General features: G+C 44.3%; 5 protein-coding genes across 9 annotated transcripts in view; 2 read left to right on the forward strand and 3 right to left on the reverse strand.

The window, feature by feature from the left end:
* The window catches only part of esyt1b (extended synaptotagmin-like protein 1b), a 59,674-nt gene extending 51,513 nt beyond the window's left edge, over positions 1-8,161 (reverse strand). The window contains exons 1-2 of the mRNA XM_066665113.1: positions 7,726-8,161; positions 2,630-2,671 (exon numbers count right to left, since the gene is read on the reverse strand). Of these exons, the coding sequence (XP_066521210.1) occupies positions 2,630-2,671; positions 7,726-8,064 (381 nt within the window). The 5' untranslated portion in view covers positions 8,065-8,161. The remainder of the gene's footprint in view (positions 1-2,629; positions 2,672-7,725) is intronic.
* An 8,561-nt stretch (positions 8,162-16,722) lies between these two features.
* Positions 16,723-22,268, reverse strand: zc3h10 (zinc finger CCCH-type containing 10). The gene is made up of 4 exons (XM_066665114.1): positions 22,128-22,268; positions 20,730-20,875; positions 19,220-20,487; positions 16,723-17,986 (listed from the first exon to the last, which is right to left on the reverse strand). Exons 3-4 carry the CDS (start codon positions 20,357-20,359, stop codon positions 17,495-17,497), a joined length of 1,632 nt encoding a protein of 543 aa, XP_066521211.1. The 5' UTR covers positions 20,360-20,487; positions 20,730-20,875; positions 22,128-22,268; the 3' UTR covers positions 16,723-17,494.
* A 1,880-nt stretch (positions 22,269-24,148) lies between these two features.
* On the forward strand, positions 24,149-26,938 carry cox6c (cytochrome c oxidase subunit 6C). 2 transcript variants are annotated; one of them, XM_066665126.1, is made up of 4 exons: positions 24,149-24,283; positions 25,666-25,780; positions 26,372-26,498; positions 26,777-26,938. In XM_066665126.1, exons 2-3 carry the CDS (start codon positions 25,676-25,678, stop codon positions 26,495-26,497), a joined length of 231 nt encoding a protein of 76 aa, XP_066521223.1. In that variant the 5' UTR covers positions 24,149-24,283; positions 25,666-25,675; the 3' UTR covers position 26,498; positions 26,777-26,938. The 2 variants fall into 2 exon arrangements, with proteins under 2 accessions (XP_066521223.1, XP_066521222.1); XM_066665125.1 differs by lacking the exon at positions 24,149-24,283 and adding an exon at positions 24,354-24,480.
* A 3,241-nt stretch (positions 26,939-30,179) lies between these two features.
* tomm34 (translocase of outer mitochondrial membrane 34) lies at positions 30,180-42,498 on the forward strand. Of its 3 annotated transcripts, none has more exons than XM_066665121.1 (8): positions 30,180-30,232; positions 31,061-31,200; positions 32,998-33,097; positions 35,157-35,309; positions 36,140-36,297; positions 38,320-38,461; positions 39,969-40,095; positions 41,935-42,498. In XM_066665121.1, the coding sequence occupies exons 2-8, from the start codon at positions 31,071-31,073 to the stop codon at positions 42,034-42,036; spliced, it is 912 nt and encodes a 303-aa protein (XP_066521218.1). In that variant the 5' UTR covers positions 30,180-30,232; positions 31,061-31,070; the 3' UTR covers positions 42,037-42,498. The 3 variants fall into 3 exon arrangements, with proteins under 3 accessions (XP_066521218.1, XP_066521217.1, XP_066521216.1); XM_066665120.1 differs by having other exon boundaries at positions 30,226-30,353; XM_066665119.1 differs by lacking the exon at positions 30,180-30,232 and adding an exon at positions 30,239-30,585.
* A 1,729-nt stretch (positions 42,499-44,227) lies between these two features.
* On the reverse strand, positions 44,228-60,720 carry ywhaba (tyrosine 3-monooxygenase/tryptophan 5-monooxygenase activation protein, beta polypeptide a). Of its 2 annotated transcripts, none has more exons than XM_066665122.1 (6): positions 60,542-60,720; positions 52,779-53,079; positions 51,743-51,866; positions 50,460-50,623; positions 48,864-48,959; positions 44,228-46,484 (listed from the first exon to the last, which is right to left on the reverse strand). In XM_066665122.1, exons 2-6 carry the CDS (start codon positions 53,070-53,072, stop codon positions 46,428-46,430), a joined length of 735 nt encoding a protein of 244 aa, XP_066521219.1. In that variant the 5' UTR covers positions 53,073-53,079; positions 60,542-60,720; the 3' UTR covers positions 44,228-46,427. The 2 variants fall into 2 exon arrangements, with proteins under 2 accessions (XP_066521219.1, XP_066521220.1); XM_066665123.1 differs by lacking the exon at positions 60,542-60,720 and adding an exon at positions 59,711-59,778.
* Positions 60,721-60,948: the final 228 nt, after the last annotated feature.

Raw genomic sequence — 60,948 nt, forward strand, 5'->3', positions numbered from 1 at the left:
GCTCCTGTTTGTTCAGTTACTACAGCAACAGGTTGTTGTTTGTAGTATTCGCGGATATGGCATGACCACAAAAACAAGTTCCTGCCTGGGGACTTTTCTCTTCTCTTTCGCATGACACTGAGACACAGCGCCACGCTTCTGAAAACAGGGTTTTGACTCAGTTTCTGATCTTGTGACACAGGGCTGAAGATAATCGGTGCGGCAGGAGGAGGGTGGGACTCACTCAGAGAACAGTCACTTTGTGAGAGAAAGAACTTGGCCAAACTGTCTTTCTGCTTCATCATAATTTCAGCCTTGGCTCCACTCGTCTATTATTAGAGCTCATGCCTCGCTCTGAAGAGTGGAGAGAGATTAGAAGCTGCTGGAGGAGTCTGGATTGTGGGGGTGTGTTCTGTTCGGTGCTGGAAAACCTACTTTTAAAATATGCAGTGATTTACAGTCTATGGCCAAAAGTTTGTGGACTTTCTTGCAAAGTTAAGGGCATAATTAAGATGTGATGGCATTGAGACACCCAAGTGTTCCAAAGGTATTGGATGGACCTCTGTGACTCTGTGACATTTCCACTGCTCCACATAGGAGCCTGGAGGAGTTATACGTCTCTCTGCTTCACATTTTCATTGAACATGGTGAACACATGTGAAGCTGCCCCAGAGCATGGAGATACAGAGCGTGCTCACATGGTCTGGGGAACTGAAACGGTGCAGCATTCAGCTCCTGAACTGTGCTGGTAAAACAGCTTTCACAATAACAATGTTTCCACGGCTCTATTGGGAAACTCATTTAAAATAAGAGCTTCCCTCTGTGTGTGTGTGTGTGTGTGTGTGTGTGTGTGTGTGTTGAGGGGTTGGGCTCCTGCTGCACACCCCCTTCTTTTCCTCTGAAGTTAATATGGAAAAGTTGACAGGGCTTTGAGTTTCTCTCGATCAGAGCGAGGTATTCACTCACTGAGGCTGGAGCTCGAGGGGTTAACCACACGGACAAAACAAATGCTATGAAGAACAGCACGCAGAGTGTGTGTGTGTGTGTGTGTCTCAAAGTCAATGGCAGTACAGAACTATGAACCTCTCTCTCTCTCTCTCTCTCTCTCACTCTGTCCCTGTTTCTCTCTCTCTCTCACTCTCTCCCTGTTTCTCTCTCTCTCTCTCTCTCTCTCTCTCTCTCTCTCTCTCTCTCTCTCTCTCAGTGCAGACACGGTTGAGGTTTAGGGTGTGGCGGCTGAATGCTGTACTCTTCGTTCCTCCTGGAACCAAACTTCTCAGGAAACACAGTTTCACAGGAGAGAAGTCCTCCCCCACCCCATAGTAAGGTGTTCGGTGGTAAATAAAGATTCATGCCATGATGAAGAGTCACTGAAGAAGACAAATGGTGGCTCTTTGTACACTCAGTGACGCCATATAATATATACATTACTATGGCCTTTTTACCGAGCCTGGTCCCTACGCCACTCTACTCCTCTCTTCCACTCCACCAGGTGAATCAGGTCCTGGTTCTGGAAGCGGGTTCTTGTTTAGTGGCTGTTCTCTCGTGGTTCAGAGCGAGCCGAGTAGGGACTAAACCGTGGCGTGTAAACCTTGCAGAGCGCTGATTGTCCAGAGAGAGTCGTCACTCTACGCCACGCAACGCAGACGACCAGCACCAACTCTCCATCTGTAAAATCTCCAGCTGCAGCAGAGATCACGTTTGTTTTTATCCGACTCACGACGGCAGCTCGTAAAATTACACCGTGGTCTTTTGAAGAGGTTCAAACGCTCCTTGGATCGGTGGCCGACGAAAGAATCCAGCGAGAGCTGGACGCTGCAACAAGGAAGGAACAAACTCTACTGATCTGTCTGAACTGATGATGGAGCTGTGTTCAGTCCCAAACTACAACCACAACACGCCAATACACCATGAGTAAACACCGCTTAACGTTACCGCCGCCGTTGTTGTGGTTTCCAAACACCATTGTTCCCCTTAGAGACAGGGTTAGAGACGACACCCGATACATTTCAAGGGGGAGCTGTTACCATGGAAAACCAACCTGATCCTAAAAAGCAAGTAGAGCTGAGTATAACTGAGTAGAGTATGTATCATGCAGTGGAAAAGTGCCAAAACAGAAGTGGCATAATACCATCTTTCCTTCACAATGTGGGAGATCCAGTGCATTCAGGGGTTAAAAAGGAGGTTGATTCGTTGTGGGTGCTGTGCATAATTTATATGTTATAAATGGTTATGTTCATATACATCGTTTGCTGATATTTAACGATAAAAATAACTGATCGCTACTTTAAGGGTGGGGTTTTGCAAAGCACCTGGCGTCTTACTGATAGATAACTGCAGTAAACCAGAGGAAAAGCTTCAGGCACTGAGAGAAATAACTGATTTAATCATCAGGTGCTCTTGGGTCTGGTCTGAGCATGCATACAGCACTGTGTGTGTGTGTGTGTGTGTGTGTGTGTGTGTGTGTGTGTGTGTGTGTGTGTGTGTTTGTGTGTGTGTGTGTGTGTTCAGCAGCTGCGGGGGTTGTTTTAGAGGCATGTGCTGGGTTCTCTCTCTTCTGCCATTGTGAGAGGAGGAGCATAAAGTATGTTCTGGAAACTGAAAAAAGCCCCTCCTGCTACATAAAAGAGCACAGAACAACAAAGCCTACCTTATTCAGCCACTCCACCTTCTCCACATTCGGGAAATTGACCTGAGACAAAGAAACCACAGTAAATCAACAGTTTCATCAATAAAATAAGAGCAGCTCCTTTCAAAACACACTTTAATGTCTCTGAGAGAGAGAGAGAGAGAGAGAGAGAGAGAGAGAGAGAGAGAGATTGATTTGTTCAAGGGTAAGTGTGGGTACTTCACAGAAAACTTTCCTAACGATCTCAAAATATGAGCATGGAATGTAAACATCTGTGACTGTAAACAAAATACACACACACATACACTAGTGCAGTAGAGGTGGTTAGCTCACATACTCACACACACTTAAGGCAGTTGGGGTTAGATGAATTGATTGAGCTGTGGATGTTGAAGGAGAAGATAGTGCTGTTTCTTCACACACACAGACACACACACACACCCTGATTTTTCTACCAGTGGAAGGCATCAAACCAGAGACGTCCCAGTCCAAGACCCACTTTCCTTTAGGCCAATAAACCCCCCATGAGCTCGTACCATTCACTCTACCATCCAGATAAAGAAGAGAAACTGAAACACCAGCTCATTTTGAACCCAAAGCTTTTGTGATGTCACAAAACATTAAAGATTTGCATAGATCTACCAGTCTGTCCCCGCACATTAACACAGAGCCCAAACTGTTTATTCACACAGTAAAGAAGCCAGGACCAGGGTCCTTCTGGTGGGCTTTATATCTCAGAATCCCTGAGACCATCTGGGGGCCCCTGAGGAGGAGCTGGAGAAGGCAGCGAGGGATAGGAACGTTGGTCTTTTCTAAGTTGGTCATGTGCCACCGGGACTCTGGATCTGGACTAAGCTGATAGGACAATGACTAAAATACAGGGCCAATCAGAAGTGAAATGTTCAGTTATTCACAGATTGAAACATACAAATGACCTCCTAGTTGTTGCACTGACTGTTCAATCTCTCAGCTCCACTCAGCACAGGAGCACTTTATAGTTCTTCAATTACAGTCTGTAGTCCATCGGTTGTTCTGCATACTTTGTTACCCCCCCTTCAGCGCTCAGGGTCTCTGACTTTACATCTACAAGGCAGACCAATGAGGGAGGCGTTGAAATATTGCTGTAAGGAGCTGATTGCATTCAACCACAACAACAGTAATGAGGTCTGGTACAGATTATTAGAGTCTGACAACACAGTTCCATTGTCCCCAAACCCATGTGGGTAACTGGATTACACACTCACAGGTGTGAGTGTGTGAGTGACAGGGTGAGTGTGTGAGTGACTGGGTGAGTATGTGAGTGACTGGGCAAATGACTGGGTGAGTGTGTGAAACTGCCCACAGGTGTGAGTGTGTGAGTGACAGGGTGAGTGTGCGAGTGACTGGGTGAGTATGTGAGTGACTGGGTGAGTATGTGAGTGACTGGGCAGGTGACTGGGTGAGTGTGTGAAACTGTCCACAGGTGTGAGTGACAGGGTGAGTGTGTGAGTGACTGGGTGAGTATGTGAGAGACTGGGCAAGTGACTGGATGAGTGTGTAAAACTGTCCACAGGTGTGAGTGTGTGAGTGACAGGGTGAGTGTGTGAAACTGTCCACAGATGTGAGTGTGTGAGTGACAGGGTAAGTGTGTGAGTGACTGGATGGGTGTGTGAAACTGTCCACAGCTGTGAGTGACTGGGTGAGTGTGTGAGGGATTGTATGAGTGACAGGGTGAGTGTGTGAGTGACTGGGTGACTGTGAGTGAATGGATGAGTGTGTGAGGGTCTGGATGAGTGTTTGAGTGACTGTGTTAGTCACCGGGTGAGTGTGTGAGTGATTGTGTGAGTGTGTGAGTGACTGGGCAAGTGACTGGATGAGTGTGTGAAACTGTTCACAGGTGTGAGTGTGTGAGTGACAGGGTAAGTGTGTGAGTGACTGGATGGGTGTGTGAAACTGTTCACATGTGTGAGTGACTGGGTGAGTGTGTGAGTTACTGTGTGAGTGTGTGAGTGACTGTGTGAGTATGTGAGTGACTGGGCAAGTGACTGGATGTGTGTGTGAAACAGTCCACAGGTGTGAGTGTGTGAGTGACAGGGTAAGTGTGTGTGACTGGATGGGTGTGTGGAACTGTCCACAGGTGTGAGTGACTGGGTGAGTGTTTGAGTGACTGGGTGAGTGTGTGAGTGACTGGGTGACTGTGAGAGAATGGATGAGTGTGTGAGTGACTGGATGAGTGTTTGACTGACTGTGTGAGTGACTGTTTTAGTCACTGGGTGAGTGTGTGAGTGATTTTGTGAGTGTGTGAGTGACTGGATGAGTGACTGGGTGAGTGTGTGAAACTGTCCACAGATGTGTGTAAGTGACTAGGTGAGTGTGTGAAACTGTCCATAGGTGTGGGTGTGTGAGTGACTGGGTGAATTTGTGAAACTGTCCACAGGTGTGAGTGACTGGGTGAGTGTGTGAGTGACTGGGTGATTGTGTGAAACTCTCCACAGGTGTGAGTGTATGAGTGACTGGGTGAGTGTGTGAGTGACTGGGTGATTGTGTGAAACTCTCCACAGGTGTGAGTGTGTGAGTGAGTGTGTGAAACTGGCCACAGGTGTGAGTGTGTGAGTGACTGGGTGAGTGTGTGAAACTGTCCACAGCTGTGAGTGACTGGGTGAGTGTATGAAACTGTGCACAGGTGTGAGTGTGAGTGACTGGGTGATTGTGTGAAACTGTCCACAGGTGTGAGTGTGTGAGTGACTGGGTGAGTGTATGAAACTGTCCACAGGTGTGAGTGTGTGAGTGACTGGGTGAGTGTGTGAAACTGTCCACAGATGTGAGTGTGTGAGTGACTGGGTGAGTGTGTGAAACTGTCCACAGGTGTGAGTGACTGGGTGAGTGTGTGAAACTCTCCACAGATGTGAGTGTGTGAGTGACTGGGTGAGTGTGTGAAACTGTCCACAGGTGTGAGTGTGTGAGTGACTGGGTGAGTGTGTGAAACTGTCCACAGATGTGAGTGTGTGAGTGACTGGGTGAGTGTGTGAAACTGTCCACAGATGTGAGTGTGTGAGTGACTGGGTGAGTGTGTGAAACTGTCCACAGATGTGAGTGTGTGAGTGACTGGGTGAGTGTGTAAAACTCTCCACAGGTGTGAGTGTGTGAGTGAACAGACCTCCACAACCCTCCGTAACATGAAAGAATGAATGAAGGACATTCCACTGCTCCACAGCCTAATATGCTCCCTGGAGTGATGAAGGGGTGTCTGGGACCAGAACTAATCATCCGACCTAGCTGATGTTTATTTGGCTGAATGCAATCATATCCTCAATGCAATGTTCCAGTTTCTAACGTAAAGCCTTCCCAGAAGAGCGGAGTGTGTTACTGCAGTGAAGAGCAACACACTCCTGGTTAATCCCCTTCATTATTCTGGATAATAATAACACTGTGGGTGTATCTGGCTGATGCTACAGTGCTGAATGTATCAGTAGCACTCAGCGCTAATGAAACGTCCTCTAAAGCAGCTGGAATTGTGTTTACACTCTGCTGACCTGAGCTTTAAGGCTGTAAACCCATCTCCCCTGATGGGGGATGACAGTGCAGTATGCTGTGGGACAGATGGGCTGGGGGTGGCGCATTAAAGGCTCAATCAGCAACTGCTGAAACAGCGCTGCGTTCACAATGCTTCAGTGCTGTCTCTCAGTGGGCACTTTATGATTGGCTGATTCAATACCACTGCTGATAAATCATGCAATAATATCCTCCTGTTTACTTGGTACTGTCTGGTTGGCCGAGGGGCGGTATCTCCTATGGACATCATCAGAGTTCCCTACAGACAGCTACTTTAACCCGAATTCAGGATGGACAAGTTTATTTACTACTGAACCAGACTGAACACATCACAGGTGTTCTGAAGAAGGAAAAGACAACGCTAGCAATGTTCAGCATGGCGTCTGTTTACATGGAAAGCCCCACCCTTAAAGGACAAGAGCCAATCCGATTGCCGGAAAAGCCACAATCAGGAACAGCCAGCCGTCTGTGTGAAGCATTAAACAAAACCAGCTGGATAGCTTGAGTACAGGGATATATCACGGTGTGGGGACTTGTGTTCTGCGTGTGGACCACCAGCTGGTCCCCGCTGTGTATATCGTTACATTTTAAGGTGGAGACATGTCTTTAGGCTTGAGATTAATGTTAGGGTTAGGGTTAAACTGGTAGTAGTTAAGGAAATGTTAATGGAAAGTCTCCATAAAACAATCTGCTGTCAGTAAAAGACTGGTTTCAGTAAAGGCTTAACTCAAGCTACTGGCATCCCATAACAACATCCTATTCTGACTCGTCGTCATGACGATGTTATAAGTCGTTTTTGAGATCTTAGGTCATAATTATAAGAAACTGTATCATAATTATGGGATGCTTATCAAATTATAAGTAACAATTCCTCAGTTGTAATTTACTTAAGCTGTTTTTCAATGAGCTGCGTTTAACCCATTCACTCACATAGTCACTCACTCATTCACATACTTATTCACGCACCCATATACTCACTTACCCACTCACTCATGTACACACTCGCTCAGTCATTCGCTGCATACTCACTGCAAGAGTACTGCATACTCAAGGGACACTATTCCTAACATATTCATTGATTCACACAGTTACACATTCACATACTCACGTATTGATTAGTGCACACACACACACACACACACACACACTCATATTCACATACTCCCACGCTTACTGTATTCACTCACAAACTCACGTATTACTCATGTTCAAACGGATAGGAATTGCACCACAGGAGGCGCTTTTTCTGATACACATACTCACTCATGTTTACAGACTACACCACAAGAGGGTGCTATTCAAAGCCTCTCATCAAAAGTTATTTGTGCCTGCGTTTATAAAGTGGATTCGGTCACATGAGATTCACTCTATGTGTTCGATGTATAGTTCCAGCTTTTTACGTTTTTCTTAAAATGCTTTTAATCTGAGAAAATAATTATTTAAATTGTGAGTCTGTCTTTTAAACACTAAATAATACTTTCTACCCTGACATCTAAGGGACTTCAGCACATATCGCTAGAAGTGACCCTCTCAGTATCGCGGTATATCAGTGTGGCCGATACATCGTCCGTCCACTCCCCACTTACCCAGGCTGGAAGGTCTCTGTGAACAGTTGCAGAGGTGGTCTCCTCCTCGTCTTCACTCAGGGACCGGATGGCGGCTTTAAGCCGAGCTTCCTTGGCCTCGCGGCTGTGTTTCCATCCCGAGTAGACCATCAGCCCGAACACCACGAGGCTCGTGCTGACCCGGTAAAACCCGGCCAGGTAAACGGGCAACAGCGCCGTCAGACACTTCCCGAAGGTCCAGAGAACTGCCACGGGGTCCAGTCTCCTGCCAGTCGCCACGGTTCCCTCACTCTTCTTGGGCTCTTTCCTCTCCTCCGAGTCGGCCGAGACGCTCCCGGGGTCCGGGTCCTTTTCCGCCATCGCGTTACAGACGAACAAACAAATAAACAAAGAAACAAATAACAAACAAACAAATAGGCGACTGCAGAAAAGTGCGTAAAGTTAACGGTGCAGTCTGCAGCTCTACTGCATGAGAGCGAGAGAGAGAGGTTGCCAGTTGCAGCAAAAATCTCCAAGCCGAATTTGAGCTCAAAACCACGCCCACCAAAAAGCTGAACCAAGCCCACGAGCGCTCTCTCTCTCTCTCTCTCTCTCTCTCTCTCTGTCTCTCTCTCTCTTTCTTTCTCTCTTCCATCTCTCACTCTATCTCTCTGTTTCTTTATCTCTCTCTCTCTCTCTCTCTCTCTCCTATTTCCCTCTATATTTCTTTCTCTTTCTCTCTCCCCTCTCACTCTCCCTCTCTCTTTCTCTCTCTCTCTCTCTCTCTCTCTCTCTCTCTCGCTCTCTTTCTATGTATAATTTGGGAAGAACCCTGTCTCTGACTTTACATCTATAAGTTGTTCCAATGATGTAAGAGTGAACAGTGAGTGGACACAGGGTTTAAAACCTCCAGCAGCACTGCTGTGTCTGATCCACTCTACACCAGCACAACACACACTAACACACCACCACCACGTCAGTGTCACTGCAGCGCTGAGAATGATCCACCACCACATCACACCTGCTCTGTGGGGGTCCTGAGCGCTGAAGAACAGGGGGGAAGGGGGTAACACAGTATGCAGAGCAACAGATGGACTACATTCCGTGATTGTGGAGCTGGTTAAATACAGAATGAGATAATGTAGAGAGTAGAGAGGGAGGTAACGTATATGTTCTGAGTCTGTTCTTCAGAAATGACTCTACAACAACGAGCAGAGAGTTTCACTTCTGATCACCAGTGTGTTTCCAGGAGGAGTGGGCATAGAGGAGGGATCTGGCAACCCAGTGTGTTGTAGGAGTTCCAGAGCGCCGCAGTGCGGATTTACTGAGCTCCATTAAAGCCGTGACTCAGCCCCAAAGAATGAGCTCCTCGAACAGTGGTCAACTCCAGCACATCTCCCTGTAACCCTTCACCTCCCGGAGCTGGACACACACAGGACGGACCGAGCACTGCAGGGTGGTCCACTGCTTCACAGCTGAATATGAACCCCACAGAAAACAACCCGTTTCTTGGAGGACATTTCAGTGGGAGGAATTTGCCTTATGCACAGTTATGAACACCCTAAGCCTGTGAGCACACATCAGCCACAAGATTAAAGCCCCTGACAGGTGTGGAGGGCTACGTCTGGAGCAAGGGGACTGTCAGTTCCTGAGGTTGATGTTGAAAGCAGGAGAAGTGGTCAGCGTTAAAGGTCTGAGGGGCACAATGTGATGGTCATGTGTCGGTCAGAGCCTCTTTGAATCTTTATAATAATGAGATCATCATCATTCATTATTACGAAATTTCTCCCTCAGTTTAACAACATAGTACCACATTATTCTGAGATAATAATGTTTTTATTAAGCCGCATTTATGTCACAGTAAGTCATTAGTAATTATGAGATATTTATTCATTGTCACAGAGTACATTATTATTATTATGAGGCAATAAGTCCTGCTTATGTCACAGTAGGTCGTTATTATGAGATACTAACTCTTATGAGATATTAACAGCACTGTCCAACATGTAAATAACATGCCGGTAAGTGGTTGTTGTGAGATGTGATTTTATTATAATAATGTTGTAGTAACACATCAGACCTTAGAGTCACCAGCTGAAAAGTGAAACCTGGAACCAAGGGTAAGTCAGAGATTTTCTGAAGCAGCAAAGGAACATTCTTTTTACAGCAACTTAATTTAAATAGGAATTAATTAAAATGTGTCTTGGAGGTGCTACATGGTCCTGAGAGTGTGTGAGAGACCGTGTGAGTGTGTGAGAGACCGTGTGTGAGACTGTGAGTGTATGAGGGACCATGTGAGTGTGTGAGAGACTGCGTGTGTGTGAGAGACTGCGTGAGTATGTGAGAGACCGAGAGTGTGTATGAGAGACCGTATGAGTCTGTGAGAGACTGCGTGAGTGTGTGAGAGACCATGTGTGTGAGAGACCGTGTGAGTGTGTGAGAGACCGTGTGTGAGACTGTGTGAGTGTGTGAGAGACTGTATGAGTGTGTGAGAGACCGTGTGTGAGAATGTGTGAATGTGTGAGAGACTGTATGAGTGTGTGAGAGACAGTGTGAGTGTGTGAGAGACTGTGAGTGTGTGAGAAACCGTGTGAGAGACATGTGAGTGTGTATGAGAGACAGTATGAGTGTGAGAGACCATGTGAGTGTGTGAGAGACCGTGTGAGTGTGTCAGAGACCGTGTGAGTTTGTGAGAGATCATGTGAGTGTGTATGAGAAACCGTGTGAGTGTGAGAGACCATGTGAGTGTGAGAGACCATGTGAGTGTGTGAGAGACCATGTGAGTGTGTGAGAGACCGTGTGAGTGTGTGAGAGACAGAGAGTGTGTGTGAGAGACCATATGAGTGTGTGAGAGACAGTATGAGTGTGAGAGACGGTGAATGTGTGAGAGACCGTGTGAGTGTGTGAGAGACCATGTGAGTGTGTGAGAGAGTGTGTGTCTGTGTGAGAGACTGTGTGAGTGTGAGAGAGACCGTGAGTGTGTGAGTGACTGTGAGTGTGTGAGAGACCGTGTGAGTATGTGAGAGACCGTGTGAGTGTGTGAGAGACTGTGAGTGTGTGAGAGAACATATGAATGTGTGAGAGACCGTGTGAGTGTGTGAGTGACTGTGAGTGTGTGAGAGACCGTGTGAGTGTGTGAGAGACTGTGAGTGTGTGAGAGAACATATGAATGTGTGAGAGACTGTGAGTGTGTGAGAGACCGTGTGTGTGTGAGAGACCATGTGAGTGTGTGAGAGACTATGTGTGAGATTGTGTGAGTGTGTGAGAGACTGTATGAGTGTTGGAGACCGTGTGTGAGACTGTGTGAGTGTGTGAGAGACCACGTGAGTGTGTGAGAGACCGAGAGTGTGTGAGACTGCGTGAGTGTGTGAGAGACCATGTGTGAGATTGTGTGATTGTGTGAGAGACTGTATGAGTGTTGGATACCGTGTGAGTGTGTGAGAGACCCGAAGTGTGTGTGAGAGAGACCACGTGAGTGTGTGAGAGACCGTGTGAGTGTGTGAGAGACTGTGTGAGAGACCGTGTGAGTGTGTAAGAGACCATGTGAGTGCGTATGAAAGACCGTATGAGTGTGAAAGACCATGTGAGTGTGTGAGAGACCGTGTGAGTGTATGAGGGACCGTGTGAGTGTGAGAGACCATGTGAGTGTGTGAGAGACCATGTGAGTGTGTGAGAGACCGTGTGAGAGACCGTGTGAGTGTGTGAGAGACAGTATGAGTGTGAGAGACTGGGAATGTGTGAGAGACCGTGTGAGTGTGTGAGAGACTGTGTGACTGTGTGAGAGACCGTGTGAGTGTGTGAGAGACCGGGAGTGTGTGAGAGACCGTGAGTGTGTGAGAGACCGTGTGAGTGTGTGAGAGACCGTGTGAGTGTGTGAGAGACTGTGAGTGTGTGAGAGAACATATGAATGTGTGAGAGACTGTGAGTGTGTGAGAGACTGTGAGTGTGTGAGAGACTGAGTGTGAGAGAGACCGTGAGTGTGAGAGACCGTGTGAGTGTGTGAGAGACTGTGAGTGTGTGAGAGACCTGGAGTGTGAGAGACCGTGAGTGTGTGAGAGACTGTTAGTGTGTGAGAGACCGTGTGAGTGTGTGTGAGAGAACATATGAGTGTGTGAGAGATTGTGTGAGTGTGTGAGAGTCCGGGAATGTGAGAGACCGTGTGAGTGTGTGAGAGACTGTGAGTGTATGAGAGACCATGTGAGTGTGTGAGAGACCGTGTGAGTGTGTGAGTGACTGTGAGTGTCTGAGAGACCGTGTGAGTGTGTGAGAGACTGTGTGAGTGTGTGAGAGACCGTATGAGTGTGTGAGAGGCTGTGAGTGTGTGAGAGACCGCGTGAGTGTGTGAGAGACCGTATGAGTGTGTGAGAGACTGTGAGTGTGTGAGAGTTCAGGAGTGTGTGAGAGACTGAGAGTGTGTGAGAGTCCGGGAGTGTGTGAGAGACCGTGTGAGTGTGTGAGAGACTGAGAGTGTGTGAGAGACCGGGAGTGTGTGAGAGACCGAGAGTGTGTGAGAGTCCAGGAGTATGTGAGAGACTGTGTGAGTGTGTGAGAGTCCGGGAATGTGTGAGAGACTGTGAGTGTGTGAGAGTCCGGGAGTGTGTGAGAGACCGTGTGAGAGACTGTGAGTGTGTGAGAGTCCGGGAGTGTGTGAGAGACTGTGAGTGTGTGAGAGTCCGGGAGTGTGTGAGAGACCGTGTGAGTGTGTGAGAGACTGTGTGAGAGACTGTGTGAGAGACCGTGTGAGTGACCGCGTGAGAGACTGTGTGAGAGACCGCGTGAGAGACTGTGTGAGTGTGTGAGAGACTGTGTGTGTGAGATTGTGTGAGTGTATGAGAGACTGTGTGTGAGAGACTGTGTGTGTGTGAGACTGTCTGAGTGTATGAGAGACTGTGAGTGTGTGAGAGACTGTGTGTGTGTGTGTGTGTGACTGTGTGAGTGACCACGTGAGTGTGTGAGAGACCGAGAGTGTGTGAGACTGTGTGAGTGTGTGAGAGACCGTGAATGTGTGAGAGACCGTGAATGTGTGAGAGACTGTGAGTGTGTCAGAGACCGTGAGTGTGTGAGAGACTGTGAGTGTGTGAGAGACCAGGAGTGTGTGAGAGACCGTGTGAGTGTTGGAGACTGTGTGAGTGTGTGAGAGACCGTGTGAGTGTGTGAGGGAACGTGTGAGTGTGTGAGAGACCATGTGAGTGTGTATGAGAGACCGTGTGAGTGTGAGAGACCATGTGAGTGTGTATGAGAGACCGTGTGAGAGACCATGTGAGTGTGAGAGAACATGTGACTGTGTGAGAGACCTTGTGAGTGTGTGAGAGACCGTGTGAGTGTGTGAGAGACAGAGAGTGTGTGTGAGAGACCATATGAGTGTGTGAGAGACAGTATGAGTGTGTGAGAGACCATGTGAGTGTGTGAGAGAACGTGTGAATGTGTGTGAGCGACCGTGTGAATGTGTGTGAGAGTCCGGGAGTGTGTGAGAGACTGTGTGAGTGTGTGAGACACTGTGTGACTGTGTGAGAGACAGTGTGAGTGTGTGAGAGTCCGGGAGTGTGTGAGAGACTGTGTGAGTGTGTGAGAGACCGCGTGAGTGTGAGAGACCGTATGCGTGTGTGAGAGACTGTGAGTGTGTGAGAGACCGTGTGAGTGTGTGAGAGACCGTATGAGTGTGTGAGAGACTGTGAGTGTGTGAGAGTTCGGGAGTGTGTGAGAGACTGAGAGTGTGTGAGAGAACGTGTGAGTGTGTGAGAGACCGTGTGAGTGTGTGAGAGACTGTGAGTGTGTGAGAGTCCGGGAGTGTGTGAGAGACTGTGAGTGTGTGAGAGTCCGGGAGTGTGTGAGAGACCGTGTGAGTGTGTGAGAGACTGTGAGTGTGTGAGAGTCCGGGAGTGTGTGAGAGACCGTGTGAGTGTGTGAGAGACTGTGTGAGAGACCGTGTGAGTGACCGCGTGAGAGACTGTGAGTGTGTGAGAGACTGTGTGAGAGTCCGGGAGTGTGTGAGAGTCCGGGAGTGTGTGAGAGACCGTGTGAGTGTGTGAGAGACTGTGAGTGTGTGAGAGTCCGGGAGTGTGTGAGAGACTGTGAGTGTGTGAGAGTCCGGGAGTGTGTGAGAGACCGTGTGATTGTGTGAGAGACTGTGAGTGTGTGAGAGTCCGGGAGTGTGTGAGAGACCGTGTGAGTGTGTGAGAGACTGTGTGAGAGACCGTGTGAGTGACCGCGTGAGAGACTGTGAGTGTGTGAGAGACTGCGTGAGTGTGTCAGAGACTGTGTGTGTGAGAGACCATTTGAGTGTGTGAGAGACTGTGTGTGTTTGTGTGTGAGAGAGAGAAAGAGAGAGACTGTGTGACATTGTGTGAGTGTCTGAAACTGTCCAAGGGTGTGTGAGAGAGACTAGGTGTGTGTGAATCTGTCCAGAGGTGTGTATATGTGTGTGAGAGAGACTGTGCGACTATGCGAGAGAGAGACTCTATGTGTGTGTGTGTGTGAGAGAGAGAGAGACTGTGAGACACTGTGTGAGTGTCTGAAACTGTCCAGGGGTGTGTGAGAGTGATTAGGTGTGTGTGAAACTGTCCAGAGGGGTGTGTGTGTGTGTGAGAGAACGTGTGAATGTGTGTGAGCGACCGTGTGAATGTGTGTGAGAGTCCGGGAGTGTGTGAGAGACTGTGTGAGTGTGTGAGACACTGTGTGACTGTGTGAGAGACAGTGTGAGTGTGTGAGAGTCCGGGAGTGTGTGAGAGACTGTGTGAGTGTGTGAGAGACCGCGTGAGTGTGAGAGACTGTGAGTGTGTGAGAGACCGTGTGAGTGTGTGAGAGACCGTATGAGTGTGTGAGAGACTGTGAGTGTGTGAGAGTTCGGGAGTGTGTGAGAGACTGAGAGTGTGTGAGAGACCGTGTGAGTGTGTGAGAGACTGTGAGTGTGTGAGAGTCCGGGAGTGTGTGAGAGACCGTGTGAGTGTGTGAGAGACTGTGTGAGAGACCGTGTGAGTGACCGCGTGAGAGACTGTGAGTGTGTGAGAGACTGCGTGAGTGTGTCAGAGACTGTGTGTGTGAGAGACCATTTGAGTGTGTGAGAGACTGTGTGTGTGTGTGTGTGTGTGTGTGTGTGTGAGAGAGAGAGACTGTGTGACACTGTGTGAGTGTCTGAAACTGTCCAAGGGTGTGTGAGAGAGACTAGGTGTGTGTGAATCTGTCCAGAGGTGTGTATATGTGTGTGAGAGAGACTGCGACTATGCGAGAGAGAGACTCTATGTGTGTGTGTGTGTGAGAGAGAGAGAGACTGTGAGACACTGTGTGAGTGTCTGAAACTGTCCAGGGGTGTGTGAGAGTGATTAGGTGTGTGTGAAACTGTCCAGAGGGGTGTGTGTGTGTGTGAGAGAGATGTCCTGTCCTGTGTTCCCATCTTGCACACAGTGATTCCAGGTGGTCCCACAGTGAACCTGAACTGCATGAAGTGCTGAGGAAAATAAATGAATGAATGAAATCCCATTTTATGTGAAATAAACCAATTTAGGGCGGCACGGTGGCGCAGCAGGTAGTGTCGCAGTCACACAGCTCCAGGGACCTGGAGGTTGTGGGTTCGATTCCCGCTCCGGGTGACTGTCTGTGAGGAGTGTGGTGTGTTCTCCCTGTGTCCGCGTGGGTTTCCTCCGGGTGCTACCGGTTTCTTCCCACAGTCCAAAAACACACGTTGGTAGGTGAATTGGTGACTCAAAAGTGTCCATAGGTGTGTGTGTGTGTGTGTGTGTTGCCCTGTGAAGGACTGGCGCCCCCTCCAGGGTGTATTCCTGAGCCCAATGATTCTAGGTAGGATCTGGACCCACCGCGACCCTGAACTGGATAAGCGCTTACAGATAATGAATGAATAAACCAATTTAAATGTTCTACTGAGGCTTAGAATACACTTCGTTTACAGTAAAAAAATTAGAGCTGTTTCCTCCTGTAAGTTACGAGATCAGACCTAATGTCGTTTTGTATTTCAATGTCTAACGTCAGGGACAATGTGGTGTTGTATTTGATTGACGCTTGTACTAGAGGAAAAGTGAATCCTTTCATCATCTACTTTCTTCAGTGGGAGGAGCTAATACAGTGGGGTGGGGCTAAGAGGCCTGGTGGGAGGGGTAAAGATGCTCACTGCAGGACTTAAAGAGAATGTCTACCATTGTGGGGTAACATTTTACATTCAGACACGTCTTTTAAGGTGGAATGGTGTATTTGAGGAAAAATTCACCTTCAGAACAGCTCCTTATACAGCTTTAGATCCTGAAGGAGGGGATGTTCTGTAGAACAGGGTGAGCCCACTTTAGGTGTCAGTGCTTATAATAAAATGATAATTTCATCATCACGCTTGCTCAGGGAATACATTTCTTCTTCTTCCAACGTCTTCCCATGATTTCAGAGTGTTGAGATAAAATGTGACTCGGTGTAAAGGTTCCACTACGTTAAAAATCACATCTGATTTCTTCGTATGAAATAATTGTGCTGTGCAAATAGACCTTAAGAGATGGTTGTGGGATGGGCGCCTACACAGCGAATCAGAAACGCATTCCCCAAATGTATAGCAGTGAGGACGCCGCGTGAGCTCTGAGAACTACAAACGCGCCTGAATGCAGTTAACGACACTCGGTCAAAGAAGTTCAAACCATTTCAACTTTTGCTGCAGCGGACTCTGACGTGGAGGCAGATCGGGGCAGGGCCATCACTCCCAGTTCTGTATGACACCAGACTGGCAGAATGTAAAGATTCATGTCGTCATGCGACTGGCTGAGGCAGTGTGTGTGTGTGTGTGTGTGTGTGTGTGTGTGTTCTGGTTTGTCTGATTTTCGACGTTCATATTTCCTTTCAATTGTAAAATGTCTCATTTCCCACTGGATTTTTGAGATATACAAACTCTGCCCCTGCTCCAGCCGTGTACACGCCTTCTAGACAAGCGCCGCCGAAGAATGCATCTACTGCTCTGTGACGTTCATGGGAGGGATAAACATGCTCAGGGGCAGGGCCAGTGCACTCAGGGGAGGAGCTACAGAGGCAGAAACAAATGGAAAGATTCAACCTGGTCTGCGTTTATTAAAACCTGTATTTTTTTTGTCTTTGACGCTGGCGCTCAGTGTAAACCACACTGTGATATTCACAGATGCCAGGCCTCACTGCTGTTGCCATTTTCATTCATTTTGTGCAAAAAGAAAAAAAAATCACTTCACACAAAAACATTGCACAAATAAAATTCCACTAAAACGAAAAGCGAAGGTGAATTCAGAAAGTCTTTCAGATAAATCCATACAGCGATGTACATTATCTTCACAAGTCTCTGCTGTGTTCAAACCAAACATCAGCCGTCTCATCGTCTCTTCAGAATAAGAGTCCCAGTGAAACACATGACCAGTGACTAATAAAGGGATGCTGGCTTTCCTCGGAGCTCAGTCAGTTCTGTTATATATCAATGCTGTCTGAAGAAAACCCTGTAACAGCAAAACGGCAAAGTGCAAAAATATATTCCCCACCTCTTCAAACCTTTTTGCTCAGGTTTCATTTCCACCTTAAACTGTGCAGCAGTTGCATCTCTAATAAAAAATGTAAAAATGTCAGAGCATGGCGATTTAAGGTGGTATGGAGAGTTCAAATAAGATGCTGGGTCAACAGAAGTTAACTGCTGCAGTTTTGAAGGTGGAAGGTGTTTATTGTTTAATATTTTTGTCCAATTTAGAATTTTCTGTTATTTTAATATTATTAAAAATAGGAATAATGATTAAAATATAAGACTATTTTAATCATTTTGGAGATTCATTATTTCAATTATTGGGACAGCGAGCTTATCCGGCGCATGCTAATGCGGCATGGTGGTGATCCTCATGCTCTGGCTGGCGATGGGGTACGAGACCATAGGCGTGGTGGCGTGGCTCATGGTGATGCCCGGGAGCGGCTGTGCCATGGAGACAGCGACAGGCGCTACGGAGACAGCAACGGGCGCCATGGAGACGGGCGGGGCCATGCCCTGTGCAATGGTCTGGGCCAGTGCGGCAGAGAGGGGCGTGATCTCTGGGTTGAGGGGCGCTGCGTTTGCTTGGGGCGCTGGTGGGGCTCCGGCCGGGGCCACCAGCTCTTGCTGCGTCACGGCGCGGGGCTGCAGCCCACCGCTGCTCAGCGTGGTGTGTGTCTGAGCGATGCCATGGTTGTAGGAACTGACCGAACCCACAGTTGGGGCCAGGCTCTGCTCGGTCGGAGCTGGAGTGGACGACATACTCAGGACCTTCGCCTGGCTCCGGAACTGAGCATTCTGCTCTAAGAGGACCTCGTTTGTGGCCACGAGGTTGGAGACCTGCAGAGTGGATATAATAATAATGTGTATATTCAGGGCATACAACAAGAACAATGACTTTGGGTTAATAGGGACATATTCTGAAAAAAGTCAGTTTTGAGCATATCAGCATTTTTATTTGCGGCTCTGCAGCCCACCAACCGACACACTGTGAAACAAGATCACCCAGTCAGGTTTCTGTGCGCTGCCCAGGACTGAAAACACAGATAAAACGAGCCGTTCTGATTCTGCTCCGCTTCTGACTTCAAGTGCAGAGACTTTAGAATGGCCCCGCCCCCTCGTCTGAGTCTGTCCAATCACAGCACTGGACCCGCGTTTATGTGCGATGTCCTCACTCATACTGCACCTACTCTATGAAGCATAAATTTGTTCCTTCAAGAGCAAAATAGGAATTTGATTCTTCACCTCATGGGAACTGTATTTAATAAACAAAATGACCTATTGCTGCAGAAGATTATTTTTAGAAAATAGAACATTTCTATCTCATATTTTTTGACTTGGGCAGATCACAGTAAATGCACTGGGTGGTCTTGTTTCACCGTGTGTAGGTTGGTGGGCTATATATCCCAACATTAACTGAACAAGGGAATGTTTTGTGGGGAACGTCCCCATTACGACTGCGAAGTAGAGTAACAGAACTCGTCCAGAGGAGGACAGACAAAGCCAAGGACAGAATTACTGTGGGATTGCAGGCGTATCTCTAACTCTATCAGAGAGAAACATGATCCGATTAAAACCCTGTCCCAGGCTCGCTGACGCAGCACAGATCGATCCTTTATTGGAAGTCTACATCATTTATGATATTCCCACATATCTGACTATGGCCTGTTCCTACAGTGCATTTTAAACCTCCATTAGAGCAGCTCCTGTCCTAGGACCAGATGATTTACCATAGGTCCAAATGTCCAAAGGTTTCTATTGCAGACACACACTGAGTAACAGTATGGGACCTTCTGGAGCAGTTGCAGCTTACGTATGGTCTCCAAACTCAAAGCTAAACTTGGGCCAGAGGGGTATAAACTCCCAGCATTGGGCTGGAGGTGGAGCCACTGAGCTCTACTGAATACTCTTGAGATGAGTAGGAGTGGGGTTTGTGATCCAGAACTACTTCTCCAACATCAGCACCTTACCTCACTGAGGTTGATGCGGCTGGATGCCATTAAATCTTCACATTAATGTTCAAAGAAGTGACTGACCACATATATTTGACCATACAGCGCACCTCATCCCCACCTGTTTTTTGAGCTCCTCCACCCTCTTCCTCAGCAGCGCGTTCTCCTCCTCCAGGAGCCGATACTCCAGCGGCCGTGTGGTGAGAGCGGTCTGCACTCCAAAGTCGTAGTGTCCGGCACTCTCGGCCAATCGCAGGCCCTCTAACCTCCGTCTCTTCAGCTGGAGGGCAGCGTGGTCCACTTGGGCCTCCAGGGACCCGGTCTCAAAGAGACCGTTCTCAAACAGAGGATCATAAACAGAGCACGCACCTCTGTCGTAGCGCCGCTGTCCGGTCACCCCCACGGACAAACAGCTGCCCATCGAGCCTCCTCCTCCTCCTCCGCACAGGCCCTGCTCCCTGCAGCCTCCTAAATTAGGGCTCCCCATTCCTATCAGGTTCCCTCCACTTCCTCCAACCAGCCCTGACATCACACCACAAGCTCCAACTCCCCCAACTCCCCCACTGCTCGCGTTCACCATCCCGCTCACGTTGCCCGAGACGCCCATTATCCCCCCCATGCCCAACCTCGAGGCTTCATGTTCATGCTCCTTCCTCACGTGCCTGAACTTGCATTTGTTCCCTCGCTGACACTCTCCTTTCAGATAGTCCCTACAGATGGGGGCCTCCCCTCGGTTTTGAGGAAGATCTGTAAGAGAAAGCCCCAAACCTGCGGCCACTTTCCATCGCAGCCACAAAGGCAGTTCCCCAGTCTTTTTGTAATAGTCCTCGTCCTCTTTGGAGCCGTGGACAAAGCGGCAGTTTGCACGCACACACTCCCGGTTCTGGTGATCGTGGCAGAAGATAAACTCATTCTTCTGAGCCCCCAGGTCGGGAACGTCGTTAAAATCCGGATGCCGGAAGCGGCACCTCTTTCCTCGCTTGCAGACGTTCCTCAGGAAGTCCCGGCACACCCCGTCGAGAGCGGGGTTGGATCCGGAGCCAAAACTGAGGCTGTGTCCATTTCCCAGGGCCCCACTACCACCCATGGCCCCGGAGCTGCCTCCTCCTCCTCCGCACGAGTTTACCCCGACTCCACCTCGGCACTCGGTTCCTCCAGATAAACCTGAGCCAGAGCCCCCGTCCTCCACCCCTGACCCTGAGCCTGCAGCTGAGCCTACGCCAACACCCCCGGACAGGTAACCCCCGTCACGCTCAGGCATGGCCCTCAGCGCCGAACGCACCAAACACCCCGCTCATGTGTGGAACACGAGGACGGGGCTCTGGGGAACGTTCAAGGATCAGCTTAAAGATACGGTTCAGTATCCCGGTGGAGGTGCCAGTCTCGGCCCTGTGAGGAATAAAGACATTAAAGTCAGGACAGAAACACCTTGTCTGACGTTGTTTATTTATTCCAAGAGCCACAACATAAAGACTTGAATAATGCCTTTAAATAAACAACACAGACCCTTTATAAACCCCTATAAAGTTACTAATACAAAAAAGGTCACTTGAAAGTGAACAAAAGCAGCCATATAGTCAGTAATAACATAAATTGTATGCATGTAATATGTATTTAGCTTAAACCTTTACCCTTGCTCTGTTGTAGCCTTCTTCAGCTTCACCACATTACAATGATCACGAGAAGAAGGGATGTGCCTCTGTGTTGACCACGAGGAAGGAGTAATGGCCAGGACCTGGCAGATTAAAAGATGAAGTTCAGCCTCCTGAGGTCCTGTCTGCGAGAAGAGCAGATATTACATCACTAATGTGAACTGCATTACTACTGTATCACTGTCAGCACATTTTCACACTAGTCCCACAAAGCTTTGCCACAGACACAGTGAAACACAGATAAACAGGAGGTCCTATAGAGCACCGCTGGTCACTCTCTGGGCAGACATGATGGCCACACTCTGGCTCACAGCAATGGCTGTATGTCGGCTCATGTGACAGATCTTGTTAGTTTGCATTCCCCTCCAACATATTAAACAATTCCGTGGTGCTGCAACAGCGGCAGTTTAAAAAGAAGCAAATACTTCATTCGAAATCAAAACAGTGTGTGATTGGCTGCTTTTACCGTCAGTCAAAAAGCCCCTCTCTGTCAAAGTCTGTTTTTGGCTGCTAGATCGGACTATTTTGACAGGAAGGTGACCTTTATTTTGTAGTTTAATTTTAATCTGATATTGATCTATAATTTCCTCTATGTTAATAATAATAATAACAACAACAAAATTTTTTGCTGCTATATGAAAGCTGCTAGACTTAAGACAGACAGAAGTTTTTCTTGTGTTGCTGCTTAAATGGGTGGGTGTGCTATCAAATTTGCACACCCTGCGATAATCTGCTACAACAGAGATAATACAGCAGTATGTTATTTTACTGGAAACAGCTATTTAGTGTGTGCTTTAAAGTACACAGCAGAACAAAAACAATAAGCATGTTCTAATAGCAACAATCCTATTTATTTGATGGCATTCAGCCACAAATATGATTGTATTCAGGTGATGTTTGGCAAACACAAGTCAAACTCAAAAACAAAACCAAAGTTACTGTATGGAGCTCCAGCAAATCCAAAGAACACAGTTCCACTGCCCAGTGGAGGAGGGGTGTTTATACCGCCTCCAGTCTCCAGTGGGGGGTTTCGTGCGTTTGTTGTGTTTTTATAGTAAACAAAACACATCTACTTCATTTAAAAGCACATTTTTAACAGCAGAGAATGTGTTTAATATTTTAAGACATAAATCTTGACAGTAAACATTCCCCTTAAATACATGTTTACAAAATCAACACACACAAAAATGGACAAAGCAATGCGAGCCAGATAAACGTATTAAACTGAACTTCTAAATGAAAGAAGATGAGCTTACACTACACATCCGGAGTCTTAGTTTAGCTCAGTGACAAAGGCCTGAATTACGCTAAGTAAATAACGTTAGCCAAAGGGGAATTACTAACAACCTGGCAACTACTGATTTACCGCACACTTACTTTGAGTCAAAGGCGCGTCTTAAAGACAAACAAAACATTAAAATACGACTTCTTCGGGGAAAATAATATCATTTAAATATAAAGCCAGCTGTTTAAAACGTCTCGAGGTTGCACGTTGAAACTGCTCCGACAACAACTTCCTTTCACGTCAAAAAATTAAGGCCACGTTCCAGAATATTGCATGCTCCCTACCTAGTGCACTTAATCAAATCCATGAGGAGAAAATCACCAAAATACACTAACCGTAAATCTGCTCGCATTTTCTGTTTTACCATCTACACAGTTGTTTTTAATAAAAACATCTACATAATAGTATTATTATATATTATAGGGTTTAATTAACTGAAGTCACTTTTCGATTTAAATCGTGAGTGGGAACGAAATGACGTTAGGCGCGGTGTTTCTGTACCCGTCTTTACTTCGTGACCTACATAGTGCACTACTTAGAGGTTAAGGGGACGTTTGTAACACAACCATTGGATACAGTCCAACGCCAGCTTTGTACCCTTTTGCTAATCTACAAATCATACATTCACAATATGTATACAGATGATTTGTGTATCGCAGAAACTACACAAACCCAGGTGTCGGTTAATGTGGCCCAGTTCCGCAGATGAACAAACAATAAACCATGGTGTTAAGAACAGAGATAAATAATGGTGTTTGACTTATAGATCGGCGCTTATGCTGTTCTCATTTGGAATTATGCGACCAGGGCTTGCGTATGTCAGTCACTTCACAATAAAAGACCTGCCTCTACCAAAAGCTTCAGCTTTCTGAAAGCCAGTTCCATATGCAGCTTTAAGCCCTGGGTTCTCCTCTGAATCTACATCTTACAACATGCAGCTCTACAGAGGAAAGGCCTGATGTGTGAGGTCAGCGCACTGGGCTGGTCTTGGGGTTTTGAAGGAATATACTGAGTTTAGGAATAAACAATGGCTCAGTCAAGATCACAGCAGAACACATCGCAGCGATTAGTTTTTAAAATTTATATAATTTTATTTAAGAAACACAAATTCATAAAAACATCTCCACCATGTTGGTCAGATTGGGATAACCAGAACTGTCCGTTCTGAGTGGTCCTCTTATTTATCTCAAGGAATTTTGGCTAAAAGGTTACTGCTCAGTCCGCATCCTTGTGATCCTCACCAAATGCAGCATAGGCACATACAGGGCACTTGTATTTGTATTTCAGCAGCAAAATGAGAAATATGACGCTGTAAAACATCATGACCTATGCATGGTTGCACATTTAGGAGTGGGCTAGTAATACAAAAATATAGGATACATACATTGCTTTTCTTCTGCATGGGACCTACATAAGACTTCTTAGATATGTTTGCTTTTCCATTAGGTCAACTCTGCAGCGGGTTCTTGTTTAGTGGCTGTTCTCTTGTGGTTCAGAGCGAGCTGAGTAGGGACTAAACCGTGGCGTGTAAACCTTGCAGAGCGCTGATTGTCCAGAGAGAGTCGTCACTGTGCTGGTAGTGTCACACTCCTCTAGGTTTCCCGGGGCTGTGGGCTCTTCCCAGTCCTCTGGTCAGCACAATGCCTGGATGGATGAGTAATAGCCCTCATTATTTAAGCAAACTACTTGAATGTTTCACTTTAAATTTGTTTTATTGTTTGTTATTGGCTTGTGCAAATGTCAGAAGGAACACTCCAATATTAAATTGGTTTAACAGTGTTATGTGACTTCGTAGCTCGCCCACTGACTACTGCAGAAGTTTTGCCCTCACCGTGTGTTTTCAGTAAGGAGCTAGGCATGGAGGTATTGTCTCGAAAAAATGTAAAAACAGAGCTGCAGTTAACATAAAAAAGGGCAAAACTGTGTGCAGATATGGGCAACAAGCATGAACGAATGAATGTTTACATGTTTTAAGTTAAAATTTTTAATTTACGAATGTGAAATGTAACTAGTACAGGCCCTAAGGGCTGTTTTTACAATAATATTATTAACATTAATTATCATTATATCTTAACAGTCAAAATCATATCAAAACCATGGCCTTTCTGGTCTTCCGTCAATGACCTGGAGCTCTTCGCTCCTCCCCCGTTTCTCCTTCTCCGCTCTTGTCCCTCGCATCTTGCCGTAGCTCAGGCCTCAAATCGCTGAAGCTCCGCCGCTTGAGTTCAGTGAAGGTCGCGAACAGAAGGTAAGTTCCGGCGCGAATTTTCATCGTTATTGAGCGTATTAAAGCATCTAAACTCCCCTTTAAGTCAGTATTTATTTGAATCGGGTTCTCAACACTTTTAAAGCCGTATTTGGGCGAGTTGAGGAGAGAAAAGGGGTGGAAATCTCGTTAATGTGGCCGTGTGCTGCGAACGGGAAGCGGGTGACTACGCTCTTAAGGTCGTACTCTGTTTAAAAGAGGCACTGATATTAATGTCCTAATATAAAGGCACATGTCTAATCTAATGTATCGCTTTTTTGCTGTTATTTATATAGTATTAATGGCTAAACCTGTACACGCAGAACAATAACATTTGGATTTTTTATATTACGATTTTAAAGCCATAATAATTATGTACTGTTAAACCTTTAAGCCTTTTCTTTGTCATATTTTGGTTCATAATTTTAATAGTGGTGTAGTTGCACATTCACGTTAACAGCCACCATTGAGTAGAGCCCGCATCTCACGTCAACTGCAGAATGGTGCACTGCTTCTGAGCCTCAAAATATTTCATCATTCTTCACTTTAAACGTTGTGTGTTGTCACTAACTGGGTTTTTACACGTTGTTTGGTGCTATTTGATTATTTATAAATATGAGTGTAAATCGGTGTCACCTTCACCACAGTCTCACATTCACTGTTCAGATAAAAGGGATATTCTTCCCCTCAGACATTCATTAAAATCACCCTCTCTCTCATTAGTAGTTTCAGCCTTTTCTCTTTCAGAATATCTACCTACACTTTACGTTCATTTATAGATTTAGATATGATTTAATTTCTTATTAATGAATATGAATTAGAGTGTGTAAGAACACATTTCTTATATAGCACCTGCAGCTCAGTATTTTATTCTGCCTTAATTCACCTAGAACTAAAAATATAGCCATTCATTTGTTTTGTTGTTTGTGAATTGGAGAAACTATACAATTAAAAGTGTTATCATTTAAAAGCATTTTGAAGGGAGATATATATATATATATATATATATATATATATATATATATATATATATATATATATATTCATTTTAATCACAAGCGCTCCCAATGTAAAATCTAACCTGTGTTATGGAGTAACAGTCCAGTTTTCGGACTATTTGAAGCTAAGCCAGAAAATGGAAAATGTGTAAAACGTTTTCTTAAGGAAAGTAGTGAGATTGAATGAGGTTTCCTGGTTTTAGTTAATTTCTGTGTTAGGCAAATTAAACTGCTTCATTTTATGATTTTTATTGCTTATGCATCTTGTAATGAAAGTGTAAGGGTTGTACTTTCATTAACGGGGGGTTGTACTGTCAGAGTGGTGGAGACTGACCTGCTGTTCCCCTCTCATTAATCAAAAGGATTTTGTTTCTCTTATTGTTCCAGATATTTCAACATGTCTCTTCCCAAGCCTGTGATGAGAGGGCTCCTTGCCAAAAGGCTGCGGTTTCACCTCCCCATCGCCTTCACTCTGGCCCTCACAGCAGCAACTTTGTTCAAGGTCAGTCCCATCATTTCTAACAGGTTAAACTAAGCTTGGGTGGGATGTAGGGTTGAAAGATTAGTGGTTTTAACGCTGTCTGTTTTAAAAATCACGAGAGCTGCAAACGTAAACGGCATATAAGAGTTTAGAACAAGTCCAAACTATGTTGAATCCACTATAAGCAGAAGAGTGTAAAAGGTGTAAAAGCACCTTAAGTCTGACTTAAGTCTTTGGTTCACAGGGGGGGGGGGTGTTACTAGGTAATTTATGCCAAAATTTGACCAAATCAAACAGCTCAAACAAAACATTTCTCAGTGCAAGGTCAGAGTTTAGGTTTTTCCCCACACCTACCCATCCATAATACTGTGGGAAATTCGGAGGAATCTCAGTCCGTGTCAGACAAGTCTGGACACCACTGCTGAATGTCCTTGACCTTCAAGCCCTCAGACAGCACTGCAGGAGAAAGCAGTCATATGTCAGTTGCAATGCTGGTCAGAGCAATATCAATTATAGGGATCCTCCAGGTCTTTGAAGCTCTATAGCCTTTGAAAACAATTTGGAAATAATTTTCTGATTTATTTATCCACCCTCCCCTTTGTTCTAACACAGTTCACAGTGACAGAGCCCCGAAAACAGGCATACGCTGATTTCTACAAGAAGTACGATGCCGTGAAGGAGTTCAATGCCATGAGGGAAGCGGGGATATTTGAGAGTGTGAGACCCTCAGGGGAATAAAGTGAGTTTCCTGCTATTTTATTATATCATTTAAAAGAAGAAGAAAAAAAAAACACACACACACACTTCTCCCAGGATTGATTGGAAGGCTCACAAACCTCCTGAATTTTTTTTGTATTTTGGTTTTAGTGGTATTCCACCTCATCCTACCATTTTGTATTTTCCAAATTTTGCAAAAATTGTGGTGGGATGGAAACCCAACTAACCACATGCTAACAAGTTTAAACACTGTTTACACTGAGGAACTCTTTAAATGACTGCGTTATCTTTGTCTTTCAGGTTTTTCTGCCTCTTCATTCCTGGTCTGTTTCCTGCAATGTTGATTACTAGATGTGAACGTTGGTATCTAATGTTCTCATGAACGTATAAAATAAATTATTCTGGCCTTCTGCAGATTCATGGGACCTCTTGTGTGAAATAAAACGTCTTTTTGACTCTAAATGTGTCGGGTGATTTAATCTGAGCTGGTTCATACAGTGAGTGCAGGGTTAATGGAGTTATAAATGGAATGTTTTTTTTTTTGTTTAATCAGGATAACACCCTCCCCCTCCACCTAGTAAATGAAAATCAGACTCTGCTGTCTTGTATTGTGTTATTACATTAGTTAACATTAGCTGTCTGGCCTGCTCTTATGTATTTATTCTACTGCGTCATGCTTCAAAACGTCACTGGGTTGTGGGGTTACTTCTGGATGAAGGCTACACAAGTATGACTTGTATAAAGGTCCACTTGCCAAAGCTCCACAGAGCTGAGTGAGGCAAATGTCTCTGTGCATTTATCTTTATAGGTGTTGTTTTCTGAGCCATTTGACTTTTTGGAAATAACGTTAACCCACCTTCTGTGGTCAAAGTCGCAGTCGCTCTGGTGTAAAACAAGGGAGATAATGACAGTTATTACAAGTGTAAAACGTACTGATGGAGTTTTAGGGCCATGGCAATGAACAAAAAAATAATATGATTCTGAGAATAAAGTCTGAATTCTGATATTAATCTCAGAATAAGTTGTTGGAGTATAATGGGGCATAAACATTATCGGTGGAATTGTGGAACACTCAGTCCTCTTCCACATCAGGACCAGATTGTGATTAGTATTTAAACCCTGAATTGGTGCAAGAACCTGTTTGTTCAGAAGAGGGCATGTAGTTTCAAAGGATGCAATTCATTCATTCGTTATCTGTAACCTTTATTCATTTCAGTGCCGCGCTGGTTCCAGAGCCTACCCGGAATCACTGGGTGCAAAGCAGGAACACATCCTGGAGGGAGCACCAGTCCTTCACAGGGCGACACACACTCACCCACTTGCACACACCTACGGTCACTTGAGTCTCCAATCCACCTACCAACGTGTAGATTTGGAGCGTGGGAGGAAACCCACACAGACGGAGAAAACACCACACTCCTCATAGACAGTCACCCGGAGGAAACTCAAGCAGACACAGGGAGAACACACCACACTCCTCACTGACAGTCACCCGGAGGAAATCCACGAAGACACACCACACTCCTCACTGACAGTCACCCGGAGGAAACCCATGAAGACACAGGGAGAACACACCACACTCCTCACTGACAGTCACCCGGAGGAAACCCACAAAGACACGGAGAACACACCACACTCCTCACAGACAGTCACCCGGAGGAAACCCACACAGGGAGAACACACCACACTCCTCACAGACAGTCACCCGGAGGAAACCCACACAGGGAGAACACACCACACTCCTCACAGACAGTCACCCGGAGGAAACCCACACAGACACAGGGAGAACACACCACACTCCTCACAGACAGTCACCCGGAGGAAACCCACACAGACACAGGGAGAACACACCACACTCCTCACAGACAGTCACCCGGAGGAAACCCACACAGACACAGGGAGAACACACCACACTCCTCACAGACAGTCACCCGGAGGAAACCCACACAGACACAGGGAGAACACACCACACTCCTCACAGACAGTCACCCGGCGGAAACCCACGAAGACGCAGGGAGAACACACCACCTCAAATTAAACTGTGAGGGCAATGCCTAATTCCACTTGAGTGACAGGAGGATACAATTAATAAAATTAAGGAAATTAATGACTAAATTATGGGGATGCCGTGTAAATAAATGATGTAATGATATTGAATATAGTAAAATGTGTTTTAAATCATTTTCCCAGATTCCTTCCTAAACTGACAAAAGCAAAAAATGGTTCAGTCACGACGTAACAATCCAATGTGTCTCTCATTAGCTGCACTTTATAGAAAATGTGTTACAGTAATAATCAACTACTTGAGGTGAAAATCCCTTATACTTTTTTTCTTTGAAAACAACCCAGCCCCCTGGAGGCGGCTGAAGGAGCTAAACCCACTGATTAACCCATGTTCGTGCTCTAGGTTCCGCCTGTTCTCGGGGTTTAGTGTCGGTTCTTTCTGGAAATAGCAGCAACTATATCCTCGTGGCCAAGAACTGAAACTGAAATGTGATCCTGATTTGAGAAAAGAGCCGATTCTTTTCATAGAAGCATTTCAATTCACTCGGCTCACCGGTGTCGATTCATTGGGCTCCCAAACGACTCTTTGTTCAGAGGCACTGCTAGCTTTTCCAGATTTAAACCAGCGACAAGATATGGGCACCGGGACCCTGAAATGGATAAGCGGAGAAGTTGATGATGATGGCGACTAAGATGTGGGACTGAATTGATAAAATGTGAGAATGTGTGCCGCCCATAATTACAAACATATATATAAAAGAGCGGTTCTGGGTTCTAGTCCCGCTCCGGGTGACTGTCTGTGAGGAGTGTGGTGTGTTCTTCCTGTGTCTGCGTGGGTTTCCTCCGGGTGACTGTCTGTGAGGAGTGTGGTGTGTTCTCTCTGTGTCTGTGTGGGTTTCCTTCGGGTGACTGTCTGTGAGGAGTGTGGTGTGTTCTCCGTGTCTGCGTGGGTTTCCTCCGGGTGACTGTCTGTGAGGAGTGTGGTGTGTTCTCCCTGTGTCTGCGTGGGTTTCCTCCGGGTGACTGTCAGTGAGGAGTGTGGTGTGTTCTCTGGGTGACTGTCTGTGAGGAGTGTGGTGTGTTCTCCCTGTGTCTGCGTGGGTTTCCTCCGGGTGACTGTCTGTGAGGAGTGTGGTGTGTTCTCCGTGTCTGCGTGGGTTTCCTCCGGGTGACTGTCAGTGAGGAGTGTGGTGTGTTCTCCCTGTGTCCGCGTGGGTTTCCACCAGGTGCTCCGGTTTCCTCCCAGGTTGGTGAATTGGATACTCAAAAGTGACAGTGTTTGAGTGAGTATGTGTCTGGAGTGTGAGTATGTGTCTCCCTGCGAAGGACTGGTGTCCCATCCAGGGTGTGTTCCTGCCTGACTCTGGATAGGCACCGGACCCACCGCAACCCTGAACTGGACAAGCATTTATATGACAATGAATGAGTGAATAAATTACTCTAATTATGTCTCTGAGTGCTGCAGTAAAGCAGCTGCGCTGACTGCTTGTTTCACTCAGGATATGATGTCTAACGTAAAAAATCAACAACACGGGCTCATGCTAAAAAGGCTAGGCATCTGATTATCAGTCAAATTTATATTGACTAATCCATGTCTCTTGCTAATGTGACGCTACAATTTCTTTCCTATAATAAAGTGTTTTTTATCAGTGTAATTCCCCTTTCATGTGAACCGACACTCAATGATCACCAAAAAACAGCAGATTCAAAAGAGTCGACAATTGAGAACGACTCTTCATTAGCACAGAGCCGGTAAGTGTGGCGGCTGTACGGTGAGCTAGCGGCATTTTCTAGCATTTTCCTGAATTAAGGGAGGTGTAGAGACACAGCGCGGTTCAGAGGAACGATATAAGGCAGCAATAGACAATTAGAGGTCAGTAGTGTAATGGTGGGTCTTTTAAACCCTATTTCGACCCATTTATGAGAAGTTTAGTTCCTGCTTTAAGCTAGCCGACTCAAAACGACGACAGAAAAGCTGTTGTTATATATGTATATTAATTTTTAATTTCGGGTTTGCTCGGTCGGGTTCTTCATTAACACGTTGTTAGAGATTACATTAGTTTACAGTTTCGTTCACTGTTCATCTAATTTCTACAAGGGTTCAGGTAAGAAACCAGCGCTAGTTTTCTGTGTCTATAATAATGTTGAAAGGGGTGGGCGATATTGACTGAAAAACATTGTCACGATATATTCCACAATAAATATCGCGATACTTTGTCAAAAACGCAATGCATTATTGTTGACAATTAAAAAAAACTAAGTACTATGAGTAAACTCTAATGTTATTATTTTATTAAATATTGCATGTATTGTACTGTGTGTAATTAAAGTAAAACTAAACAGGAGGTGTGCATATTTTAATATGTCCAGTAAGTAAATAAAAAAAGATGAAGAAAGTGACCATTTGCTCCTTTTTAATTTTGGATGATATCCAGGACATGATTAGATTAAAGTTTATTATTGATAACAGTAATAATAAAATATTACAAAATAATGATTAATAATGGACACCACTCACCTGTACATAGGGGTACCCAGGGAATGTTATTCATCTGTCTCCCTGTTTTATATGTGTATTAGTTTTACAACAATGCCTCATAAGCGACGTTCCAAGTCCTGGTCTGAACTGAAGCAAGCCGGAAACGAGTGTTTTAAAACAGGGCAGTATGGAGATGCTGTGACCCTGTACAGCCAAGCCATCGGTGTGCTGGAAAGACAAGGTAAGAACAGTTTTAGTAACATTACTAGTTTAGTTTGGTGTGAACTGCTCAGCTCAGGCAAATGTACGAAGTCAGAATTGTTGACAATGCTAGTGAATGGAGCCAAACATCTGCCTCTAAGCACTTTTCACATAAATTATTACCTGAGATGGTTACGAATACAGTGCCCAATTCCTGAGGTTCAAAACTGAAGAGTTTTGTGGTAAGTTGCTCAGTAAACCTCAGTTTACTGAGGTTCTCCAGTTCAGGGCGGTGGTGGGTCGGGAACCTACCCGGAATCATTGGGCGCAAGGTGGGACACAGGGCAACACACACTCACTCACACCTATGGACACTTTTGAGTCACCAATCCACCTACCAACGTGTGTTTTTGGAGCGTAGAAGGAAACAGACACAGTGAGAACACACCACACTCCCCACAGACAGTCACCCGGAGGAAACCCACGCAGACACAGTGAGAACACACCACACTCCCCACAGACAGTCACCCGGAGGAAAACCACGCAGACACAGTGAGAACACACCACACTCCCCACAGACAGTCACCCGGAGGAAAACCACGCAGACACAGTGAGAACACACCACACTCCCCACAGACAGTCACCCGGAGGAAAACCACGCAGACACAGTGAGAACACACCACACTCCTCACAGACAGTCACCCGGAGGAAAACCACGCAGACACAGGGAGAACACACCACACTCCCCACAGACAGTCACCCGGAGGAAAACCACGCAGACACAGTGAGAACACACCACACTCCCCACAGACAGTCACCCGGAGGAAAACCACGCAGACACAGTGAGAACACACCACACTCCCCACAGACAGTCACCCGGAGGAAAACCACGCAGACACAGTGAGAACACACCACACTCCTCACAGACAGTCACCCGGAGGAAAACCACGCAGACACAGGGAGAACACACCACACTCCCCACAGACAGTCACCCGGAGGAAAACCACGCAGACACAGTGAGAACACACCACACTCCCCACAGACAGTCACCCGGAGGAAAACCACGCAGACACAGTGAGAACACACCACACTCCTCACAGACAGTCACCCGGAGGAAACCCACGCAGACACAGGGAGAACACACCACACTCCCCACAGACAGTCACCCGGAGGAAAACCACGCAGACACAGGGAGAACACACCACACTCCTCATAGACAGTCACCCGGAGCGGGACTTGAACCCACAACCTCCAGGAACCTGGAGCTGTGTGACTGCCTTGCTCCGAGGCCAGAGAGTGTAGCTAATGACTCTGGCAGATCTGACTATGACAGCTTTAACTAAAAGGAGAGGAACCAGAAGGACACACAGATGCGGGAGCTTCTTGAAACACTGGCATCCCTCCGCTCCCCCGTCAACAAACCTGATTGATCGCGTGAAGCGGCGGACGACACCAGCATCTCAGTTTACTATAATTCACTGTGTCCATGGACCCCCCGGATCTGCCGCCTTTATCTATAGAGGAGCATTAACTACCAAAAATCGGGGGAGGTTCTGGGTTACCGTGCATGTGTGCACATCATACTTGCTCTGTGGGGGTCCTGTAAGAAGGGGGGGGGTCCTGAGTGTTGAAGAGCAGAGGCTGTTGAGGCTCTGGTACAGCGTTAGTTTTCAGATACAGAAAGTGCTTTAGTTATTCTTTTGCCTCACACTAACAAACAAATGAACAAACCTGTGCTGGGATTTTAATAGACGCTGATGTAAAATATGCATTTGTTCCTGGGTTGATAAATTATGGCAAACTGAGCCATAACCTGATGCCTGATTTTTATTTCTAGGTCAGAAGAACCCAGAGGACCTGAGCATTTTGTATTCCAACCGAGCAGCCAGTTACTTGAAGGATGGAAATTGCAGCGAGTGCATTAAGGACTGCTCTGTGTGAGTAAAGCTGAGAAAAGGCCTCTTTCTGTTTTTTGAGATTTGTATCTCAGGACCTGGGTTAAATTTGAGGTCTGGGCAACCAGTCTGTGCTACACAAATAAGAGTCCTTGGGCAAGACTCCTAACACTGCATTGGCCTTCCTGTAATAGCAGTAACACTGTGAGTCGTTCTGGATTAGGAGCGTCTGCCAAAAAACAAATGTAAAAGTATCTACACAGTATTTCCACAAGTTTGTAGACACCCATTTTGATTTGTGCATTGAACCTTTTTAAAGTGCTCTCTGTTTAGATTATGGACACAGACAGTAGTTTTGGCTCTTTTCCACTGCGTGGTGCCTACTCTACTGCACTCTTTTGGACCCTACTCCCTTTTTGGTCCCTTGTTCATTTTTCCACTCCCACAGTTCCACCCTGAAATGTATCCGGTGTCGTCTCAAAATCCCATCTTTAATGGGAACAGTGGGCTTTGGAAACTACAATAACAGCAGCGGTAACGTTAAGCAGTGTTTAGTCATGGTGTAAACGGGACTGAACACCACTCCGTCATCAGTTCACAGATCTGTAGATTTTTTTACTTCCTTGGGTACTATGCAGTGGGAAAGTACCAATTGTAATCATAGTATGGACAGTTTCCGTAGACAAACCGCAGTTGAACTATGTTCTCTAGAACTGATAGACCTTCATCCAGTACTTTTGGGACAAGTTGGAGTGGTGTTTTTTGATCCAGAACTCGCCATTCAACATCAGCCCGTGACCTCACTGTTGCTCTTATGGTGTCTGAACGAGAATAGTTCAGCTGTATTTATTGAGAGTTTGTTTCTCATTTACTACAGGGACAGCATCTGCTGTAAACCTGGGAAAGGTTTACTCTAGCTATAGGAACAATTCTGAAAGGATCTGGTGGCATTCAGCCGCATAAACATCAGCGAGATCAGGTACTGATGTTGGAGGGTTGGTTCCGTATCACAAACACAACTCCAACACGTCCCACAGGTATTGGACGTAGCTCCATTACTCCAGAGAACACAGGTCCACTGCTCCACAGTCTGGGCTTTATACTCCTTCAGACAACACAGCTCCACTGCTCCTTTTGAACCGTTTAGCACCCTCTAGCGGACACAGTAGCACATTAGCACAGGCTTTAGCACCCTCTAGCGGACACAAATAACTGTTATGATCAGTTTCACTTTGCAAGAACAGAAAGTGATATAAGTGAAACTGATCAATTAAATAAGAAGGGTCATGTTTTGAGACGTGGGGCGTGTCCAGTGGCTGTCCAAAGAAAGCCAAGTGTCTTTATTAATTCTGACATCACCTTCTCTTCACGTTTGCAATAAATAGACCAACAGAAATGCTCCAGAATGACCTGGAAAACAGTTCCCTTGGCATTAACCCTTGCTTTTTCCTGTAAAGTTATCATAATGGGGATATGACTTGGTACATGACTAGGTTTAATCCTAGTTCAAGCTGTTTTTCCAGTCACCTTTTAAAAGTGAAAAAAAAAAATCATACTCTCTGACATCTAACATCTAACAGCCAAAACACACACACACACACTGGCAGCCGTAACCAGCTGTAATTATTTTATACATAATGTCTAGAAAATTAAATTGTGATAACAGATAAAAAATGTTTCCTTGAGAATGAAGTGTGTTTTGGCTGCGTCCTGTGTGTAGTGCGCACAAGACTGAGACGTTGAGGGATGAGGTTTCCTGACTTTTTATAAAACTAAAACATAAGAATATTCTGACTTTTTTTCTCTTAATGTATTTCTTGAAATATTCTGACTTTGTTCTTGGAAGTTTCCCACATTAATCTCAAAGTCGTCATAGCTGTTTTTCCATGATAAGGTTTGTAACTATTTATTTTTATGTCAGCAACGTCAGAATATTTCTGACAGCACCCCTGACAAAACCAGACCACGCCTCAAGGTGCCACAGCACCTCGGCTGAGAATGGCTGCTCTAAAGTAGAGCTGTGTTTCTTATGGACAACGATGCAGCTCAAGGGAACGTCGAACTGAAGAGACTCGGCTGATAATAAATGTGTTTTACTCAGGTCCCTGGAGCTGGTGCCTTTCGGGATCAAGTCTTTGCTTCGCCGAGCTGCAGCTTTTGAGGCGCTAGAGAGATACAGACAAGCCTACGTCGATTATAAAACAATTTTACAGATCGACTGCTGTGTTCAAGCTGCTCAAGATGGAACCAACAGGTGGGTGCTTCTTACTGAGCTTTAGGAATGGTGGTAGTTGTGGAGGGGTATGTCAAAAATATCATATTAAAATACTTAGAAACATCTTCACAATTCAGTTCTGTTCCTGAGCTGGGGGTTTTTGTGTGCCAGGCCGTTGACATCAGTCTGGACGAGCGCTGTCCACGTAAACTATGAACCAGATTTACACACTCACCCAGTCACACTCACCTGTGGGCAATGTCTGTCTGCCTATCCACTTACAAACGTTTTTTTCAACTGTGGGAGGGAAGCATAGCACCCGGAGGAACCCTATGCAGACACAGGGAGAACACACCACGCTCCTCACAGACATTCACCCGGAGGAAACACACACAGACACAGGGAGAACACACCACACTCCTCACAGACAGTCACCTGAAGGAAACCCACGCAGACACAGGGAGAACACACCACACTCCTCACAGACATTCACCCGGAGGAAACACACACAGACACAGGGAGAACACACCACACTCCTCACAGACATTCACCCGGAGGAAACACACACAGACACAGGGAGAACACACCATACTCCGAAGATTAAGTCCTGGACCCTGGAGCTGTGTGCCATGAACAGACATAAACCGCAGAAAGAACAGAAGAACCACGTCTGTTCTGATGATATCTGCTAAAGCTCAGAACAGTTTTTTCCCTTTTGGGATATATCTAAAATATAGTGCTGAATAGTTTGTGATACTTAAATCCCAAATTGTAAATGTATTTTTTTTTCCATAAGTGAATCCCAAGTGATTCTAAACTCCTGGGTATGTATTGTACGCATTAAATTTATTTTGTTTGTTTATTTTTAGAATGACCAAAGCCCTGACAGACATGGATGGCCCTTCTTGGCGAGAGAAGCTTCCCCCCATCCCCACCGTTCCTCTGGCAGTGAAAGAAAAGCTTTTACAAACTCAAGGCTCAGTCCCTGCTGCACAACAGAACGGCATCAAGGAAAACAGCAGTCAGAGTAAAGCACGGTTCTTCCCACGAATTTATAAATGCCAGTGTTTCTTCTGATAGAAAAATATCAATTTAGAAGTGCCCACTTCACAGGAATACAATCTATGCTCCTCAGGGAGGACTTACACCTGATGTAGTGAAACATGGCTTTGAGGATTTTAATGCACACAGCAACGTAAACATTAGGGACGTCAGCTACTGATGTGGGAGAGTTGGTTTTCATTTAAACTCATCCCTAAAGTTCAAAGATCAAAAATCCTGAGAGTGTTGTGTGACACTCCAGAGAACAGGCAAAACAATCAGCTGTGTTTACTGTACTCTTAAAAAAGAAAGTTATTCAAGGGATCTTCAGTCAAGACAATGGTTCTGTATAGACCCAGAAGCACTCAAAACCCATTTGAATGCTTAAACGATTCTTTGCTTCGTGAAAGGATTCCTCAGATCCATTAAAATGTATATGGTTCTATGAAGCATCTTTCTGTAAACGGTTCCATACAGTCTCCGAATAGTTCTGCTTTTGTTTAGCTTGTAATTGCAGAAGGACCCTGCTGAGATTCGACATAGAACCATTTACAGTATGTTTTTCCATTGGTCTGAGGACCTAGTTTACAGTGTTTTCTGCATTGTAAAATACATGCGTACACACTGAAAGCGATAGAATTGCTTGGCGTCGCCGTGCAGCAGGCGATGTGTCTCTGGTGGGAGAGTCCAGAAACACATGAGCAGACAGCGCACCCCCAAGTAGGCTTTTTTTATTTCACAAAATGATCACAACCTAAACAACCAAAAAAAAAACCCTATAGCTATTTATCTTATGTAACAATCACTGAACGTTATTTTTGATGTCAACTGTAATTTGTGCGTAATGTAATTTACAAAAAAAAGTAGCTCTGCTTAAATAACCTAACATTGTTTACACTTTCAGTATTAATAAACAACTAAACAAACTTTAAACAAAGTCCAGACGGACGCAGTGATAATGGGTTTCTCCTTCATTTTGAGAAAGGAACAAATCTTCAGTAGGAACAAAAGTGAGTGGAGCGGCGCCGAGGGAACATGAAGACCTGCTTTCTGATTGGTAGTCGCTGCCGCGCGTCACTGCTCATTTGCATAGAGTTGAGCGGAGCTGAACTTCATCGCGTCGCTCAACGTCACCCAGTGCCCCGTGTGTCCGACTCTCACTGAAAATGAATGACTTCCAGTCGCCTTCTTGCTTTCGGTGTGTACATGCAGTTTGGGTTCTATGACTGTTCAAGGTTCTACACAGAACCACTTTCATCAGTGAAAGACCTTTGCAGAACCTCTATTTTAAAAGAAAAACAGTGTGAAACTTGGACTGAAACAACCAAGGACCTGATTAAATTAAAGGCAGTGAGAGTGGGCGGTGATCCTCTACACTGTCCCTCAGTGAGCACAGCAGTGAGTGAAGATCAAACACAGAAGGACTGAGCACCTGTGAAAACTCTGAGAGCTCTAGAGGAGACGGGGACAGTTCTGACTCTGAGAGACGTGTCCTGATGCAGCACTGTTATGTCTGTAGCTGAGGAGACACACCGTCTACTTCATTGCTGTGTCATTTCCTTCTCTTTTTGTTAGCGTCTAGTTGTCTGTAAAAACACAGCTCTGAATTCTCTCTGAATCTGTCTCTAAAGTCAATCACAAACAGCTATTCTCCATTTTAGACTTTTTGTGCTTTCACTGCGTTCACATTAGGGACGGTGAGAGTAAGCTCCTGGGCGGCTGCCTCAAAACACCACATTTAAGTGGGGAAAAAAAATTAAATATATATATATTATAATATTTAAGGAGCTTATACAAGTAACAGGTGCATCTTAAAATAGCTGTGTTCACTCATTAAAGAGACAATATCGATGTTTTGGTACTTTATTTATTATCATTATTTATTTTTAATTTTTTTTTACATTTTTTAAACATTTTTTTGCAGCGTAGCCATTGAATGGTACCTGTTGTTGGAGCATTACTGATGAATAAGAGTTTAATCACCTGTCTGTGTTTGATACGTTTGCAGAGGCAGGTGACGTGAAAAAGGCCAGGCTCCTGAAAGAGGAAGGGAACTCTTTGGTGAAGAAAGGAGAACATAAGAAAGCAGTGGAGAAATACACACAGTCTCTCAGTCAAGACCCATCTGAGATCACAACATATACAAACAGGTAAAACCTGAACGCCACTGTCCATGCCTTTATCATTCATTCATTCATTCATCTTCTGTAAGCACTTCACCATGATCAGGGTCACGTTGTGTCCAGAGCCTTCCTGGAATCACTGAAGGCAAGACAGGAAAACACCCAGGACAGAGCATTACTTACACACACACACACACACACACACACTCACCTGTGGACAGGTTCACACACTCACCCAGTCACTCACACACTCACACCTGTGGACAACTTCACACACTCACACCTGTGGACAACTTCACACACTCACCCAGTCACTCACACATTCACACCTGTGGACAATTTCACACACTCACCCGGTCACTCGCGCACTCTCACTTGCGGACCGTTTCACGCACTCACCCAGTCACTCGCGCACTCACACCTGTGGACCGTTTCACGCACTCACCCGGTCACTCGCGCACTCACACCTGTGGACAACTTCACACACTCACCCAGTCACTCACACACTCACACCTGTGGACAACTTCACACACTCACCCAGTCACTCACACCTGTGGACAACTTCACACACTCACCCAGTCACTCACCTGTGGACAACTTCACACACTCACCCAGTCACTCACACCTGTGGACAACTTCACACACTCACCCAGTCACTCACACCTGTGGACAACTTCACACACTCACCCAGTCACTCACACCTGTGGACAACTTCACACACTCACCCAGTCACTCACACCTGTGGACAACTTCACACACTCACCCAGTCACTCACACCTGTGGACAACTTCACACACTCACCCAGTCACTCACACCTGTGGACAACTTCACACACTCACCCAGTCACTCACACCTGTGGACAATTTCACACACTCACCCGGTCACTCGCGCACTCACACCTGTGGACCGTTTCACGCACTCACCCGGTCACTCGCGCACTCACACCTGCGGAGCTTTTCACGCACTCACCCGGTCACTCGCGCACTCTCACCTGCGGACCGTTTCACGCACTCACCCGGTCACTCGCGCACTCACACCTGTGGACCGTTTCACGCACTCACCCGGTCACTCGCGCACTCACACCTGTGGACCGTTTCACGCACTCACCCGGTCACTCGCGCACTCACACCTGCGGAGCTTTTCACGCACTCACCCGGTCACTCGCACACTCTCACCTGCGGACCGTTTCACACACTCACCCGGTCACTCGCGCACTCACACCTGCGGACCGTTTCACGCACTCACCCGGTCACTACTTTAACTTTTTTTAACTTTAGTAAAGCAGCGAGACATATGGCTAAGTAGCTTTATTTATAATCTGTGCTCAGGCTTCTTTCAGCATCTCAGAGGTTAGAAAAATAGATTTTAATGCCACATCTAACAAAATGATCTTGTGATGTTATATCTGACATTCACATGATCCCACTGGTAGATGTAGGGCAGGTTTTACCTGGAATAACCATGTGTAAGCTTTGAGAGAGTTTAGGGCTCACCTGCCTTCATTCTCTTTTCTAATCTGTTTTGTTCTCTCTAGGGCTCTGTGCTACCTGTCTCTAAAGATGTATAAAGAAGCTGTGAGGGACTGTGAAGAGGCTCTTAAACTCGACTCTGGGAATATTAAAGCATTGTACAGACGTGCACAAGCTTACAAAGAGCTGAATGTAAGTAGAACTGAAGTCTCTGACGAGATCAAGTCCCTGGCCCTCGCTTTTCATTTGGATGATAGTCATTTCCCAATGAAGTGTGTTGTTTTTTGGCTGTTATAAATTTCAGTCAGTGAATTTGTTCTGGATTCTTAGGCAAGGGGATCACCCCCCAGAGCTGCTGTGTCTAAATTCAGTGCCAGAGACAAACAGTCATGGTTTATCCACTGTTCACAGCGCAGTCAAATTAGAGTTAGATACGACACACGTGTGGAAATGGGTTCAGAGTATTTCAGAGTGTGGATTCAGAGGCGTCCTGTTGAGTTTGTGAACTGAGAACAATGGAGAAAACTAAAACTGACAGAACGGTTCCAAATTATGTTCACAAATGGGAACCCAACTAGTTCCATGTTGGTGGAACAGGGCTGAGAGAGTGGTACATACCTGGACGTTGTGTATATTTTTTCACTAAACGTGCACCTTTACTATCGCGGAGAACCTGCGCTGAGTGTTGTCGACTTTAGTGAACCAGCATAAGTGTTGCACACCACTGTTTGATCAAACACCAGTCACAGAATAGTTCTCAATTCCGAACAGGAAGCTGGCAGAGTCCATTTGTTGTATAAATAATCATGACCCTTCATTCTGAACAGTAGCAAGGGCTTTATCGAATGGCCCAAATGGTGCAGAAGACACCAGTTATTTAAGCCCAGTGCATATGGCGCGTGCTTGGTTCTGCAGTCCATAACGGAGCTTGCACGATTATCCACAATGATGCAAGCTCAGCAGAGGCCTGTTACCCAGCATTTTTTTGAAATACAGGTGAGGCCCTATCAGATTGGACAGTGCTGGTAACGGCTGTCTGCTCAACGAGGCAGAGAGAGAGAGAGGCAGAGGTGTTACGATGTGAATGTGTCCAGCCCAGCGCCTGTAGAGCCAGCGGACTGCACACTTGTGGCGCTCTGTAGACACTCGTGACAGGTTTTAATTCCCATTTAAACCACGGTTGACCAGAGTTGGTAGCACTCAGAGACAACAGACACAGCCGCAGGTAACGTGGGTTTGTTAAGTGTTGGGTAAACAGCACAAGGACAGAGCTACGCTGTGGTGCCCAAGCTCTCCAAGGACCCTCAAAAACAGTGGGGGTGAGACTCGGCGCCACTCCTGAGCTCCTGAAGTGTTTTGATTTAATTTAATGTAACTGGGAGCTGACGTATCTGATGATGCTCTTTTACACACACAGTTTAGCGTGGCTATTCACGTGTCTCTCCTGCCATGTTAAACTGTGAAGAAGTTCTGAGCCTCTTTCCACCTTAATCTGTGCTCGGTTTCAAAAAGTTCCACCTTAAATTGTTAGGATTTAACCTTGTTTTCCTTTGTCCTCTTATAAAGGACCTTGGCTTTTTCTTTGTAGCTTCAATATTTCTACAAAACATTAAACAGGTTTATAAAATAATGATTACTGATTACCGTTTAAACACAAAACCTAAAACAGTGATTACTACCTTTAATCTGACGTGATGTATTTTACGGCTTTACGAAACGAGTCTGAACTCAGAGCCCTTCAGCTCTTCCCCCTGTTGATCTTGGTGTTGTTGACATCGAGGACTGAGCTTATTTGGGGAAGTTGTCTCCTCCTTTTTTAACACCTCTGGTCCTGTGGGAAGTCACGTGACCAGCAGAGAACCTCCACAGAACCCTGCTCTGCTTTAGGAACTGGAGCAGGGTATGAACAGCTCTGTGTTGTGATTAGACCGCGCTGTACTGCATTGTCCTTTAGAGTGCTATGGCTGTGCATTGCATGTCTAGAACATAATGGTTCTTTATGGTAACTACTATTCTGTAATCTCTCTCCAGGACAAGCGAGCCTGTGTACAGGATCTCAGCAGCTTGCTCAAAATCGAGCCAAAGAACACAGCCGCTCAGAAACTACTGCAGGATATAGAGAAGATGAAATAATAACCTCCTTTTTTTGGTGTAAAGCTCCCACAAACAAGAGGAATGCAATCCCTCGAGTGCCTCGAGTTAATCTGCCTCTCAAAGCCTCAATTCTCCTACACACACACACACACACACACACACACAGATTTCAGCGGGATACAAGGCTTTTTTGATGTAGAAAATAGCATAAGGTTAGAATAGAAGATTTAATTTTAAAATGCATCCAAACTTCTCAAGTTGCCTCCTTCCTGTCCATTGATTTTTGTCTGCGGTTTTGTCTCTCAAGAACATCGGTACCGAATCACCAAACATCAGACATCATCACTGCAGCAAAATCAGCAAAATGCATTGATTAATTACTGCTTAGTATTTAGAAACACAGCATCACTTCTGCCCTGTCTTATTGGATTTATTTAAAGGGGACTTTTCCTGTCTGTTTTATTTAAAAAAATAAAAATAAAAGTGTTTTGTTTGAAACCCCCCAGCAGCGTTCTCACTGTCTAAACAGCCCCATTCAAAACCCTGTGTTCCTTTAAATGATAACGAGCCGCTCGCTGTTCACCCCGACCCTGAGCACACAGCAGTGAGGAGCAGAAGCTCTGGTTTTTAGCCGTTTTCACTCTGTTCTCATCTTCATTCTCTGTACAGAATCAGAGCGGCTCGTTTTATCCCAGGTTTTCTGACTTCGCCAGCGCACAAAAAAACAGGGTGGTCTTGTTTCACAGTGTGTGGGTTGGTGGGCACCAGATCTGCACATTGTGCTAATGCACTAAAATAGTGATTCTGTTCATATGTCCCCTTTAAATAAATAAACAATATCGATAAACGCCTGTTCAATTCTGTTATGGAAAGGAAGAGTTCGGCTTTGTTGTGCAATCAATGTACTGTTTCCTTACACTGCACTGGTTTGTTTGTTTTATAATTTTATTAAGGTGTAGAGGTGAAGATAGTTTGGAAACTCTGTTCTCACTTAGTCATGTCTTGAGCAGTTTGGGTTTTACATGTAACAGGACTTCATCAATAAAATCCAAGAATTCATAACCCTCATGTTTTAATGTTGAAGCTTATGGGCTGTTGTACCTTTTGGCTGCACCAGTCCATCACATACACACACACCCCCTCCCGTACATATTACAGCCAATCCGCCTATCAGTGTCTGAATACGCTGTTGGAGGAAACCCACGAAAAAACGTGTTGGACTCTTAGGAAACTCCTTGAATATAAAGACTGACCATAAAGCTCATTTACTTCTGCATCTTTTAAGTGCAGTAACACAACCTTAGGGCATGTTAATGTAATATGATTTGAATCTGATGTTTAATCACTCTGGAATTGGTTTGTGCAGACATTTGGACACAGAGTTGACAAGTGGTATTTTACAATGATATTTAGTTACAGTAAATTTCAACGGTTGTGGGAATTCACAAGACCCACACCTGTAACACACTGCTGATCTCTACCTGGTGTGAGCTAATTCTTTAACAGAGTGAAACGCTCTGGTCTAGAGATTCTTACTGATTCAATACTGGAGCTGAATGGAACCAGACGTCATCCTCTAAAGGCTCCTCACACAAATTGGTGACAGTATATTTCTGGTGGAAACGCAGCTGATGGCTGGGACATTGCTTAGTGTAGTTTTTATATAGAATTACAGTCTAAAACCTGTTTTTAAATACATTCATGATCAAAACATGAGGCAAATTAGTCCGTTAAGGAAACTTTAGCTCTGCACTGTTCTCCATCATCGTATTTCCCTGGGTGTTTGTTGTAGACCAGGACACAAAGTAAGATTGATTCGATTAGCCAGATAAATTAAACCCACAGTCCAAAGCCATGCGCTTAACCCATTCACCACCAGCAGAAAGAAGGCTGAACCTCTCCATCCATGTTTACGTCTCAGGTGCTGGAGGGATGTTATAAAACGGTTGGGACTGAAGCCCAGCTTCAGAATCAATGTGTAACGGAGAACAAAGCCTCTGTCGTTACACTCCAGGCTCAGCACCGCAGAAACTTCGCTATGTGACTTCCAGGGGAGGGTAGGATCCACCCCTTATACCTAGGTTTCAGGAGAGAGCTGTAAAAGTCAATTACACCTTTAGGGGGAGCCCAAGAGCAAAAAAAGAAATGAACCTTACCCAACGTTCCTTGAAACACCACAGATATAACCACATTTACACCATCCACACGCAGAGGAACCACAAAGGAAAAGTTGGAACTGATAAAACTTTTATTTCACTTAAATTGTCTTTTACACTTTTTTCCTGATTATAACATGTAAGGTGAAACTAGAACTGTTTAAAAGACATACACAAATCTAGTATTACGTCAATAACCAGGTTGTAGTAGGAGCATTTTTTTTTGTCTTTTAAGTTTTTTTTAATTTTTTTTTTTTAAAACTCTTAAGCTAAGTCTAAATTTTCACAACCACGTGCGCGCTAAAGCGATAAAACCGTCACAGAAGCTAACTGTAGGCAGAATACTGGTCAGTAAAAACAAAAGCAATTGGAGATACCAGATATACAGACAGGCTCGGCTCCACATTCACTACTGTATTTTTTTTCTTCTTTTTTCTCAAGCGTAGAATAACTGCCATTTGTTCAGGGGAGAGAGAGATAGAGAGAGAAAGAGAGAGAGAGAGGGAGGGGGGGTTCTTCAGTGCATGAACATTGTCTTCAGAGACAGATGAGCTCTACACCTAAGTGGAATGTTATGGTGTGATGTGACAAGGTTATTGTGACACTGAACGAGAACAGCGTAACCTTCATTTTTAACTCTTACACGCTCAGTTTTCTAAACGTCAGGGCTCCTGCACGCACCAGTTTGAGAACACGTTTATAAAGTTCTGTGTTTCAGTTCTCACTCTCATTCTCTGCTCAGTTTCATTAATAACTTTTAATATTCAAAATGCACTCAAATTAGAAAAATTTAATATGAATTAATTTTTTTTTTGCTCTTGCAACTGAATTAAAAAAAGTTTTTCATAATTTGAACCCCACTGAATTCAAGAATTTAATTTCAGAAAAAAAAAAAAACCCTCTTGCTCTCAGAGTTACAGAACGACACGACTGGAGCTGTTCCGCTCGCCATCAACCCTCAACACCAACCCACAGCTGGAGTCCTCCCTCAGCCACAAACCGTCCCTGGTTCAATGCTAAAACCAGATTTACTTTGAGGATGTCACAACAGGAGCTGATTTATTCTGGGAATAAACCGAACGGGACTCGACGATGGGACTACAGCGAAGCTACATCACGTCTAAAAGGGAGTGGTTTGAGTTCCACTCTCTGATCGATCCGAAGGGAGGAAAAAAAAGCATAGATGAGTCTAGCGGGTTTTTTTTTGTTTTTTTTTTTGAAGTGGATGAAAAATGACTACAACTTAAATTAACGTAACGGTTTTCATGTGTAAGCAGGTTTACATTTCAATTTAAGACAATTATATTTACCTCATGTTTACAATTTTACAGTCTGTTAAACTAAAGAGAGTTAATACACGGAGAGAGGGAAGAAAAAAAAAGATGATCATTTGTTACCGACGTTACAGCACCTTTATGCTTCATGCCTTTATCCGAAAGCACATTAGGAATCGTTAGGAACCATGAATTCTCCAGTTTTTAGGATTGTTTTTGTTTTATATGAGAACAGACGGAATGTTCTGTTAGAACTGAGAAGTGGAATGACCCAAAAAAAAAAAAACAAAAAAAAAAAACCTAGGGTCCCTTTTATTTCATTCATTCTTAGACTCATGCAAAAACAATTAAAAACAAAAACAGACAAAAATAAATGGCAAACATTACACGGCAATGACAGTAATGCATGTTAGTCAGTGTCACAATACAGCCTCGTCTCCTTCCTTTCTGTATGAGACGGCGAGAGAATTGCACCGTGAAGTTTGGCCCGATTTCCCGAGGAGAAAAATAAGCATCACAGTGTTTGTTAAATTAAACGGACAGTTTAATTACCTTTTGAATAAAACCGGCAACTGCCAGCGCACTACAAAGAGAGAGGAGAAAGGTGGGGATTGGGGGCACTAAAGTGTTAATGCGGAACCCGACAGAACATTTATTTCTTAAAACAATGATAAAGAAGGGGACAAAAGGGAGAAGGGCCAGATTCTTCTTTTTTTTCTTCAAATAAGATGCAGACAATAGGGGGAACAAACAAACAAAAAAAAACAAAGAAAACCACTTGTAATCTCTCCGTTTTTCTGAAATCTCAGCATTACCCTGTCACTCAGTCAGAGAGAGAGGGGGGGGGGGGTCGTCCATAGACTTTTGGTACAGGTACAATTCACGCTGCTGGTCATACAGAAAGGACAGAGGAGGTGAAGTGGATGGAGCAGGGTACTATGGGCTGTATGTGTAAAGATAGAGAGAGTGTGGGTGGATTTTTAACAGTGAAGTGCAGCCTTTAGTTCTCTCCCTCGCCGCCGTCCCCTTCGTCTCCCTGGTTTTCTGATGTCCACAGCTGAGAGAGAGAGAGAGAGAGAGATTAATCTGTGATCCATTTACAGCAGTTTTCTGAGGTCCACAGATGCACAAAGAAAAACCTCAGTAATGAATCACAACTGATGTAAATTCACTGCAAAGTTTGGGGTGTAGTCCACATTAAGGGGGTGAATATGGTAATCAAGTATCCTCCAGAGTTACTGAAATATTAATAACATTAAGAGGCAAATGAACAAAACCCTCCATAGGAAACGAATGTAGAAGTGTGTTTGTTTTCAGTCAACAGCCCCAGTGTCGCATAAACGAGTAGCAGCACTTCAGAGTCATCCGTGAACGAACAACATGTTGAAACATCAACTGTTTGATTTGAGGGACGCGAGGAGGGTTTGATTTTGGAAGACGGCCTCAGAGCCAATGATCCAAACAACACACACAGGACTGAACACTCGTCTCACCTGCGTCTTCCGTCCTCGGTAGACATTTAGAGAACTATATTTTCATGTTATTTATAAAATAAAAGGCAGCCAACGTGAGACAAACGTCTCACTTTTGACCACAAAGCCATGCTAGCTCTGCCTCATCAGTCACAGCCGTTATAACTGATTTGTGATTATTTTTCAGGGCCTAGAGGTGGACTGGGTTAAGTTTATAGTGAGGTGAAATATGCTTTTCTCGTCATGGCCCAGCCTTTTAGACTTCACATTTAACCCTTCCTTAAGGGCACCCCAGCATGTTGAGGGAGGAGAAAGCACCACCCATTTTGAGAAGCTTGTTTTTAAGACCACTCTCCCCCATGTTGTTTACAGTCTTTCTGGAGTCAAAAATTCACTCGTGTGCTAAAGCTACGTGGGAAGACGTGTTCTTAAACGCAGTGTGGGAGGGGCTCCAAAGAGAAATGTCTGCTTCGACTGTAAGTGCTGGGTTTCATCTCTAGCCAAGGGATGACACAGCAAAACAGACATTGGGGGGAAAAAAAATAAAAAACAAACAGCAGCATTGAGCTGATCTATATACACAGCGTGATCTAATGGACATCAATACCGCTGCGTCTGCGGATGTAATGTAGCTCTACACTGGTATTTCTGAAGAGAAGGAGGCTGGGCCAAATATGGCACATGGAGAGAAAGCTCAGCTTCTCGAGTTTAAGGAGGAATTTAGAAGGTTTGAACACACAATGGCAGTTTCTCAATAGAAAGAATGTCAGGTTTGAACTGCCGTACTTGGTAGTACACACTCCCGAGGACGCTGTGGTCATTATGTAACTGGAAAATCTGGCGTTCTTGATGAATCGCGCTGAGGATTTGAACTTGACTAGATGTTTCCCAAGAACGAGGACACAAGCACAGACAAGAACTGGAAACGGCTAATGGGTCTGTGACAGTGTAGAGAGCCCAAAACCAGCATTTTCACCTTTTCCAGGTGTAGAGTTGGGCAGAATAGTGATAACACTGTATTTAAAACTGTGGATGGTATCTCGAAAGTGAGGGTGGTATTTATGACGTCTGTGTGGTGTCAAATTTCTGCTGTGTCTTTAAGAATGCAGCTAAAATATTTACATGTGTTTAAGAGAGCCACAGGAAGGAGGCGCTGTGGGACCTCAACAACTGCTGATGTCACGGTCTGAAAAATGGTGGAGAAAAGCACAAGCCCAGTAGCCCCGCCGCGGTTGTGCGTTTAGAGCCGAGTTTGGGTTAAAAGAGAGTGGAAGAAAGCTGTAAACAGACAAAATACTCAGAAAACCCTTCTCTCGACTTTGTGCTGCTCAATTAGAGGCTTTATCCTCTAAATGTGTGTGTTTTGAGCCTCAGTTCACTGAAAAATCTGCTGTCGTGATGTGCTAAACCACAAGTGCCTGTTAATGCTGGCTGTGTTCCTCCAGCACCAGTCTCTGATATTTATTCTCTCAGAATTGTCAACGTGTCGGTGTGCGCTGTCGTGCTGTGTTCAGCTGAATTCACTCGACTCTGTGCTCACAGCGCCCCTGCCCACGGTAATAGCGTATACCGAGATAATATTTTGAGAGTGTATGAAATATGAAAAATATTGATACCACACTTCACTATCCAGGTGTTCATTTGCCTTAGATCCAGGCAGGTCACAAGCTCAGAATCATTACATTTCCTCCAATTTTAACATTTTATAATTAAGGCTGTAGGCTAATATCCTACACTAATATCCATTTAACACGTGTTCAATAAAGTGCAACTCAAACGAGATAAATCAGACTGCTCTGTGCTCCATGAATAAACCATAGTTACGCTCCACAGAGCGGGTCCCCCACATGGAGGACGCTGGGTTTATTACACATTCTGACACATCACAGCCACTAGAAAAGCTGATTTCAGTGAATCGTTCAGCCGCAGAGTTAGGGTTAACTGCTAATAATGTGGATACTCACAGTGAGGTTGTCCCTTAGTAGCTGCATAATCAGAGTGCTGTCTTTGTAAGAGTCCTCATTCAGAGTGTCGAGCTCAGCAATCGCTTCATCGAAAGCCTGCAGAGATAAACAACACACAATTATAAAGGACACTATTTTACTCTGAACTTTATTTGATCTCTGGGTTTGTTTAAAGTCATTAAAGTAGAGCACATGCCACCTCTGTAGAGCTTATTTTTGTTTTATTGAGAGGTGAGTGGACAGGGAACACTTTGGTACTTGGTTAAAACAATGACAGTAAATTTCAGCTTTAACAGAAGAACGAAAAACTCCAAAGCAGTAAGGGTGAATTCCGTTTCTTATTTTTACCCCTACCCCTTGTCCTACTGTCTTCTTGCCCCTCAGAGCTCAGTAACAGGGCGTAGTAGTTAAAATCTCCCTCTACGGAAAAGGGTGACCCTTCAAGATCCTGATACGTCATCATTTAGAGCCTCATTCACCTTCAGAAGAGTTCCACAATTACATTATCACCCTCTCCTCACTCTTCTGTGATATTGAGCTGAATTCAGATTCATACTCTGAGGAATATTCTTCCACTTCCAGGGAGTGTCCTGAAACCATTCATTCATAGTCTGTAAGCACTTATCCAGTTCAGGGCAGTTGTGGGTCCGAAGTCTACCTGGAATCACAGTGTAAAAGGTGGGAACAACCTGGAGGGGGCGCCAGTCCTTCACAGGGCAACACCCAGTCCCTCACACCTACAGGCACTTGAGTGTCCAATCCACTTAACAACGTGTGTTTTTGTAGCGTGAAACCCACGCAGACACAGGGAGAACACACCACATTCCTCACAGACAGTCACCCGGAAGAAACCCACGCAGACACAGGGAGAACACCCGGAGGAAACCCACGCAGACACAGGGAGAACACACCACATTTCTCACAGACAGTCACCCGGAGGAAACCCACGCAGACACAGGGAGAACACACCACACTCCTCACAGACAGTCACCTGGGATTTGAACCCACAACCTTCAGGACCCTGGAGCTGTGTGACTGCGACACTCCCTGTCCTGAAACCAATCCATGTGAAAATTCATGGATGCTCAAGTTTCTAACACAAAAAGGTAATGTACTATTAATGTAAACACATTATACACTGTCTGTAGATCACTAATAATCCCTAACACCATATGATGCTGTGAATTGTTGTATTGTATTGTTTAGGAAATAATGACCAGAACAAGCAGTCACTACACGTTCAGCACACAGGCAGTCATCACAGCCGGGCTACACCAAACATCCAGAGATAATGTAGGAGACGAGAGGCCAACAGTGCATGCTGGAGAGAAACTAAGAATGTATGAAATAGCAGAAGGTTTCAGCAGAGGGCGCTACACATCAATGTACTGGAATGAATTCAGGGAAGTGCTCTGATTTTTGTAAGTTTCTCTCCCCAAATATATTTTCGACCTGCAGTAGGTTGCACCGACAGAAACAGAGGGTGGACTTCACTGGAAATATTCAGGAAAGTAAAAGTATTTCAAGTAAATTTCCTTCCCTAAATGTAACTAGTTAATACTCACCCTTGTTTAATTTAAACTCAACTTTACTCACCGTCTTTGCCAAACTGCAGGCCTGTTCTGGGGTGTTCAGGATTTCGTAGTAGAAAACGGAGAAGTTGAGAGCCAGGCCAAGCCTGATGGGGTGTGTTGGCTGCATCTCCTTCTTGCTAATCTCAAACGCGTCCTGATAAGCCTTCTGAGAGTTATCCACCGTGGCTATGAGGGAAACAAACAACCACTGAACAAGCTCCCAAGGCTTAACCCATTTTCAAGAATCCCAATTATTAACATTAAGGTTGTCACAAAGCATTGTATTCCAATGCAAATATGTGAGGATGTGAACCGTGAAGATGGAAGATACCATATTGTTTATTACGCACTTACTGCAGTTGTATCGTTTGTACTTTGGTGTATTTATTATCGTTCTAGGACAAGCACCTGCTGTTTATTACATATTTTGGCACATTTTCTGGCTTCTGGAGTGTTGACCTCAGGGGTGAAGTGTTTAAACTTGTCAACGTTGAGTGAAATTTTGGTTTAAACTGGTTATTTAAAAAGGATGGTAAAGTTGTTACAACAGTACTTAATGTTTAATAGAAAGTTCAACACTGAGATATACACAGTATTTTGCATCATCTGTTTTTCAGAAATAAAAACTTATGCTTTTACTTGGTCATTTAAAAATGGTTATGCTTTATTTGTATTTAAATTTTGTTTCAAATCTTGTGAGAAACTTGAACTGTGAACCGAGTGGTGGACTGAATCGTGAGCAGAGTGCATCTTTCACCCCTAGTGTGGAAAAACATCTTTAATTTTTGGTTTGTATGAGGATTAGAGACTGCATTATTATTTGAATCTTCTGAGAGCTACAATCTAATGCACCTATGAGGGAGTAAAACACAAGCAAAATCTCTCGGCCGTTTAATATGTTGAAAATATGCTTCTTTCCCCTTCTGCCGCCTTTTAAAATTCTCAGAAATTCTCCAAGAACTAATGACTGACTTTTGTAAAATAAAACGTATGAACAGGCCCCAATAATCTTAAAAGATCAGAACAGGAATCGATAGTGTGACCACTGTGGAAAAAAGGTGCTTTCCATCTGATGAAATACTGAGAGATTAATACCCCACTGCACCAGTGTGACTCATTAATAATAACTAGAACTCATCCCTTCACGCCTACAGTCTGACGTAGATACAATTCCATAATTAACTGAAAGGGAAGTCTATCTTTTACTTCCCTCTCTGCTATAAGTCCAACTCTATTAGTAATGCAGCCAAAGACTTCTCCTCTGCATAAAAATGAGACCGTCAAACGCACAGGGATTCTACTCACTTTTCTTTGATTCTCCAGATGCCACTTCAGATAAGTATCTGTAGTAGTCTCCCTTCATTTTCAGATAGAAGACTTTGCTCTCTGCCTGGCTTGCGTTAGGGATGAGGTACTTCTCCAAAAGACCCTGAGAGGACAGATTAAGACGCAGACATCAAATCGAGGGCTTTAAAATATACAGCACATAGATTAGTGATGGTTAACCTTCACGTAGGCCGAGGTATGGCCTCTTAGGGTTCTCACGAATACAGATGAAATACGCACTAGACCTCAGCTAATACATACGATGATCTTTGAACAAGCTTATGCGGTTTGATGTTGCACCTCTCTGAATGCTGATATTTGTGGTTATTTTACTACTACTATTTAACTCATACTGATCCACTAAGATTTTCGGTCCCATCATCAAGAGCTGCAGGGTGCTCTGTAAAATAAACAGGACATAAACATGAACACAACCAGTAAACAAATGCTGCAGGTGTTATATCACCTCTCGGGGCTAATTTGCATGCCAAATATGGCGTCAGATCGAATTCAAAAATTGCAAATGGGTAAAACGGGTTTGCGTGTGGTAAGACCTACCTTGTGAGAAGAAAATATAGCTACTTGTCTACATTCGCCAAGTACATTTCTGACTGCTGCTCTCTGCCCTCGAGAACTGACAGTTTTGGGAGCAGGGTCAGAGACATTTCTGTGTGTAAACTCTATTGGCTGATGGCTTGAGACTGCCTGTCTACTATGGGTACTTCCTCCAGAAAAACACAGAGGACGTAGAGTCTGGTGAATGGTTCTCTTAAAAGGCGAGCATTTACACAAGTAGGAGACATCAACCGACAGCATTTGCTGACAAAGTCTACACCTCACCCCCACTTGAAGCAGACCAAGTTTCATTTGTAAAACGAATTTGATCTGGGTTTCTTCGGCACAAAATCATTCACTGTGGCTAGTTGCGTGGAAACAAAAGGGTTTGTGCTAAAGGCTAGCGTGACCACAGCTTTATAACTGAATGTCCACCTCAGTGTTTATAACTATTCCTCACCAGCACATCGTTGCAGATGTCCTGCAGCTCACTCTCGATCTTCTCACGGTACTCTCGTGCCATCTGCTGCTTCTTCTCATTTCCCTCGGTCTTCTGCTCAATGCTGGAGACGACCCTCCAGGACGAGCGGCGTGCTCCCACCACGTTCTTGTAGGCAACGGAGAGCAGGTTCCTCTCCTCGTTGGAGAGCTCCACTCCTCCCTCTGTCACCAGTTTCATGGAGGATGCCATGTCATCGTAGCGCTCCGCCTGCTCGGCTAGCTTAGCCTTCTGCACCAGGTCACTCTTGTCCATGATGAAGCTGCATTAGAAAGATGTGATGTTACACAGAAGCACAGATTAAAGGAGGAGTCAATTATTCCTCCCAATAAATTGTACACCACTTATTTACGTAATATTTATCTTCCTTCCATCAATCTCACCTTCAAAGTTATCAAGGAAAATGACAGACATTAAAAACAGGACCATTATAAAAAAAATTTATAAAAACATATAACAAACTAAATAAAGCTGCCTGGGGAACATTTGCCCTAAACAGGTAAAAGGTGTTTAATGTAGATCCCAGATGTCTGTTTCCTTAAGAAGAGAGAATATGTTCCATTCAAGGAGAAAGAGTGAAATCTATGTTTTTAAATATATATTTTTTAATCAAAACAGTACAAGAAATGTTTATTATGGTTTTCACAATGTATAAAACCACTGACATCCAGGCCACATGATGTCACTATAATTGTTGTTTCATAACTTATTAAACAAAAGAAATTGCCAGATAGCTCTGGGTGTGATGTCATACACTTGTAATATAATGTACTGGCGTTTTTCCACTGCATGGTTTCTACTCGTCTCGACGCGAGCTTTTCCACTACGTAAATCTGGTCCCTGGAACTGGGTGCTTTTTCAGTCCTTGCTCATGCTGACGTGCAAAATTGCAGAGTGCTAATTGGACAGAGAGACAAGTATACACAGCAAAACGCAGACCTGCAGCACAAACTAGCTGTTTGTAAAAATCTCCCAGCTACAGCAGCAGTCATGTTTGTTTTTTATCCGACTCACAATAGCAGCTTGTAACATCACCCCATGGTCTTTTGAAGAGGTTCAAATACTCCTTGGATTGGTGGCCAATAAATAGAGGAAGAGGGGGAGAAAAAAAATGAATATAAAAAAAAAAAAAAAACACTCCAGCAAGAGGTGGATCTGCTGATCTGTGAGAACTGGTTTATGTCCAAAATAAACAAACAAACGACACAATTATACAAGTAAACAGCACCTAACATTAAAGATGCCGTTATGGTTTTCAAAGCTGTTAGGAGACAGATTATGCAACATATTGTAGGGGGAACGGTGCTAGTGGAAGAGATACCCGGAGAGAGCGTGTCGAGCCGTGCCGAGCCAATGCCATACAGTGGAAAAAGCACCATATGTGAAGTTCATAGACATCTGCCTGTCCAAATCTTCTCATTTAGCAAAAGGAATCAATCAGGAGTTTGTTGCTCTTTGCTGAAGTAACAGTTTCTGCTCTTCTGGGGCATATTTAAACCAGATGTTGGAACATTTCTGTGAGGATTTGCGTGCATTCAGCCACAAGAGCAAGAGTCACTAGAGAACTGTACACTCTGGAGTGTTGGCGCTCCAGCCAATACCTCTGGGATAAGTTGGTGTTTATGATTCAGGACTAATCATTCACACCTCACTCATGCTCCAGTGGCTGAATGCCATCTAGTCTCCAACGTGTCATGAAATTTAGTGTGGAACGTTCTCAGAAGAGTAAGAGGCTGTTACTGCAACAAAGCAGCAGAAACTCATTATTAATAACCTTAATTTCAGAAGAAGAGTGAGATGTGATGTCCACAGTCACTTGCACAGTGCAACTACTGCGTTCAAACTTGTTGGAAAGAATATATCTATCTGCAGTACAGTACAGTGCTTTGATCACCAACCCCAATATGATTTCAATTTTGCCTGTAAGCCTCAAAGTTGAAAAGGAAGTGAGCCTGTCACACCTAACACTGCAGAAAAACACAACAAAACACCTTCACTTCTCTTTACTGAGAAACAACCTAAACTTTACATGTAGAGGAAAGGGACCAAACATACATCTCATTAAGAATTTTTATCTATTCCTCAAAACATTAAGAACTGTTCAAAGTGAACTGAGCGTATGCTGCCCCCCACTTTAAAAACTGCTTAAACATTTCAATTTAAATCTGAAAATGGCTGTAAACTGGAAACATTTTGGAAAATTTGGGGAATTCCACTTTTAAAACAAAATAGAAGAATCTCACTGTCTCTCCAGGTGCTACCTCTGAGACACTGAAATGTAACATCACTGAAGTAGTCAGGTGTTTGCATATCTGTGACAACGCCCAGGGCGTGTGCTCGCATGAATGAACCTTATCTCAGCTGAAACCAACAGGTAACAGCATCAAATTTACTACAAACTGCACAGCCTTACATTTGAAAACAATTCCTGTACCTCAATAAATCTGCACATTTACAGAAGAAAACAAATATCTTTATTCCAGTAAAGTGGCTTTCTCCAAAAGCATTTTAGAGTCCAAGAAGCAGCTGATGCTCAAAACATCTATTTAAATTGAATAAGTATATTTGGGGGAAAACAAAAAATTAAGAAATTTTGGACAGCAATTCTGTTTAGATTTGGCGAGCCAAGACTATTAAAAATGAATGATTAACTGCAGTAGAGGGTGTATTCAACTTTTCGGTGCGTGGGGCTTGATTGTCCAGTTTAAAATTAGCGCATTTAGATGCAGACAATTTTTTTTTACTGCAAGTCTTTCAGGAGCTCCACCCTGAGCTGTTAGTTGTAGAACTTTACATAGTGCTTCTTTAGAAGGAAATAGCTATTAATTTCTGCTGTTAAAGCGCATTGAAATTCTAATCAACACCAGCTACAGCCGTTCACTCCTGAAGTTACAGTGCGCTGAAATAATGACAGACACCAGCAATAGCTGTTTACTCCTACATAGAAACACTACAAAGACATTAAGAGACACTCCAAAATCCTGCCTCTGTCCCTTTCTGCAGTGTACTCTGAACAGATAATTAATCTCCACAGACTGGAGGAAAATTAACCGAGCAGAAGAGAGTGCATTTTGGATTGTGCTAGCTGCCAGTTAGTCCATTTAACAGTCAGTCCGCTGTGAGGGGCTAATGTCTGAGAAAAGACCATGTTCACCCTGATCTAATTTTACAAAGCTTATTTACATTCACTAATTAAAGTCTATTACTCTTGCATTTTATACAAAGGATTGTCGTCTTCCCCTGGAGGTTGTCTCTGTTAATGTGTGGCTTTCAAAAAGTTTACTGTGGCCGCCGTTAGCCTGTTAGAACCAGTTAGGCCGGTTCAAGGGGGACAAGCTACGAAATTCCTTAATGACTCTTTTAAAAAAAAAATGTGCCATTGAAAATGTACTGTATTAATGTCTTAACTCTGATGCTCGGGTTAGACCAATGGTGTATAAAACACAATTTCTGTGATACTGTATTGTGCTAAATGTACTATGTTTTTTGCTCATCAGTCAACACATCTGGCATTATTGGGAGGAAGACACTGCACAAAATATATATACACGCATAAAAACACAAAGACTAAATTATACACCTGAATTTAATCTTGAAATATTTATGAGTGGGCTTTTCACAATGCAAAATACACTCAAAATTATATATATATATATATATATATATATATATATATACACACACATGCATATATCGTACCCTAATGTCACAGCCTTAAAAATGTACATGGAACAGTGCTTTTCATTCCAGTTCAGACACTGCATGAACTCTAGCTAAAACATAATTGTACTGACTGTCTATGGAATGAAACATGTACTTGGTCAGTGTTATTTAATCACAAACAACATCCATGTACTCAGAAAAACATACAGTTTCTGATGATAAAACAATGATAATAAAATATCCATCTAGCTTTGTAAGTATTTTTAACACTGACTTTACCAAATTGTCGCTGTCCAATCAAATCCATGCAGCTCCCAAAACAGTAACTTAACAGGAGAAGGAAAAAACCTTCTTAAAATTTCAATGAAAGTCAATGTAAAATTGTTATTCAGAGTAATTAAAGAGCATTTGTCCATTGATCAGTTCACAGTGTGCTGGACAGCTGCTGTAGTAAACTAAACATCCACAAACAGAGATGCATTTTTTAACTGACAGTGACAACATTATAGCACAACTCCTCTATGAGAGAATGTGACATTTTTACATAATAAACAATAAAAACTGGTATATTTATTCTATAATGAAATATGATGCCATAAACTAACTCTTGCTTGTACACAGACAAACTACATGACAAGCTTTTTAATCCAATACCACAGAGCTCTATTACAGCAAATTAACCAGGAGTAATTTGGCTCATTTTGAAATTAAACTGCACGCCCAGTTTAAATAAGTCAACATGTCTATTTTGCTGGAAATTGTGTGTGGTTTAAATCACAACAACAAATCCCACTGGGATTTTTTTAACCTTTTAAAAATAATAATAATTAATGAACACCGAGGGCTGCACTGAATGCTAAAATACTTTTTTTTTTTTTTTTGATGACCAGCACTGCATTAATTCCTCTGAAACAAGACTAAACCTGCTCTGCTTATATTAAAAACAAACCTGTTGGGTTGATACAACATCACAATGACCATTATGACTTTAGAAATGGCCTTAAAAACTGTGGTGAAAAACTTGTTATTTTCACATTCTGCACTGCATTCAATCAATGCTTCAGGACTGTGCTGTAATTTTAGTTCCAGTCTGCATTATCAAAAACAGCTTTTTTAAAATGGAGATAAAAAAGACAGATATTTGGCTTTCAACAGATTCACACCGATCAGAAGCAGCTTGACACTGCTGTCTACACGACACCAACTACAAATGAACGAATGGCTGCCGATCTACATTAGAGTTTGATCTTCTTGTCATCCTCACTAAAAACACAAGCCTGGACTTTAATTCATTGGGAAATAATTACAATTAAAATATTGGTTAGAAAAACCTCACTGATATTTTCAAGTATCATTTCCATTCAGCCATTTTGGTTTGTTTTTTTATTTTTTTACTTGATTACACACCCACAAGGCCCTACTGTTCATCACAAACACCAAAGATACCAGGATGATTGTCAAGACACAATAACACAGCCCACCTCTACGAACACCTGTCTGCCTCAGAGAGAAAAACGCTAGCTGGCACTTTAACAGCGCTGAGCTCTGGAAGTGGCCGAGCTCGGACAGTGATGTAATCCTTCCTCGGTATTTGACTATTAGTGAGGTGTTTGCATATCCCTGACAACGCCCTGGGCGCTGTCTACTCGCCACGGTAGACTCCTACTACATCTACCTCTGGTTAAAATTAACAGGTAACTGTGTCAAAGCAGTAAAACCCATTAAACATTCAATATTACACCGCTTCAAAACCACACACTGCAGCCTGGGCTGTTCCTCCGTGGGAGGATGCTTCTATGTCGGCGCGCTGCGCTTAAACGCGGCTAAAAATGTGAATTATTAAAGCTTCCGAGACAAATATAACTCAACTGAAATAATCAGATATGCGAAACCTGCAGTATTTCGCAGGTGGAGCCTTGTAGGCCTTCAGAAACGGGGCCTAAAGAAATTCCATACGAATGTGATTCACGGATTGTTGCTCAGACTAATTCTGAACCGAATTCGGCTAATATTAAGCACTCGTTTATTCTGGGTTAAACATAAAGGGCGTAATCATTGGAAACTCGCTGCAGTCGCCGATTACTTAACACTGCAGAACAGCGGTAGAGCTTTAGCACTGTGGCTAACAAAGTAGCACGGCCGAGATTCGATTCTCAAAAACGAAACCGACTCCTAGACACCATAATAAGGAGTCGACTCCAACGCTTTGGATTCGACTCCATAAATAGTAAGGTGCGAAATGTCCCGCGGTTCAGCTAGTCAAGAAATTACTTATGCAAAATTTCTATGACTTTATTAACCGGATTTAATGTACTAGAAAGCCTCTAACACCAAGTAATGCTAAATCTGTAAGTTAAATGTGTTATGGCAAAATAATAATAATATCAGTAAATGAAAATTATTTTTGATGAATCATGAACTGTGCACATTGATTTACATTCAGCATTTCATAACCTGCACTAAATATGTTTAAACAGGATTAACCTCCATTATGCACACTCTTCTAAAAAGGCATGCAGCATATTTTTCAGTTACTAGCATTACCCAGCAAAAGCCCAGAAAGTAGTTCATAATTACAAGGACCACACAATCATTTGAACTCTCATACACATTTTTGTCCTTTTTTTTCCTCAAATAGGTTCCTACTCCATTTCATTTAATGTGACTTATGTCAAATCCATACTCTAAATTTAAGAAAGGTTAAAGTGTTGAAGAGTAAATAGCAGTGAGAGATGCCGTATCGATGGTTCGATTTTCATAATAGAGATTGAAGAGCCGACTCGTCATTATGAATCAGAATCTGCGTCGACTCCAGCAGTGGTGGAATCGAACAGCGCTTCGATATAGCCTCCCAACGCAGGCGGCTAAGCTACCGAGCTACGCCCTCTCTCACTGATACATTGATTTACTTAACGTTTAAGCGATGAACACATGCAGACTGAATGTAGAAGACAATATGAATAACAGTCATCAACACATATAACCCTTGAAAGAACCCAGAGAACATTATCTTCCTCGCTTTTTTCCGTTAAAACGCGGTCAATCGAACCGATACCGTCCGTTAGCTTTAGCTCAGCCAAAGCAGCACCTTCTTTCAGAAGCAAGACACAAAAATAAGCCTATACTTAAATTAAATTTGTCCCTAACGCGCGTCTAGAGTAGGAGACAAATGTTATCAAACGGAACCCCCACGGATAACGTTCTTTGAAAGACGTTAAAACAGTGAAAACCTGAGATATTCGCGGAGTTTCGATGGAGTTTAGGTTAGCTTCCCATTCGCCAGGGTCTGCTTCCAATTCTCCGTTCCACCTTAAATGGTGCAGCGGTTAGGAGCTTGAAACGGTCTTTTTACAATTCTTCTTTCCACCTTAAGTGGTGCAGTGTGGCGCCCAGTAAAGGTGGAAAAAAATCGAGTTTAAAACCCTAGTTCGGATGATGGAATATTTAATGCGCAATGTACAATTAAAATAACGATCCATCTCATAAGAATGTAACCGCTGTACTGTTTAAGGTGGAGTGGAAAGTTAATATAAGAATGTCTTCACCTAACAGCTGTAACGGCATTCAAAACCGCGTTATACAGCAACACAAGTTAAGGTGGTCTGAACAATTCGAATAAAAAAAAAAAACAACAATCTGCTTAAAATGTAATTAACCGCTACATTTAAGCTGAAAATGGAAACTAACAATACATTAATAATACCTTATCAGAAGGTGAAGTTAACATTGTTAGGTGGAAATTAAAATTAGGATAAGAAGCTATAAGCAAAAAATGTTAACTACTACGCTATTTAAGGTGGAATGGAAAATTCGCACGAAGCGGAGGTAGGCCGACTGCTGCAGCGTTAACATTAAATAAGGTGGAACGGATAATTCAAACCAGAAACCTAAGCGAGAGTTTAAGAAATACGTTGTTTAAGGTGGAAAGAAAATGAAAATACTACGCAGACGGGATAGGCAGGTTAACGTTACTTAAGGTGGAATGACTCGCAGCGCCTGGGCCCTGCTGAGTTCATTCGGAGAGCACGGTCATCGCGGAGGTGGTGGGAGTGGGCACTCACGGTGGAGTCGTGCGGGGTTCCGGAGGGCTGTACGGCGGTGTGCTGGGCGCTGTGTATCCCGCGCTAAGCTCGCTGTTCTCGGGGAGTTCAGTGATGGAGCTCCGCGCTGTTTCTCCGCTCTCCGCGTTCAAGGGCTACACCGCTTCCGCCTGCACTAACACTTCCGCTTCCAAACAAGCCACGCCCATCATATGATCGCCACGCCTCCTCCCGCCTATCTCCAGAGCAACCGCAACGCGGGGTCTACCCGAGAGCGTCGCAAGGGCAAGGGTCGGTTTACGTCATGCCGAAAACCATGGCAACCGTTGCCCTGTGACGTGCACCGTCTCCACGGTAACTCGTTGCCAGGAGGCGTTTTGACGAAATGCAAAAAATGTGAACAGGCCGCCGTTTAAACAAAACCCACA

The sequence above is a fragment of the Hoplias malabaricus genome, chromosome 3 (genome assembly GCF_029633855.1).
Source record: "Hoplias malabaricus isolate fHopMal1 chromosome 3, fHopMal1.hap1, whole genome shotgun sequence".
Classification (NCBI taxonomy): domain Eukaryota; kingdom Metazoa; phylum Chordata; class Actinopteri; order Characiformes; family Erythrinidae; genus Hoplias; species Hoplias malabaricus.

Coding starts and splice junctions, on each gene's coding strand:
- zc3h10 (XM_066665114.1), bottom strand. CDS start 20,359: ATGCCTGAGCGTGACGGGGGTTACCTGTCCGGGGGTGTTGGCGTAGGC. Junction 17,987..19,219: donor TGGAGGAGCTCAAAAAACAG/GTGGGGATGAGG, acceptor TCCACTCTGCAG/GTCTCCAACCTCGTGGCCAC.
- cox6c (XM_066665125.1), top strand. CDS start 24,434: ATGTGGCCGTGTGCTGCGAACGGGAAGCGGGTGACTACGCTCTTAAG. Junction 24,481..25,665: donor CGGGTGACTACGCTCTTAAG/GTCGTACTCTGT, acceptor TTATTGTTCCAG/ATATTTCAACATGTCTCTTC. Junction 25,781..26,371: donor CAGCAGCAACTTTGTTCAAG/GTCAGTCCCATC, acceptor GTTCTAACACAG/TTCACAGTGACAGAGCCCCG.
- tomm34 (XM_066665121.1), top strand. CDS start 31,071: ATGCCTCATAAGCGACGTTCCAAGTCCTGGTCTGAACTGAAGCAAGCC. Junction 31,201..32,997: donor CGGTGTGCTGGAAAGACAAG/GTAAGAACAGTT, acceptor TTTTATTTCTAG/GTCAGAAGAACCCAGAGGAC. Junction 36,298..38,319: donor CAAGGAAAACAGCAGTCAGA/GTAAAGCACGGT, acceptor ATACGTTTGCAG/AGGCAGGTGACGTGAAAAAG.
- ywhaba (XM_066665122.1), bottom strand. CDS start 53,072: ATGGACAAGAGTGACCTGGTGCAGAAGGCTAAGCTAGCCGAGCAGGCG. Junction 50,624..51,742: donor ATCTGGAGAATCAAAGAAAA/GTGAGTAGAATC, acceptor TTTCCCTCATAG/CCACGGTGGATAACTCTCAG. Junction 46,485..48,863: donor TACTAAGGGACAACCTCACT/GTGAGTATCCAC, acceptor TCTCTCTCTCAG/CTGTGGACATCAGAAAACCA.